General features: G+C 39.8%; 5 protein-coding genes across 5 annotated transcripts; 2 read left to right on the top strand and 3 right to left on the bottom strand.

The window, feature by feature from the left end:
• Positions 1-2,733: 2,733 nt before the first annotated feature.
• On the top strand, positions 2,734-3,691 carry LOC113933350 (olfactory receptor 6P1). The gene is given in 4 exon segments (XM_027613346.2): positions 2,734-2,812; positions 2,815-2,918; positions 2,920-3,183; positions 3,185-3,691. Coding segments are annotated over 4 exon segments (954 nt in total).
• Positions 3,692-13,575: 9,884 nt separating this feature from the next.
• Positions 13,576-14,622, top strand: LOC113932670 (olfactory receptor 6Y1). Its single transcript, XM_027611956.1, is given in 1 exon segment — positions 13,576-14,622. A coding segment is annotated over 1 exon segment (1,047 nt).
• Positions 14,623-24,972: 10,350 nt separating this feature from the next.
• LOC113932671 (olfactory receptor 10R2-like) lies at positions 24,973-27,421 on the bottom strand. Its single transcript, XM_027611958.1, has 2 exons — positions 27,407-27,421; positions 24,973-25,935 (listed from the first exon to the last, which is right to left on the bottom strand). The coding sequence occupies exons 1-2, from the start codon at positions 27,419-27,421 to the stop codon at positions 24,973-24,975; spliced, it is 978 nt and encodes a 325-aa protein (XP_027467759.1).
• A 17,964-nt stretch (positions 27,422-45,385) lies between these two features.
• Positions 45,386-46,327, bottom strand: LOC113933543 (olfactory receptor 10R2-like). Its single transcript, XM_027613765.2, has one exon. It carries the CDS (start codon positions 46,325-46,327, stop codon positions 45,386-45,388), a length of 942 nt encoding a protein of 313 aa, XP_027469566.2.
• A 9,093-nt stretch (positions 46,328-55,420) lies between these two features.
• LOC113933405 (olfactory receptor 10K1) lies at positions 55,421-56,362 on the bottom strand. The gene has a single exon (XM_027613445.1). It carries the CDS (start codon positions 56,360-56,362, stop codon positions 55,421-55,423), a length of 942 nt encoding a protein of 313 aa, XP_027469246.1.
• Positions 56,363-60,948: the final 4,586 nt, after the last annotated feature.

The following is a 60,948-nucleotide window of genomic DNA, read 5'->3' as shown; positions in this document are numbered from 1 at the left end:
GGTTAGTGTGGGGAGGGAAAGGACAGTTCGGGGCAGCACGTCCTTTTGCAAGTCCGCTGTTTCCAATCTATTTCTTTCAACACAACTGAAGGGAAGCTGATTGAGTTGTCAGCTAGTAGATCAATAGAAACCATGTTGATGATAGATGAGTGTGTAATTTCTGGCACATAACTAATAGAAAGTTCAAATAAGTTAGTGTTATTACTATAACAAAGCGACTTCCATCCGCCGAGCTGTGGTGTATCAATGCCATTTATTCCCCTGAACTACTCTCTGCAGTGTTTATATCTCCAAAATGAAAAATAAGAATGGAATGGATTCTGAAACTGCCCTCATTCTGATGATAAGTGGTTTTCATGGCTGCACACGAGAATTGAGAAAAAGTGCAGTCCACGTTATTATAAAATGATATGCCAATAAAAAATAACATACTTTAAAATTTATCATATATTTTTATTGTTTTGGTGAAATGTATGCTGATTACAGAATAAAATCTAATAGAAAATCTTTTCAAAACATTTATAGCCTCCAGAGTACAAGAAACAAAAAAACCATGCAGATAGATATAAAGAAATCAGTAAAAGGCTTGTAATTATAAAAATACAATACTTTGAATTATGAGTTCAGTGAGAAAAATAATATATAATTTCCATTTTTTAAAGACACATGCACTTATGTAATTTTTTGAAACAAGTATCCACGGGTATTACAGAACCAATATTTAGATTTCACCGAACATAGAAAGGAGTGATATGATAATTAAATTTAAAATGTCAATACTCACATGCAGTGGACATTAGAGTCCATGCAACAATTTAAATGCATGACAAAAAAATTGATGTCAAGTTTACAATTTGCAAGCTGATATGTTGTTATTTTATTTTGTCTCTTGTGGTTGGGAATGGGGTTCTTGTTGTTGCTGTTGTTTTAGTTTTAATTTTTTTTTTTTAATTGAGTACAGTTGACACACAGTGAGTGTTACATTGGTTCCAGGTGCACAACATCCTGACTCAGGTTCTCTGTACGTCTGTGCTCCTCACATGTGCAGCTGCCCTCTGTCCCCAGGCAGCACTATCACGATGATATATTTTTTATGTTGCTTAAAGATAAAAAATGTTAAGTCCCACCAAAAGTGAGAAAGGGTGATGATATGTAGCCCGCGATCCAATCTCAAGTCAGATTTCCGTGTTTGTCAGGTGCCCTCCGCTGACAATAGAGAGAGGAGACTGCCAGGCTCAGAAGGGAGGTCGGGAGGCATACGATGGTCTCTTCCAATCTGATGCCTCAACGGCTGTAAGAGGTTTCTGTTCCTGTTGTAACAAGGTCCACACACTTGGGGGCTCAAAACAATGGAGATTTATTCATTCTCTCCGTTCTGGAGGTCAGCGGTGTGAAATCAACATGCAAAGTGTGGCCAGCTGTACTCCCTCTGGAGGCTCCAGGGCAGAATCCACTCCTTGCCCTTGGCCACTGCTGGCATTCGTCGGACTGTAGTCCCATGGCTTCCAATCCTCAGGGCCAGCGTCTTCAACTGTCTCTCTGCTCCACTTCCGCAGTGCCTTCTCTGTGTGTCTGCTTCACATTTCTCTCCGCCTCTCTCTTATAAGGACCCTTGAAATTGTATTTAAGGTCCACCTGAATAATCCAGGATGGACTACCATCTCAATACCCTTAAAGTAATCACACCTGCAAAGACTTTGTCAAAGGATGTGATATTTACAGGTTCTGGAGATTGGGTGTGGGCACACTTGGGGGGGGGGTCCATGTTTCAGCCTACCACACCAGCCCTGGAATGAGACAACCTAATTCTAGCACAGAAAATGTACTAAAAAATAGTTGTAAAATGAATGGAAAAATAAATCTTTTTCTGGAGCAGAACTCTTTTAGATCATTCTCTCTCAAAATAATAAATATAAATAAATAAAAATAAATAAATAAATAAATAAATAAATAAATAAATAAATAAATAAATAAATATTTTAAAAAAGGGGGCACCTAGGTTGCTCAGTCATTTGAGCGTCCAACTCTTGATTTCGGCTCGGGTCATGATCTCAGGGTTGTGAGATCGAGCCCCATGTGTAGGCTGCTCAGGATTCTCTCTCTCTCTCCCTCTGCCCCGCTCCCCCACTTGCACTCTCTCTAAATAATAATAACAATATTTTTTAAAAAAGAAATCTTTTAGCTCATCTATACTGAATTATTTCACTAACTGTGAGTGGATATTTCCCAAACCAACCCTCCTTCCTCCCATGTTGTCTAGCCTACAGCTCAGTGATGTCCTTGAGCTACTACTTCCTCTTTCCCTGGAGAGAGAATCCCTCAGGCTCCAGCTTGCTAACTCTCCTTCTTTTCTTCATTCACTCAACAAATACTGAGTCCAGATGCTATGGGGCTTACAGTTTTGTAGGAAGTGAAGGAAGAGCATGTCATGGACAAGAAAACAAGAATTGAGATATTAAGACCTGTTCAGCAAGCATTTATCAAATATTCACTGCAGTTAAGATCGCTAAATTATTGAGTACAATCCTCAAGTCTGAGAACTTTTCCCTTGAGGTGGGAGATGAAACAGCAAAGTGAAGGAGCTAAATGATGTCCCACTAATCGATAGTGTACTATTGAACATCTTCAGAAGGTTGTAATCTGGGGTTGGGGGGAGGTGAGCAGTTTGGTCCTCCTGTCTCTCAACATCTTGTTCTTCCTGTTATTTTTCAGGTAGGCAGGTGGACAGAGACGATGGGAAATTTGAGTGGAGGCCACATAGTGGACTTTGTTTTGGTGGGCTTCCCTACCTCTCCACCCTTCCAGTTACTCCTCTTGTCTTCTTCCTCACAATCTACCTGTTGACACTGTTGGAGAACGCACTCATCGTTTCCACAATCTGGCTCACTCCAAGCCTTCACCGCCCGATGTACTTTTTCCCTTGCCCACCTCTCTTTCTTGGAGCTGTGGTACATCAATGTCACAGTTCCCCGTCTTTTGGGAGTATTTCTTACCCAGGACCACCGTAGGGTCTCCTATGTAGGTTGCATGACCCAACTCTACTTCTTCATTGCCCTGGCCTGCACTGAATGTGTCCTGCTCACGGTCATGGCCTATGACCGCTACCTGGCCATCTGTGAGCCCCTCCGTTCTCCTAGTCTCATGCCTTCCAGCCTGGCCACTCGCCTTGCTGCTTCCTCTTGGGGGTAGTGGTTTCTTCAGCTCCATGATAAAGCTTCTTTTCATTTCCCGACTGTCCTACTGTGGACCCAACATCATCAACCACTTTTTCTGTGATATCTCTCCCTTACTCAACCTCACCTGCTCTGACAAGGAGCAAGCAGAACTAGTAGACATCCTCTTGGCCCTGGTGATGATCCTGCTCCCTCTGTTGGCTGTGGTTTCATCATATACCCCCATCATTGGCGCCATCGTGAGGATTCCTACTGCCCAGGGACGTCGCAAAGCCTTCTCCACCTGCGCCTCTCACCTGGCCGTGGTTGTCATCTACTATTCCTCCACCCTCTTCACCTACGCGCGGCCCCGCACCATGTACACCTTCAACCGCAACAAGGTCATCTCTGTGCTCTATACAGTCATCGTACCATTCCTCAGTCCAGCCATCTACTGCCTGAGGAACAGGGAGGTGAAGGATGCTCTCAGAAAGTTGGTCCTGGGCAGATGCCACTATTTGAGGAATGTTCCAGATTGATGTACAGAGGAACCTAGCAGGCAGGAAGGAACGGGGTCTTAAATGTGCCACCTCAAGGGATCATAAAATAGTCTCAAAGGGAACATAAGTATCAATTAGTATGCAGTTTTGTTAAATAGCATCTGGGAATCTCCTGAAACAAACAAAAGTTTATGAATCATTGATCTGGTACAGGGTTTCCAAACTAAGGTTGAGTTAGCTGCATACGAATCTCCCAGGGGTTTGTTTAGATGCAAATTCCCAGAAAAGAAATCTGTAGAGGGTCTGATAGAGTATGTCTAGGTTGAAACTCTGCTGTGCACAATTTCCAACTTCCTAGCAACTCTTGTTTCATAGCCAGTTTGAAATTCCCTGCTTTAGATCAACCCTCTTATTTTATAAATGAGGAAACATAAGAAAAGGGACTTACAGGGGGATATGTCAAAGTGATAAAGGCTTTACTGCAGCAGTTTCAAAGATCCAAATTCTCAAATCCCACTTCCATGAGAAATCACAAAAGTACGATTATTATACCCCAAGAACTGAAACTCATGTCACCTAATCAATACTCTGTACCTCTACACATCTTATACCCACTGCAAGTCAAAGAGGAGGAAAATGTAATGCTGATATTCAGCCATGTGTGCACCAGTGTGAACATGGCTAAATATTCATCTGCATCTCCCTTCCTTGACTCTCAGTGGGATTGACCTAATGAGTGTTGATTCCATAGTATGTAAAATGCAGTAGAAACCTCGTATATAGGTTGGTCTCAGAATCTTCTCCAGCACTATGGGCAGCTTTTGCTTTAATTAGTTGGTACCTGGGTTATACCAGTTGCTAAATATTTTAAGTTTTGCTCCTGAGGCAAATGAGCACAAGAACAGAAAATGCCTTAATAAGAGACAGAATGAAGGAATGAGAGGTAGGATGCAGATACCTATCTCTCAAGTGAGTGAGATGCCTCAGATTCAAAGCCTGAATTATAAACATTCTTTCAAGTTCCTTTGGTTTTTGGAAACTTGTTTAAATTGCTTAGGGTGATTTTGCACACCCTGACTCAGGGTTTTGTTCGGCACGTTTGAACCATATTTAATGTTTCTTTAGTTGTGGATATGTAGAAGAATAAAAAAAGTGGTATTGAACAAATACTCATAAACTTAAATTGTCATAATTGATGTATTTGCTCATTCTGAAGGCTTTGGGGAAAAGAGATGATTGTCTATTAAAGAAAACTACTTGATCAATAATCATTTTAGGTTTTCCAGGATCTAAAATGAAATAACAACAGCAACAAAGAAATCTGACACCTTTAAAAGTGTAAATTGCTTTATTTTCATGAAATGTAAATGTCCTTTTAAGGAAACATCTCTGAGACTGGCGCCATGTACCTTCCTCTCATTATGTTCTCTTTTCCTTTCATAAGAGTTATGGAAGGCATGATGTTTTATGCCAACAATTCTGCTCCTAAAACCAAGAAATCTCACTTTGATCTTAGTTTTACCTCTAACTCCCTGTTACAATGAAAATATTATCAGCTACCTCATATGCTTGCTGCAAATATCAAATAAATAATGTACGTGGGAGTGAAGTGTTAACGTCTTTTCTCTTTGTAGGTAAATTTCACCTTGGATTAACTTACTTTTCTCCTCCCAGCTTTATTGAAATACAGCTGACAAATAAAATTGTAAGGTATTGAAAGTGTATGATGTGACAACTTGATATTCATATGCACTGTGAAAGAATTCACCTTCCGTTGACTTTCTAGCTCCGGACTCTTGGAAGCCTGATAATGTCGCTAAGCAACATTGCTTATGGTACAAATGAGCCCTGATGAGTAAAAGTCGTCTGGACTGGGAGAATAATGAAAGTATTATAAGTAACTGGGGGTAAGTCACAGCTCCAGGTTGCCTTTGTAACTTGGCGTGCCTTTTGCTGCGAGCTCTGGAAACCGTGGACCCCACAGGACAGTTAGAAGAGACAGTGGCTCTTTTGGGACTTGAGAGTTCCAAGTCAAGGCGGACCATGTGCCCCTGTGTGTGAATCTCATGGCCTCACCCCTGCCCTATGGCTCTGAATCCCAGAGATGAGCCCCTGTCTGCTTTCAGCACTCCTTCCACAGGAGAGAAATTCCTGATGCTGCCTGGCTGCATGCTGTGTCTCTGTCCTATATTTCTCTAAGTGAAACTGATGCCAAGTGTGGCCTTTGGTAGGGTGTGAGCTTGGTTATTTGGGGAAGCCTCAGATCTTCTGGCATATAACAGCTAACGCACAGTAACGCTTCAATAAATGCTAAGGCCTGTCTTTATTATCATTTTGTCATAAATCATATGATTATGTGCTTCTAACAGATGTGCCTGTTATACTAGCCACACCTCAAACTCACACTTTTTTTTTTTTTTTTTTTTAGGCACATACTACTGTTTATTCCCCAAATCCCAGACCATTTCTTTTATTTTTTTTTTTTTATTATTATTTTTTTTTTGTTATTAGTTTTTGGTGCAGTGTTCCATGATTCATTGTTTGTTCATAACACCCAGTGCTCCATGCAGAACGTGCCCTCCTCAATACCCATCACCAGGCTAACCCATCCCCCCACCCCCCTCCCCTCTAGAACCCTCAGTTTGTTTTTCAGAGTCCATCATCTCTCATGGTTCGTCTCCCTCTCTGACATACTCCCCTTTTCTTCCTCTCCTGTTATCTTCTTCTTTTTCTTTTTTCTTAAAATATGTTGCGTTATTTGTTTCAGAAGTACAGATCTGTGATTCAACAGTCTTGCACAATTCACAGCGCTCACCATAGCACACACCCTCCCCAATGTCTATCACCCAGCCACCCCATCCCTCCCACCCCCCACCACTCCAGCAACCCTCAGTTTGTTTCCTGAGATTAAGAATTCCTCATATCAGTGAGGTCATGTGATACATGTCTTTCTCTGATTGACTTATTTCACTCAGCATAACACCCTCCAGTTCCAGCCACGTCGTTGCAAATGGCAAGATCTCATTCCTTTTGATGGCTGCATAATAACTCACTCTTATTCAAACAGATTGGAGGACTGAGCGGGTACTCGAGAACATACGTGGAAAGCTAAGCTCGGAGCACCCTTCTTAATTATGTGGAAAGGGTGATAACTTCACTAGAAAACTCAGCATTTCCAATGATCTGATCCAAAAATACTGCAGCACATCATTGGGTTGACTCAGTGAGGTTCACACTCCTTTTAAAGATGATCGGGACGTATGATAACTCTTGATGAGAATATTAACATGGAACACTAATCTCTTCCTAGCCATTTCAGTCTTGGATCTTGTGCTTGATACCAACCTTCTCGGAAGGAGGAGCTACAGAAGGTCGGCTGGGCTTTTTGTATGGTTCTCGCCGTGTCATGGTCTTGCCCATGACAAGGGCTTGCAGCAGGCATAAGCCCTTCTCATTTGCTTTCTGTTACTGATGTAGATGGCTCGTTTTTCTTTGCTATGACAACCCAGTTTTTTCCCAGGCTGAAAACATGCCCAACCCAGGCAATGCATCTGCATCTCTTTGCCATGTGTTTGATTTATCAGCTTTTCTTGTATCTAGGAGTGGTCCTATATGTCATTTTTGTCCAATAACTGGAAGCTGAATTCAGCTGGAGAGGCTTTCCTTTTCAGAGAAAGATGTAGCTGGCACTGGTGCTTCCTCTTTCGTGCTGTTGAACTTGGGTCTGATGCCCGGAGCTCCATCAGCAGTCCACAAGGTAACAAACATGAGGAAGAAGGGTCAGCACACTGAGGCTGGAGCTGCAGAAATAATGAAAATCGTGGGTCTTTGATCTCATGGTGGAGAAGCGGAACCAACACCAGCTAATACCTGTATCCAAGGGTTTGTTTTTTTAAAGATTTGTTTATTTTAGAGAGAGAGAGAGAGCGTGCGCGCGTATGGTGAGTGGGGTGAGGGGCATAGGGAGAGATTGAGAATCCTCAAGCATACTCCCTCCCCGCTGAGCATGGAGCCTGACAGGGGCTTGATCCCAGGACCCTGAGATCATGCCCTGAGGTGAAACCAAGAGTTGGCTGCTTAACTGACTGAGCCATCCAGGGACCCCCCAAGTTTTTTTTTTTATTAAATGATAAAAACTATTTTCCATTTGTTGGAGTCACTGTAATTTGTGTTTTCTTTTATTTTCAACCTTTTATGCCTGATGTAATATACTTATCTACTTTTTGCCTTGCATTCTTTTAGAATTTTTTTTTAAGATTTAATTATTTATTTGTCAGAGAGAGAGAGAGAGAGAGAGAATGGCAGGCAGAGGGAGAAGCAGGCTCCCCACTGAGCAGGGAGCCCGATGTGGGACTCAGTCCCGACTCTGGGATCATGACATGAGCCAAAGGTGGACACTTAATGGACTGAGCCACCCAGGTGTCCCTAGAATTTTTCAAATGATTTTTACTTTTAGGTTTTTTTTTAATTTTTCAAATGAAATATATTTTTCTAAGTTGCCAGATTAAGATCATGACACCTCCCCCCCACACCTCGTATTTTGTCATTCGATGAAGTGTGAGATTTACTGTCTCTTTAAAGTTATAATTCACACGTTAGCCAGAGAGAGGTGGGTTATTTCCCGGACACTACACCTACAATTCCAATAGCTACTACAAGTCAGTTTTATATTCTTTTATTTTGCCACATTTTATTTTATTTCATTTTGTTTTATTTCTTTTTCTTTAGGTTATGAACATGTACTTTTTTTTACCAGAGACGGATAACAGAAAGGGAACAAGGGAGGGGCATGTGTCATTATGATTCTTTAAATAAACTTAATTTATTTTAAAACAGGGACACTATTCATCACAATTAACTAAGAATGTCTTCCATTTAAAAAGAAAACATAAGTTATATGATTTTTATTCATAAAACAGTGCATAGAAAGCACAAAATGTGGTTATCTGCCTCGAAATTTTTATGAGAGGAAATAGAAAATACACAATTTTTAGAAGCGATTATAAAATATAAGGAAAAATGTGAGTTTCCCCAGTAAACTTCGACTTTTACATTTTAAAATTACTCTATTTCTCCTTACCAAAGCTCAATGCATAATGATCCTGAATATGGTTCCAAAGTCAGACATATTACAATATATAAGCTCTGTGCTTTTTCTCACTTAACTCAAAGGTATAGTCTCTGCCTACTTTTTCAATATTATCCTTTAATTAACTGTTTTTTTCTTCTGTAACAGGAAACAATAAAGAGTGAGCTTAGAATTCCTTTTTTTGCTTTAAGCACTCAGAGTTTTAACTACAGCTTTTTCCTTTGTACCAAGGAATAGTGGTAAACAGTTATAACGAGAAAAGATGGCATTTTTTTTGTTGTTGTTAACTTCTGGGTTAATGTTAGCATTGCCTTTTAAAGATGAGGAACATGGTACTTGGAGAGACTTGAGAATTTCTTTGCCTCACAGAGCTAAGAGAGAGCAATGAAAACTCATGTTTTTCTTTTTTTCTTGAATACATTTGACATATAACATTGTGTAAATTGAAAGTGTACAATATGTTACTTTGATACATTTATATATTGTAATATGATTGTCTTTGTAGCGATATTTATCACATTACATAATTATAGTCCCCTATTGTTGTGTATATCTATTATACCAGGCATTGAAAACTATGGCTTATTTGCTATTCATTGCAAGTGTGTACCCTTAAACACGGTGAGTCTTATCTCTTCACCCCCATTCGCTAGTAACCACCATCTTGCCATCTGTTTAGTATGGGTTTGACTTTTTTTTTAAGATTCCACGTATAAGTGGTATCATACATTACTTGTCTTTATCTGACTTATCTCACTTAGCATATGTGCTCAAGGTTCCTCCCTGTTGTCTCAAATGGTGGGATTCCCTCCTTTCTCACAGCCGAATTCTCATGGCACATCTTTTTTCCTAATCACCCACTGATGGGCATTTAGGTTGTTTCCGTAACTTGGCTACTGCTAATGATGCTGTAATGAACAGGGGAGTGTGTAAGTCTCTTTGAGATACATACATATGTTTTTATTTACTGAGTTACTGATGCATGAGGGTTGTGTAGGTGTACAGAGCTGATACTTGTGTGCATAACATCTAAGCATGTTTGGAGTTTGTATATGTGTGTGTACACGTACTTGGGTCCCCAAATAAGAGTGAGTAAATGCCATTCTGATTTTCTGCTGAATGACTTTGGTTATAGCACTATATTCCTCCAGAGCATCTTATGACGTGTGAGACCATTCTCCAGAAAGAGAAAAGGACACACACACACACACACACACACACACACACACACACTTTTCCATCACCTTCCTCTGCCCCAGAGTCTGGGGGGGAAGAAGGCAATGGTCCTCAAGCCTAAGGTCTCTCTTGTGCCATTTAGCTTGTCTGCTCTTCCCTTTGTATTCCCCTGGATCCCCTTGGGCCCTGGAAAGGCCAAGTACTTTCCTGAGGGCTGTGTCTGCTGGGAGGTCCCCTGTGGGTGGGAGGGAGTTGGTGTGTGCTCCTCCAGTAGGTTGGAGGCCGGCAGAGCACAAATAGCTCTTTCTATGCCTTCTTCAAGCTGAGCGGAGACACAACCGGCTTTGCCCAGTGCCTCTTGAGCTTGGGGATATTGAATTCTTCCTCCTGGTCTACATGATCTCTCCTCTTTTCTCAGTTCAAGGTGGTCATTCCTGAGAAGGCTGGCAGAATAGTCCTAAGTTACGTGACCGGGAAAATGGTGGGTTGAAAAAAGACTCTCGGGTGTTTCCAGGGGATGATTGAAAATCAATTTTAGCTCAATCACTGATTCTTAGGAGCTCTCATTTTATTGATATTTAAAAATAGTTGTCTTTTTGAGCTTATTGTGGAAAGTATAGCTACACAGTATAGCTGGGGAGTGAACTTAGTACATATATAGCTTCATTTCGCTTCAACAATATTTCTCTACCACCTTGTATATTAAGCTATAGGAAGAAGTACTGTGTAATATAGGTTGTCATGTCATTTTAAAACTCTGCTGTAATTACCCACTCTAGATGAAATAGGCCTGAGTCTCTACAATTGTCCAGTGATCTGTGCTCCTGAAGATACCTCAGTTTAATGCAACAGCCCACCTTTATGCCTTGCAGAGTGCAGAATCCAGGCGTGCTCTGACAGTCACGAAGAAAGTGGCAGAGAAAATAGAAAGACTGTATGGGAGAACATGAATGGGTATGTGTGCGGGGGGGGGAGGGTGGAACACAGGTATGTGAGTATGTGTGTGTGTTTCTCCCCATTAAACAGGGGCAGGGTCTGGCAAAGCTGATGGTGGTTGCAGTTTTGATGACTTCTAACTCCTTAGAAGATTTCACTTCTCTTCATGCATAGTACCATAAGAGAAAGATGGTAAGATTCATCTCTGGGTCAGCTGGGCACCGTGATGTTTGTCCTGGCTAACTCCTGATTGTGAGGCTCACGTGAAGCAATGTGCCTTCAGATATTGTGAAGTGATCTGCAAATGTGAGGCATCATCTGCCGCAGAGTCAGCACCTCCTGCTCAGGGATCCGCTTGCTGCCGAACTGGTGCTGGAAAAAAGGCTGTCACTCTCTGAGCCTTGCCCTCTTCCTCCTCTGTCTGCCAGACGGACTTGATAAATGACCTTGGAAGCCACTGACAGGACTAAGATGCCTAGTCCTGGAGACCTGAGACCTAGACTCCTTCCTACATTTACATTGCATGGGACTATTGGCAAAGCATACTATATATACACACGTTATATATATGGAGAGTTTCAAGGCTCAAATGTGATCATACTGTACTTTCAATTCTTTTCCTGTTTCATTTGACTTCATTTGACTTTTCCTCTTTTATTGGACTACTGGAAGACAAAGCTAATCCCATGCCTAAATGATGAAACTGCTCAGTCAGATGTTTTTGGTATAATTCTGTGTACTTCCCTCTCTTCCCTTTATTTTTTCCTACCCTCATCTTGTGCTCATTTCCCCGGCAGTACTGCCTCTGAGTCTTACATTCCTGTGGGAAGTACAGGAAAGAACGCAGAGCTCCTGTGAGAACATCCCCCACTGCATGTGCAAAGTCTTAGTCTTAAATTCCACGGGCTGCCTTCATTTCCGGCTTCAGGACTGAGGCATCGCCTCTGAGAATGACATGCCTGTTGCTAAAGTCCTGACAATACGTTGCATTGTCCCATTTCCTGGGGGGCCCTGGGAAGGGTTCCAAGAAGAAAGGACTTCTGGGTATAACGTCCTCCCTACCCATTTGCCGGGACAGAGGTGTGCTGAGGAAAAGCCTGGCTCGAGGGTGGGCCTAAGCTATTCATAGGTTTCAGGCTGGTGGGACCTTCAGATTCAGAGAAGAGTAGAAAGCAGCTGAGGGAGCTCGGGGTCCACAAACCTTGCCTTGTTTGTGGGCTCCACCGTCCCCACACTGCCTCATAATCCTAGGCCACAGCAGGCAGGGGCTGTTTTGTGTTGTGCGTGTGTGTGTGTGTGTGTGTGTGTGTGTGTGTGTGAATTAAAGGCTGAGTGCCAACAGAAAACAAACTTGTTTGTTGAATTTGCACTATTAGACATTTTTGTTTGTTTGTTTATCTGTGTCTGTTTTTCTCTCTAACATGGGTCACTAAGAGGTGGTTCTTCTATCTTTCTTTAGGGTCCTAAAGTGAGGTCAGAGTAGCAAGAGGGAAGTGGATGGGGTGGGCAGCCATTTTCCAGGTCAGGAAAAATAGACAGCCTTCCGCAGCTGTGCCTCACACGTCCTGCACACAAGCAGGGTTGTTGAGAAGTAGAGAACAAGAGAGACCGGCTCTGGAGAAGCACAGGAGAGAGGAATGAGCCGCAGGACCCAGAGAAAGTCTGGGAGGTGGGAGCTTGGAGGTTCAGATTCGGAGTGATTCTCAGCCCACCTGGACGGAGACTGCACCCGGGGGGGGGGGGGGATACAGGAGGCTCACTGACAGCAGAAGGCATCGGGGTTCTCCATCTTTCCTGATACTATTTTCAAGTGACTTGTGTGTCCTTTAATCTAATACCCCCGGAAAGGTCCCACAGTCTCCTCCTCTTTCATTAAAAATGGCTGTGGTTTCCACCATGTAGATCTGCGTTGATTTTTTGGCAGGTTGATGGGAGAATTAGCAGTGCATCCTGGAAAGATCACAGCAAATGTCTATAGGAATTTAATTAAAATCCTAAAGCTCATTAGATGTTTACAGATGTCATGAAATTATACTATATCCACCCTGAAAATAAAAGAACTAGTATTCTGAAAATGAAGTCCCATGCTCACCTAGCTGGAGTGACACAAAAGTGGGATTTGATTTACTTTTTCCCAACTCCTAATTGAGTACTCCTTACAATGGATTGGATGAAAGAAAACATTGCTTTTTAAGTTACCTATTTGATTCTGTTCTCCAAGAAGCTGGTGAATATATGTATCAAATTTGCTATTAAACCTGTGTTTTTGCTCCAATATTGTTTCATTTAAGATTTACAACTTTGTTATATAAGAAACAAAACGAAACAGGAGCAATGTTTCTTTACAGGTAAGTGGGGCCATAAGACTTCTCCAGAGTCATACAAATTATGTCACTCGAGTCTCCTGCCTCCTTTCCATATGCAGTAGATTGGATTTCTTGCTTACGGTGAAGGGGTGATATGAAGGCCATCCTCTTATGCCCAGCAGACATATATCAGAGAGGCATAGAAATAACTGGGGGTCAGAAGTTTCCAACTTCACTTCTGTGGGATCTTGGATGAGTTATGTCTCTTGGCTTAATTTGAAAAAAAAAAATATAAGCTCCCTGAAGTACATCTTTTGCCCACAAGTTTTGGTTCTGATCATCACTTAGGAAGAAGTAAAGGTGTGAAGGCAGGAAAACTTCTATTACGATGACTCTGCCGGGGGCAGGCTCTATCAATGTTAGGAACCATAGGCTGGTACTCAGGACATGGAAAAAACCGATTTTGTCTGTGTCCCCAGCCGGTTACGATCACCAAGATTCTGTAAGTAGATAACCGTGCAGCGACCATACATTTCGTTCTCCTGGGATTTCCAACATGGCCAGCCTTCCAGTGGTTGCTCTTCCTTGTGCTCCTGGCAGCGTACCTGCTGACCCTGCTGAAGAACGCTCTCATCATCCTGGCCATTTGCAGTGATGGGCAGTTGCACAAGCCCATGTACTTCTTCCTGAGCAATCTTTCCTTCCTGGAGATGTGGTATGTCACAGTCATCAGCCCCAAGATGCTGATAGAGTTCCTCAGCCACGATGAGACCATCTCCTTCAACGGCTGCATGACTCAACTTTACTTCTTTGTGACTTTTGTCTGCACAGAGTACATCCTCCTTGCTGTCATGGCCTTCGACTGGCATGTAGCCATCTGTAATCCACTGCGGTACCCAGTTATCATGACCAACCAGCTGTGTGGTACATTGGCTGGGGGATGCTGGTTCTGTGGGCTTGTGACTGCCATGATTAAGATGGTTTTCACAGCTCGACTCTACTACTGTGGCACGCCCCACATCAGTCACTACTTTTGTGATATTTCTCTGCTTCTCAGTGTCTCCTGTGAGGACTCCTCACAGGCTGAGCTAGTAGACTTCCTCTTGGCCCTCATGGTCATTGCCGTCCCCCTTTGTGTAGTGGTGGCATCTTATGCCACCATTCTCAACACCATCCTCAGGATCCCTTCTGCCCAGGGCCGCCAAAAGGCGTTTCCCTCCTGTGCCTCTCACCTGACAGTTGTAATCCTTTTCTATTCCATGACCCTTTTCACGTATGCCCGCCCCAAGCTCATGTACGCCTATGATTCCGAGAAAGCAGTATCTGTGCTCTACGCTGTCATTGTCCCCCTCCTCAACCCTACCATGTACTGTCTGAGCAACCGTGAAGTGAGGGCAGCCCTTAAGCAGAGCATATTTTGCAAAGGACGTGGGCCCAGGGAAGACATGGCTTTGAGTAATTAAAAACTTATAGAACCCCTTCAGGCCTGCGTCAGGAGATGATGGCTCCACAGCCCACACCCCACACTCTGCCCCTTGCGTATCTATGAGCCTCCAGTACTTCAACACCGATGCCCTGTGTGTGCATGTGCATGCGTGAACACGGCTAAGAGCCGTACCCCAAGAGGTAGGCCTCTTCTAGCTCAGCAGACAAGTTTTAAACTTTTTCCAAAAATTATTTGAAACGAGGACAGATTTTGCTCTTCCACTAAAATACAAAGCCCATGAGAGCACAGATTTGTGTCTGTCTACTTTACTAATGTATCATCTGTGCATGCAGCTGTGTCCGTCACATAGTAGGTGCTTAATACGTGTTTGTTGAAAGGATAATTGGATAACTACACGTTTGAGCACAGAAGATGAAGATGGGAATTGCAAATACATTTTGACATTTGGGTGCTTCCAGTTCCCCCCTCCCTCCCTTCTGATTCTTTCTGTTCTACCTCTTTTTCTTCTTCCCTTCTGACTCTGTTCCATCTTCCGTCTTGCAGACTTGGAGATTTGCTCGCTCTCTCCCTGCCTCCCTCCTCCCCTCCCCACTTCCTCTCAGTGTCTCAGAGACACTGCCATGTGTTCATCCAAATAAAGTTATGATCTTGTCTTAATTGACTCATTTGTGGATTCAAAAGTCCAAAGCCAATGAGTGGCCCAAGCTCTGTGAAAACCTTAGTAAAAGTTTAGAATGCATATCATGTGTTTTCAAAATGTGAAGCACGAAAAAAGAAGATTTTCTGTATTTGCTTACCATAGATTTTATTAGCAATTACTTTTCACTTCTTATGTTGCAGTTAGCCTGTTTAAAATCAGCTTTGTAAAGTATAATTCCATTCAATAAATTTCACCTCTTTAGAAGTTTACTGAATTTTGGAAAAGCATACAGTTGTCAAACAACAACAATCACTACATAGAACATTTCCATCATCCCCAAAAGTTTCTTTGTGCTTTTTTCCATTAAACTTCTTACTCATACCCCTGGACCTAGCCCCCACCCCCCCAGCAACTGATAGGCTTTTTGTCACTTTAGCTTTGCCTGTTCTAGAAATTTATATAAATGGAATCATACAATCTGTAGTCTTTTGTGTCAGGCTCACTTACCATAATGCCTTTAAGGTTCTTAAATTTTTTTTAAATTGAAGTATAATTAACATACCGTGTTATGTCAGTTTCAGGTGTACAATATCATCATTCAACAATTCTATACATTTCTCAGTGCTCGTCATGATAAGTGGGCTCTTCATTCCCTTTATTTGTGTCCTCCAGCCCCCACCCCCTCCTCCCTTCTGGCACCCACCAGTTTGTTCTCTGTATTTAAGAGTCTGTTTTTCTTGTCTCTTTTTGTTGGTTGGTTGGTTGGTTTTATTTTTTAAGTTCCACCTACAAGTGAAATCATGTGGTATCTGTCTCTCTCTGTCTGGATTATTTCATGTAGCAGTGTACCCTCTAGGTCCAGCCACGCTGTTGCCAGCCCCACCCACCAACAAAAGCCCCTCAGGGCAGTCCAGGGAGCGTGCCCTGCCATCCATGAGACTGCAGCCCTGTGGAGGAACTGAGGAAAGGCATCTGGTCCCACTGCTGACACCTCCCAGCTACAAGCCCGCAGATGCCTTGAAGATCCTTCCATGCTGTTTGTTGCGTGTATGCGTTACCTGGAATTGCTGAGTGCTATTCCACTGGACGGACAGAGCACAGTTTGTTTTCCTATATGCCAGTTGATGGACATTTAGGCTGTTTCTAGTTTGGAGCTGTTATCAATAAAGCTACTGTGCATGTTTAAAATAAGTTTCGTTCTGGCTGTAGGCTTCAATTTCTCTGCAGGAGATGAGGGTTGTTATGGTATTGTTACCACATAGTAGGATAAATTTCTGCCTAAGTTTATAAAAATAGTTGTCAAATTTCCCAGAGTAGCCCAAACTACTCCACATTCCTACAAGCAATGCATGAGAACTCCAGTTGTTTACAACCTCCTTGATGGTTAGTAATGTCAAACTTCCCCTGTGGTCATCTGAGAGGGTAGACGATGGTCTCGCATGGGCCGGAACTTGCATTGCCCTGATGTTGAGCACCTTTTCATTTTCTTATTTGCAATTTTGAAAACTTCTTTGTGCAAGTGTCTGATCAAATACTTTCCCCAATTTTTAAACTAGGTTTTGTGGGGTTTTTTTGTCTTGTTATTATATATAACCTTTAAGAACACTTCTTATACTCTGATGCAATTATTTGTTGGATATATGTCTTGCTAATACATTCTCCCACTTGGTGGCTGACCTTTCATTTTCTTAAGAGGGTGTTTTGAAGAGCCATTTATCTTTTCATAGTTTTCGAGGCTTGAAGTCCCAGATCCAGATCCCTGCTAATTCAGTTCCTGATGAGGACTCGTCCTGGCTTGCAGATGGGCTCCTTCCCCTTGTGTGCTCACATGGCGGAGAGAGAACATAACCACCTTCAGCCTTGCTGACCTGCATAAAGGCCAGATCTCCAAATACAGTCACGTTGGGGGCTGAGGCTTCAATGCAGGAGTTTGAGGGACCACAAACATTCAGTCCATAAGAAAGAGTGTGTAGGATTGATACCTCTTTCCCCTTAAATATTTGGTTAAAATTCACCACTGAACTAATCTGGACATTTATTTGTAAAAAGTTTTTAACTATAAAACCTATGTTTTTAAAAGCTAAGAATGTTCAGGTTATTGGTTTATTTTTGAGTGAGCTTTGAAACTTTTCTTTTTTTCCAAAAGCCCACCAGTGGCAAGTTTAATTTTTATACATCCTTTTGTTTTATTTATTTATTTTTTAAATTTTATTTTATTATGTTATGCTAGTCACCATACAATACATCATTAGTTTTTGATGTAGTGATCCACGATCCATTGTTTTCATATAACACCCAGTGCTCCATGCAGTACGTGCCCTCCTTAATACCCATCACCGGACTAACCCATCCCCCCACCCCCCTCCCCTCTAGAACCCTCAGATTGTTTCTCAGAGTCCATCATCTCTCATGGTTCATCTCCCCCTCTCATTCCCCCCCTTCATTTTTCCCTTCCTTCTCCTAATGTCCTCCCTGCTATTCTTTATGTTCCATAAATAAGTGAAACCATACGATCATTGACTTTCTCTGCTTGACTTAGTTCACTTAGCATCATCTCCTCCAGTCCCATCCATGTGGATGTAAAAGTTGGGTATTCATCCTTTCTGATGGCTGAGTAATATTCCACTGTATATATGGACCACATCTTCTTTATCCATTCATCTCTTGAAGGGCATCTCGGCTCTTTCCACAGTTGGGCTATTGCGGACATTGCTGCTGTGAACATTGGGGTGCATATGGCCCTTTTATTCACTACATCTGTGTCTTTGGGGTAAATAGCCAGGAATGCAATTGCTGGGTCATAGGGTAGCTCTATTTTTAATTTTCTGAGGCACCTCCACACTGTTTTCCAAAGTGGCTGGACCAACTTGCATTCCCACCAACAGTGTAAGAGGGTTCCCCTTTCTCCACAACCTCTCCAACATTTGTTGTTTCTTGCCTTGTCCGTTTTTGCCGTTCTAACTGGTGTAAGGTGGTATCTCAATGTGGTTTTGATTTGAATTTCCCTGATGGCTAATGATGATGAACATTTTTTCATGTATCTTTTAGCCATTTGTATGTCTTCTTTGGAGAAGTGTCTGTTCATGTCTTCTGCCCTTTTTTGACTGGATTATTTGTTTTTTGGGTGTTGAGTTTGAGAAGTTCTTTATAGATCTTGGATACCAGCCCTTTATCTGTAGTGTCATTTACAAATATCTTCTTCCACTCTGTGTGTTGCTTCTTTGTTTTGTTGACTGTTTCCTTTGCTGTGCAGAAACTTTTTATCTTGATGAAGTCCCAAAAGTTCATTTTTGCTTTCACTAGGCTTTGGAGGTGTATCTTGAAAGAAGTTGCTGTGGGCGATGTCAAAGAGGTTACTGCCTATGTTCTCCTCTAGGATTCTGATGGATTTCTCTCTCACATTGAGGTCTTTCATCCATTTTGAGTTTATCTTTGTGTATGGCGTTAGAGAATGGTCGAGTTTCATTCTTCTGCATGTGGCTGTCCAATTTTCCCAGCACCATTTATTGAAGAGACTCTTTTTTCCATTACATATTTTTTCCTGCTTTGTCGAAGATCATTTGACCATAGAGTTGAGGGTCCATATCTGGCTCTCTATTCTGTTCCATTGGTCTGTATGTCTGTTTTTGTGCCAGTACCATGCTGTCTTGGTGATCACAGCTTTGTAATATAGCTTGGAATCAGGCAACGTGATGCCCCCAACTTTGTTTTTCTTTTTCAACATTTCCTTGGCGATTCGGGGTCTTTTCTGATTCCAAACAAATTTTAGGATTGTTTGTTCCAGCACTTTAAAAAATGTCTTTGGAATTTTGATCAGGATGGCACTGAAGATACAGATTGCTCTGGGTAGCATAGACATTTTAACAATGTTTATTCTTCCGATCCATGAGCATGGAATGTTTTGAAACTTTGTCTTTCAAGTAATATACCATTTAATTTGTGAAATTTATCAGCATAAAGTTGTCCATGATATTTCTTTAAATGTCTACAGTATATGTAAGAAAGCTCTTGCTTATTATTGATTATTTGTGTCTTCTCTGTTTTATCTTAATCAGTCTCCCTAGAGATTTATCAGTTTCATTGATTCTTTTTCAATAAAATTGCTTTGATTTTATTGATCTTCTCTTTATTATTTTATCATGTGAAAAACATATATAATATCCTCTCTTCTGCTTGACTTACTGTAATTTGTTCTTTTTCCTTGTTTCTTTTTTCTTCTTTTAAAAAATATTTTATTCATTTATTTGACAGAGAGAAGGACAGACAAAGAACATAAGCAGGGGGAGCAGCAGAGGGAGAGGCAGGGTCCCCACTGAGCCCCGATGTGGGGATCGATCCCTAGGACCATGACATGACCCAAGCTAAGGGCAGATGCTTAACTGACTGAGTAATCCAGGCACCCCCTTTTTCCTTGTTTCTTAAGACCGAAGTTTAGCCTATAGATTTGGGTCTCTTCTTTTGTATTATAAGCATTTAATGCTATAAATTTCCCCCTAAACCGTGCTCTAGCTTCCCCCAAATAAATTTTGGTATGTCATATTTTCATTTTATTCAGTTTAAAATAATTCTACTTTCTTTTGTGATTTTCCTCCCTTTGGCCTATCAGCTTTTAGAAGTGTGTAATTTAAATGTTAATAATCTGGTTTGGTATATTCTAGATATCTCTGTTCGTGTTTTTTAGCTTTTACTTAATTGTAATCAGAAAACATATCCTTACATATTAATCATATCTTACAAAATATTCTGAGACTTGTTTATGGCCATGCATGTGGTCTATGTTGGTAAGTATTCCTTGCACAGTTGAAAAGAATATGTATTCTGTTTTGGGGTGGGACAATCAATAAATATCAGTTAGGTCATATTGGTTAACACTACTGTTAAAATCTTCTGCATTTTTATTTTATCCTTATATATTATATTACATTGATTATATTATATCCTTATATATTTTATAGCTACCAATATAGTATATCGTTGTCCTTTTACATCCCTATTTGAGGTACCCTTGTTCTTTCAGTTACTGAGACTAAAGTGTTGAACTCCTCAACTGTAACTGTGGACTCGTCTATTTCTCATCAGTTTTTATCAGTGTTTTACTTAATGAATTTTCAATTTTTGTGATTATATGCATATACATGTGGGATTTTTATGTTCTTTGCTGAATTGAACACTTTACTAATTTGAAATTACACCCTTTATCTCAAGGAATGTCCCTTGTTCTAAAATTAACTTTAGCTGATGTTAATATAATCACTACAGCTTGTGCTTCATTTGGGGGTCATGGTATATATTTTTCCTGTCTTTTTATCTTCAACCTACCTGTGGTTCATAATTAAAGTAGGCACCTTAGAGACTGTATGTTAAGTAGATATGTTTTTATCCAATTGGATAATCTCTGGTCTTAAATTTTTATCCCATTTTTACTGCCTTTTTAAAATAATTGAGTAGATTCCATTTTGAGCAATTCCATTTTATCTCACTTTTGGCTTTACAGGTATTTGTTTTAGGGCAACTTTCTGTGCTGATGGAAGCATTATATGTCCATGCTATCTATTCTCTTGGGGCCCTTATGCCATCTGTTGTCCAATGTCTGAAAATTGCTCTTTTGTGTACTTTTTCCCAACATTTAATTTTTTAAGGTGGGGATTCAACATTTAATTTTTTAAGGTGGGGATCCAATGTCTGAAAATTGCTCTTTTGTGTACTTTTTCCCAACATTTAAGGTGCGGATTCAACTCTATTAACCCATCTTGGTAGAAGCAAGAGTTGTTACCTTATTGATATTCATTAAGTTACTCGAGGCAACTTAATAAATATATAAACCTAATAAATATATGTATATAATAAATAAAATATAAATATATAATAAATATAATAAAATATTATTTATTATTAAATATTATTAAATAATATACTATAGATATTATAAACATATTATTTAACAGAGTAAATATTAATTATTACTATATTTATAGTATTTATATTTAATATAAATATATTATTATATGTATGCATTAATAAAAATATGTTCCATATAATTAATAATTATATAAAATAATACATGATAATAATTTATATGTTATATTATAAATATATTATTTATATAATGCATATAATTAATATATCAATATGCAAATGTATATTAATTTAATAAATATAAAATTGATAATTCATAAAAATAATATAGATATATTAGTAATAAAATTTTATTATTTTTAGTATTAAATAATATATTTATTTATAGTATTATGTAATAATTTATATAATTAAATAATAATTATTATTTTTAAGTATATATGGTATATATAAATTAAATAAAAATAAATAATAAATAATAATTATTTACTTATAGTATTAAATAAGATATAATAATAAATATAAATTTAATATTAAATATAAATATAATATATTTAATATATAAATATCATTAATATGAATATTTTAAATAATACTATAAATAATAATAACATTTGAGGACGTTGGTATATATATATAGACACACATATATTTTAATTTAAAAATGTGTAGGAAGGGGAGCTAAAGGAAAGAAAAGGAGCATCACTTACAATGTATATAAAGATAAGTATCAGTATCTTTTATTTAATGAAATAGAACCACTACACTTGTCTGTGTGAGGAGTTTGATGGAGTAAGTGCGGGTTTACTATTTTGAAAACAGGAGTGCTGTTTCTTTTACCTTTGTATCTCCCCCCACATGGCAGGTGCTTAGTAAATATTTGAAGAAAGAGTAAATCATGGATGGAGTTTGAAAACTGGTTTACTAGTTTATTGCCCTGATATCAGACAGTTTTTTCCTCCCCTCATTTTCTAGTATCTATCCTCAGGCTGCTTTTCCTGGCTGAATACTTCACGAATCAAGGGGAAATAAAAAAGTCTTTCTCTGGGATCGGTTGTCTGAGTTCCTTCGAGCCACTCCAGCTTCTCTTTACATCAGCATTTGGGAGGGTGTGTGTGCTTTGGCATAACTATGCTGAAAGCATCCAATCTGAAAAAACACAGACACTCTCCTATTTTGTGTCTATTCACATAATGTAGGATCATCAATCCCTGTTGTCCAGGATTCGGGAAAAGCCCTGATTACATAGAGGGGGATTCAGGAAGCACCAATAAATAGCGAATAGACCAAATGCAGGGCATATGAAAAGGAAGCATATTTGAGAACACGGAAGGGGATGCCTTGTGCATAACAGGAATGGAAAAAGTTATTGGAATAATTGTGGGGCAAGTACTTTTGTAAAGTCGGTGACGAGAGGAACAGGGCATCTCAGTCTGCTACCTGGTGTTTTCCCCTAAAGAATGATGCAGTATCCCAGAGTGGCCCTGTGTTTGGAAGGACTGAGGGAGAGGGCTGTGGAGAGGAGCAGTTAATTATGTTTTAGGTAGAAGTGAGCATATGTGCAACAGCTTCTGCAAAGAATAGGCTGATATTTTTTTAGAAAAAATGTAAAAATTTTACGTTTGAAGATGTTGATTATCAGCTTATTGTAATAATCTGATTTATTACATAATTTTCTCCAGCAGCATTTAACTTCAAAGGGAATGATGGAGAAGTTAAATCACTGTGTTTTAAGGTTGAGATGTTGCCACACAACACCTATCTCTTCTTTTATCATATAAATAAACATTTAAAAAAGGACAAGTGAAACTGGGAGGAGAGTAATCAGGTGGGCTGGTTTGAAGTTCTAACTGTCGAGTCAGGAAAAATAGAGTGGTGAGCAAGGAGAGTCTTGTAGGGGAGAGACTGTCTTCTCTGGATCATCTCTGGACCTGGAAACCCTACACTCTGCACCTTTTCTGCCCACTTTATCTCATCACAGTAGGGTTTTGTTAAAAGGAAGAAGAAAGGGAAGTCCTGAGCAATAAAACATACAACATGAGCTTTAAGAGCAGTTACAAACAGCGTAATAGTTATGGCGTATCATTGCCACCACAGTCACTTGTAAGGGGTATGAGGTGGGGAAGTGAGGGACTGGACAGGGAGAAAACTGTGGCACCGGTCTCTGTGACAACAGATGGGACTTTTCAAGTGCCTCAAGAGATTTCCTGATCGCACTTCAGAAAGCCATGCCCGGTTTCCCTCAGGTTCCTGCTTCCGCCCTCTGACTACTAGACTGCCCAAGCCCTGTGGCAGCCCAGGGGATCCCTACCGTGTCATAACTCATCTCGTCTTCTTGCCCACCCATATGACATCCTTTCCCAGAGTGCACTTTGTAAAAGGGAGGAGCTATTTCTTTTTAGAACTCACAGATGCTGGGGAAGGGCATGTACTCTGTGATTTCCCTGGAGCAGAGGTCAAGTGCGAGTGCCCTTAAATGGAACTTCTGGAGATGGACAAAGTGACTCAGTTTTGTGGAGCACCCAAGATGAAGGGGGAAAACCTCTGAGCATGTGCACCATCATAATGGGCACTTGGTAGGCATGTGTATCTAGCGCAGTGTTCTTGGCCATTGAGCATAAATCAGTACTGGAATCCATGTAGCCCCTGTTAATTGTGCTTCTACACAATACATGCACCCCTTAGCCTCCAATTCTAGAAGAAGGAACAGAATGCAATTATAAGAGAGATAACCAGTAGGCTCGAGGTTATAAGTGAAGTATGAAAAGAATTGGATATTCTGGCCTCAAGTCAAAGGCAGAGATTTAAGGGGAAAAATACCAAATATGAAATGCCTTAAAGAATAATATATAAAATCCTTTAGTCTAAGGGACATAGGAGTCAGGGAAGAGCACATATGTGACAGAAGTTACCAGGAAAGGTGAGGGAAAAAAAAATCTAAGCTGTATTAACATAAAACTGACTTGCAGCACAAGGCAGATGACTATCCTGTCACCTGGAATGTTGCACCCATTTCCTGGTGACCCATTTGAAGAATACTATTAAGAAAATGGGAAATATCTTGAAGATAATCCAGAGAATGAAGACCAGGATTTTGAGGGGTCTGTGGACTCTGAGGTATCATGAAGGTCAAAGGAGTCATCAGCTGAGTTAAAGGTCCTGCAAAGGAAAATGCATTATCCTCTTCAAATGTTTGAGTTGCTGCTGCATAAGTGAAATATTAGATATAAGATATGCATCTCCAGAGATAGTAACTAGGGCCAAGGAGGAAGGGCCATAAAGGTGGGACTTGATAACTTAGGGATGTTTAATAATGTCTGGCCGCCTAGCTTGCAATCCGTCAGAGCCTGGGACACTGCAGGTGGGACTCCATAATGAGAGTGCGATTGGAAGGGACAGCCTTGGATCCTTTCCAATGTGGATAGCTCATGGTTATAGTAATAATTTTCAGTTAGATTTATTCCATTTTACCCACGGTTTTTGTGAGTGGCCCTTCTAAGATTTTTCCAAATCACGGAGAAGTTGTGATGGCTGACCCTTCTAAATTGAATTGCCTTTCACAATGTGCTACCTATCCTTCCTGGAAGAGAATAAAATCATTCTTATGTACTCAGAGTACACCTGTTTCCAGTTCTGAAAAATCAAAATACTTACTTGTGCAAGTTTAAAGGTATTTGAGACTTGCATCTGATTAACAATCAACCCAAATGCACGGCTGCACTCCACGATGCCTGTCAAAATAATACCCTGGGGAAGCTTGCACTGTGAGGCTATACCATGCTATGGAAATGGAAGTTGACAGTATTATCGACTTTATAATTATTGCTACATCCTCAGAAAGGAGGTTTTCATGGACACAAAGTATTCTCATCACAGAGCTTTAGGATAAAATCTTCCTCTGGCAATCGCTTTCCGTATGGACGTCTGGACATCTTTGTTCCTGAGGCTATACACCATTGGGTTCAACAATGGAGTCACAGCTGTGTAGGTCACTGTCACAAGACTGTCTTTGTTAGATGAGAACTTGGCTGAGGGCCGCAGGTAGACAGAGGAAGCACAGCCATAGTGGACAATGACCACAGTGAGGTGGGAGGCACAGGTGGAGAAGGCTTTCCGCTTGCCCTCAGTGGATGGGATCTTCAGGATGGTGTGGACAATGAAGCCATAAGATATGCAGATGAAAGTCAGGGGGGCCATGAGGGCTAGAACTCCACCAATGAAGATGACCAGCTCTTTGATGTAGGTTTCAGGACAAGCAAGCTGGATAACTGGTGAGATGTCACAGAAGTAGTAGTTGATTTTATTGGGACCACAGAAAGGGAGTTCAAAGACTAACAGGGAGCCTATCAGTGAGAACAAAAAGCCAATCAGAGCACAGGTGGCCACCAGGTGTCCACATACCGGCCAGCTCATTAGGACAGGGTACCGAAGTGGATGACAGACAGCAGCAGAGCGGTCATAACCCACGACCCCCAGCAGCCTGCATTTAGTGACAGCAAAACCAAGGAAGAAAAACATCTGAGTGGCACAGTTAATAAATGAGATTGTTCTGAGCAGAGACAACAGATTTATGAGGATCTTGGGCAGGATGACAAAGGTACAGCATGTCTCAGAGATGGAGAGGATCCCCAGGAAGAAGTACATAGGTACATGGAGGCTGCGATCCAGGCGTGTGACAGTGACAGTGGTGATGTTCCCACTCAGAATAATCAGATACAGGCACAGAAATACAACAAAGAGGTTGAGCTGGATTTCTCCAAGGTTAGAGAACCCCAGCAACAAGAACTCTGTGACAGAGAAGTTAGCCTGGTTGACTTGGTCCCCAAGACTGACCTACAGAGAACAGGAATGAAGGAACAGACTGTTTATTTACCCTGAAAGGGGCAGGTGGTTCATCCCGCTATGACTGAGGAACAACGAATAGAAGGGGGAGGCAGATACTGGCAGGGAATGCCCTGTCGATCATGTCGATTTATGGAGCTGTTTCAAAACTCAGAGTACACCTGTCTCCAGCGACATTTCTGCATCTCTTACAGCGTGTAGGTCTAGGTAATTTTTTCACACTGCTTGTTTTGAATAACAATTAGGGAATGGAAATGCCTGAAGATTTCCTGTGTGACAATCCATCTCTGCCATTTTTCATCTGTGTAGCCCTCTGTGCCTCTGTGTTCCCATCTGTAACATAAAGATGCTAAAAGCACCTCTCTCCCCGGTTCTTTATGGAAATTAAAGCACTTACCACAACGCAAGCCCACTGTAGACTGTTAGTAGATGTCAGCTTCTGCTACCCATGTTGTTTAATCTTCCGGAAGTGGTGGCTAGCTCTTCTGATGTTTCCTATTGGATGTGATTTAAGTGTATTTCCACCTAAGATTTTCTTTTGAACCCTATAGTTTTATTTTTTCAAAACTACTGAACCAGCATTCAAACCCAACTCCTATTTGTGCATATTTTTAGTAATAATAATAATATGTTGATGTTAGTTTATCTTTTGATCAAATCCCACAACCTGTTTGACCCACTGGAGAGAGGGGAGTTGGAAGGAGCCTTAGTGCACTAAAGTAGCTCTAGAATGATCTCGGGTTCTCACAGTCAGGCTGATCATTGCTTTTATCACATGCACACCACTCTGCCAGGAAGAGCAACCTGATTTAGAGTTCTGCTATAGTTGTAGTTTTAAGCCTTGGACAGAAATCCATCCAAACCATCAGACCTTTCCTCAGTATGAGCCATTATATCTCTGCACATTTTCCCTGGATATCCAACAGAGCTTACCACTGTGTTGGACACACCCGATCTTGAGGGGTTCAGCTCCTGCGATTTTTCTCCACTAAAGGATGGGCAGATCCTTTCCCCTCAATTCAATTAAAATCAAATGGAACACTACATCAAAAATTAATGATGTAATGTACGGTGATTAATATAACATAATAAAAAAATAGTTAAAAAAATAAAATAAAATGTGAATTTAATAAAGTAATAAACGATCATCCCAAACAACCAAATAATTGAGGAAAATAAAAACACAGTGTGGGTTACAAAATGAAATTCCTTAGCTAATGTAACTCAATTCAAGAGACCAACTGCCTGCTGATCCCACACCTTGGGGTGCAGTTCTTTCATCCACACCAGCTCTGACTGCTTTCACTTTCAGTTCCCTTGCTTTTAAGAGAAGACTGGAGGCAGAAGTATCAGTTTTATTTTCCTATCTATGACTCTGGCTCTTCACAATCCTCTCTGCGTCTCTTGACGGCTAAGGAAAGCACAGCACAGGGCTCTTCCCGGAGGAGTATCACTCATTTACCTCCTCAGATCCCATCTCTAAGGCTTATGCCGTAGATTCTTGGTCCACACAGTATCTGGACAATGAGGTCTGAAGACAGCGGAAGGCCTGTGAGGGGAAACATCTCAGTGAGACACTCCTTTTAACCTTTTGTCCCCTTTTACACTTTCCTTGTATATCATTGTCACCACAGAATAGTTGCATGTGACATTGGACAATGGAGGTTGAATGAACGAAATGTAGAAAGTTCACTCTTGACAGGGAGTCCTAGGTATTTGCCCTTTCTTTTTCAGTTATCCAGGGAAGACTTCCTTAAGGAACCAGTCTTTCAGGGATGGTGGATAGAGGAGGAGTCCATTCCACGAGCTCTGGGAAACATAAATTTTATGGCATTTGTTTGAAGCCATCTCTGTGCCTGCTACAGTTCAGCTGGTAACGCCCTATTTTATTTTATCTCCCCAAAGCCTTATACTATCCTCCACGTCTTTAAGCTGCCGTACACCTGTGTGCCTTGCTCTCCTCACATGATGTGTGCCCTTGTTAGTGCCCATCACTAATGAGACTAGAGCTCATGGAATAATTAGAACATTTCTAAAATTATCATTCATGACTAGCACTTGTCTATCAGTGGACCCAAACACTATCTTCACGTAATTTCCCACATAAAATAACCCAACAGGGGCTATTTCCCTTTGTGCCCTTAGCACACAGCTATTAGAATTCAGCAACACCCAGAGATCTTCTAATCAAATGAGACTAAAACAGTAATGTTACTACAAACATTTCTGTTCTGAAATGACTTTATTCTATTCCTTTCTATGACTGACATTTCAAGCTCAAAACTGTATTCCTACCTCCTCTGCTGAGAATTCTGAGAAGTATCCCCTAAAGCATCACTGAAAAACTTTCCTTTGGTCTTTTATTAGCCGTGGTACCAACATGCTGGTTTATATTTACACTTCCCAAAACTCCAGGGAGCCGTTGTTACAATATTATTTTTTGGCACAGTTCCAATCCTTTCAATGAGGAGAGAGGATGCAGGAAACACCACCTCAAATCTCACAGGTCAAATTGGATAGAAAGGGAAGAGGAAAAAAAAAACAAAACTGGCATTGGCAATTAGTCCCAGGTTGCCTGGTAGCTCATTAGGAGCAGATTAAGAAAAGAGACATGAATGTCAGAACCCATACTGTAGGAGGTGACATAGGGCTATCTCTTCTGAGGTCCTTCATATGAGGGAAAAGCCTTTTCTTTCCTTGGGCTTCCTCAGGACAAATCAAGTCTTATTATCATTGCAAAAGAAGAAACAAAGTTCCCTCTGTTAGTCTAGGTTCTTCTCAACCCCATAAATTTTGCCTTGAGGACAGGGCGTGGGAGCATAGTGTGAGGGAAGGGGAAAAGTGTGATGTCTTAGCTGGCAGAAATGAGACCTGGAAGAACAGCAGCGAAGAGCAGATTTGAAGACTGAAGGGAAGGGTAGAGTGTTTGCATGCAGGTCACAGACCTGACTCTCTGCTTTTCCTTAGCTTCCTAGAGATGACAAGATCTCCAATCCGTGTCTGCCCCAGGAGTAGGGATGAGGACTAAAACCGGTGGGTAGCAGACTCCAGGGCTTGGCGAGTCCCTCAGTGATCCTCATTCATCCCTGCAATTCTCTGAGGGCCTGACCCAAGACAGACAAGAATGACTGTGGCATTGGAGAAAAACCAATGAAGTGCCCATTCTGCATCTGTGTGCTACTGTTCCCCTATGCTGCATTGGAGAGGAGGGTAAAAGTCACACTCCTCTACTGCTGGACTCAAGCAATGCAATTTCCAGAACTGCAAGTTCCCTGGAAATTGTTATGCTTCCTCTTTAGTGAGATAATATAAAATTCCACCCTCTGTACCCTCCCTCATGAGTCATGAGTGACTCACACGAGGATGTGAGAGAGGATTGAAGGCCCTTGGCCGCAAGGTCCGCCCCCATGGCACTGTTTGCTGTAGGCCCTGGAGTGGCTCCAGGCAGACATGTTCCTATTGGCAATCCCTAGCAGCTGCCTGCACAGCAGCAGAAACTCCCAAATGAGCTCATCCTAACTCAGAGTCTTTTTCTTTGCAGTTATAACCCTTTCAGAGGCTACCAGCAGAGATCTGACAACAGCTGCTTCCAGCAATTGTCAAATGTGCACGAGAGTCCTTCCGAAGAGCCACTGGGTCCCGGGGTTTCTGAGACATCTGGTCTGCTCAGTGCATCTTCCTGAATAAGCATGTCCGCCCAGGGCGCTCACCTGTCCTCAGCCTTGTTGCTGCCCAGCACCTGTTCAAAGACCCCCTAAGGTTTCCAAGTAGAAAGAAATCTGAAAAAATACTGCAGTTAGTCACATTTCTAGGATCATATTTTGACACTATCATGGATCTAGGACCTGCCTCTTATTTCCTTCTCAGGCATGGGAAGATACTTCTAGGAAGTTATAAATAACCATTGTTTTTTTTTTATTAGAGTTTAAACTCAGGTTTCCAGTAAACTTAGATGCAACATAATTCCATCTCAAATATTTCAATATAGTTCATGTGTGCAAGCAAAGAAATAGCCCTGGACATGCTTTAATTCTACATTCAGAGAAAAGTATGTAAGCTAAACTCAAATTGAGACACTTTGTCTCGAGTAAAGTTTTGTTTGTAAATACGATGTGTCATCCCCAAAGCAGCAGGTCCACACAGCTGTAAGCATGGCTTTCTTGCCCAGGAGACATTGTAATTAGGCACCACTCCCAAGTATGAACAATGTAAACATATGAAGCATAGGTTCTAGTTATATTCTCCAGCAACTGCTGTAGGAAACTAATTCTACTTTCTATATTTACATTTTTTAGGATTCTATGAGAACCTTCGTTTCCGTTGCTCCTCTCTCTGCCCCAGAGAGTGAGGAAGAGAAGAAAAAATAAACAATATTGCATAATATTAAAGTAAAAAAAAAAAATTGGGTGAAGAAAAATAAGGTAGTATATATCAAAGGTACAATTTAAAATCTTTTTTAAAATGGAATCTCTGAGAAGAAAAATGAAAACAAAAATTTCTAATACATAAAATATAAACAGTTTTGAGCTGAAAAATAAATTTCTGTATTTGATATAATGAAAGTAGCTGTTAGAGGATACTTAAACTTAAAACTACTATTTAATATAAAAACTAACAAGGTATGATGGCTAATTCTTTTTTCATATAAACTTGACTGGGCCATGTAATGCCCAGGTATTTGGTTGCACATTATCCTGGGTATGTCTGTGAGGGTTTTCTGGATGAGCTTAATATTTGAATTAATAGGCTGAGAAGAGCAGATTGCATTCCCCTATGTGGGTGGGCCTCATCCAGTCGGATGAAGATCTGAATAGAACGAAGAGGCAGAGCAGGACAGGTTTCTCTCTCTCAGCCTGTCTTGGAGCTAGGATGTTTTTCTTCTCCGGCCCTAGCATCCGCACGTGGACTGGAACTTACACACTGGCTCTTCTGCTTCTCAGGTGTTCAGTCTTGTACTGGGATTATACCATTGGTTCTCCTGGATTTCCAACCTGCCAGCTGAAGATCTTGGGACTTATTAGCCTCCGTACTTGCTTGAGCCAAATCTTTATAATTATCTATCTATCATCTATCTATCTGTCTATCATGTATCTATCTACCTGTATATCCATCTGTATGATCTACCTATATAAGATATGTAGATAGTCTACTGGTTAAAATTACGTTATAAAAAGATGACTGTGTTATGTTAGCACCTTTGGTTTTCAAGTGAAAGAAATACAGTGCAATTTAGCATAAGAAAAGGGACTCAGCTTAAACAACTGGGAAGTTCAGGACAAATCTGATCAGATATGGCTCAATTCAGGAACTGGTATTACGTCATTATGCTGAATCTTGAATCACAGGTCAGTCTCTGAGAAGTGTCCTCATCCATAATTTACTTCTCTTTAACATGTCTCACAACTTTATGTACAGTTATGATCCTTTCTTCCTCTACATATCTGTTTTCCACTGCATGGGGATCTTTCTCCCTATTTTGCTAAATGTATAACCCCATCTCTAGGATATTGCCTGATATGTAATAGATATTCAATAACTATTTGTTGGGTGAATGAATGTTTATTGAATAAGTATTTTCCTCTTTCTCTCTTTAATTTGACCTAGCTTCACTCTTTGTGCTAGATTTCTTTCTCCACCATCTGGCTTTATCCAAATAACAGGATAAAAATGGAGATGAAAGTCTAAACCTCCATTCTTAGTGATGCAATTCAAAAGGCTGACAGCATCAGTCTACACAGCTATATATGGAATTTAATCAAGATTCCTCCTAGATAGAATAGAAGGTGGAGCACTATGTGGTTGACCTCACAGGCCTTTTTACCCAGCCCTATACTGAAGGATGGAGGGGGTAGGGTTTGTATCTCAACTGAAACACTTGAAATGGTTCCTAGATAAATTATGTCTTATTGTACTGCAAAAAGTGAAAAAAAATCCAACTTACACTGGATTCAATACATAAAACGGAAGAGGAATCCATCAGCCCTTTATCTGAGTATACATCAGCACATCAAGAGCGGCAGGGGCGCCTGGGTGGCTCAGTCGTTAAACATCTGCCTTCGGCTCAGGTCATGATCCTAGTGTCCTGGGATTGAGACCTACATCGGCCTCCCTGCTCCGCAGGAGGCCTGCTTCTCCCTCTCCCACTCCCCCTGCTTGTGTTCCTTCTCTCGCTGTGTCTCTCTCCATCAAATAAATAAATAAAATCTTTAAAAAAAGAGAGAGAGATTAGCTGCAGGCAAACTGTGAGTCATAAACTGTGATGTCATCAGACAATGAAGTCATCAGCCCATGATGTCACTGGACCCTGAAGTCATCAGACCATGATGACATTGGACCATGATATCATCAGAGCTCAGTCTGTTTTCCTAGCTCTCCTCTCTTCTCTCCTTCAGTTTCACCCTCTACCTGTGGTTTTCTTCGTGGTCCTGAAAATGGGAAGCAAAACCGAGGTCATCTTTTTAATATATTGCTTGTACAGAGAAACAAAAGAGTAAGAATTTGAGTATACTGTAGGGATTAGACTCAGTTTCTGCTCCCAAGTGTACTGAGAGAAAACAGTAAAATTGTGACAACAGTAACCTTTTCTTGGCTAGAGATTTCAGCTACTGTCCTGTGTTCTTGAATCAATAATTCCAGTGACAGATTCTTGACCCTTTCAAACTTTCCAATAATTTGTAGTTACTTGAATTAAATTTTCTTTGAAAAATATTTATATAATTTCCGGTTTCCTGCAATAATTTCTGACTGAATCAATGATTAAGTAGTTAATTAGGGAACTATTAAATAAAAATATTCTATTTAAATCATGGGGTTAAAACTTTAAAACTTTCATAAAAGTAAAGGGAAGTAGAAATTCTACTTCTGGTCTCACTGAGTGTCTACTTAACCCTGAAGATAACTATTACAAAATCTGGAAAAAAAAAAACCCACAAAGGGCAAGTACATGAAAGCCCTAAAGATAGGATGGCAGCAGCAGATCTAGTGTGTCGTAAACACCTGGAAGAAGGTAAATACGTAGGATAAGCTTCTCTTTGATATAACTTTCAGTTTTAATGAAGGCCAGAGTCAGCATTGTTTGTAAAAAGGTTAAAACTCAAAAAGGAAACCAATAGGTTTTCTGGCACAAAGAACCAGGAGATAGAGTTTGGGGTAACCAGAATGCTGAGAGGTAAGGATAGAATCCTGGAAATGGGAGAGCCAGAGAGAGAGATTCATTCTACATATATGTTCTGTCCAAATGTCTGCTGATCCCTGAAGCACATCTGTGTGGTCAAGACTCAAAGCAATCCAGAATATGAAAGACTTAAACAGACATTTGAACCACCACCCAAGAGAACAAATTTTCAGTTTTAGTCCAACCAAGTTACTTGTCTACTAAAACTAAAAATACCAACAATTGTCAAATTATTTTAACAGGGTCTCTACAACAATATTTACCAAATCACACTTTAAATCCAAAATTATTTTACATAAACAGAACCAGAAAAATATGGCCATTCCCAGGAAAGAAGGCAGTCAATAGAGACCTGATGAGATGTAATTTGATGTTGAAATTAGTAGGCCAAGATTTTTAAAACGGTTATGGTAACTGTGTCCAATGATATAAAGTAAAATGTGCATATAATGGGTGGACATATAACAAGTCTCAGAGGAGAAATAGAAACTACAGAAAAAGAACGAAAAAAATGAAAAAAAAAGATAGAACTGAAAATACATTCTATGAAAAAAAAAAAACCCACACAAAACTTCAATGGATGAGATTGGCATCAGAATGGAGGTAACAGAGAAAGGAAGCAGTGAACCTGAAGATAGAGCGATAGAAATGATTCAGTGTGAACAAGACAGGAGAATTATGAAAACAGATGAACAGAACCTCAAGCACGTGAGGAGCCACACTGATCAGTTTGACCCAGGTGTAATTGGAGCTCTATACAGGAATGAAATAGAGAATAAGGCAGAAAAATTATTTGAAAAAATAATGGCCAGAAATTTCACAAACGTTCTTCAAGACATGAATTTTTTTTCACTTATATGTGGAATTTATGAAGCAAAACAAAGAAAAAAAGAGATAAACAGCAACAACAACAAAAAACCACTCTAAATTACAGAGAATAAACTGGTAGTTGCCAGAGAGAAGGTAGGTGGGGGGCGGTGGGTAAAATCGATAAAAGGGATTAAGAATATACTTATCTTGACGAGCACTGAGAAATGTATAGAATTGTTGAATCACTATATTGTACACCCGAAACTAACATAACATTATATATTAATTACACATTAATTGGAAAAAAAATACCTAGGCGTAGGTAAACCCATGAGGGCAGGACTCTGTCTTGCATTATCCTTCTCACTGTTCTAGGCATTTTATTACTGAATGGCTGAATGAATAAATGAAAGAGTCTGAATTCTGGCCTTGGCTCTGCCAACTAAGTAGATGCAGGATTTGGAAAAAGCCACGTTCTCTTTCTGGGGCTCCGCTTCCTCCTCTGTACAGTAGAGAAAGAGAAAGTCATTTATCCCATGGCTCCCAATTACAGTCAAGACATGAATTTACAAATTCAAGAATCCCAACATATCTCAAGCAGGATAAATAAGAAGAAATCCATACCTCAGCACATCAGAGCCAAACTGAAAAATAAAAAAAATAAAATAAAAAGAACAATTTGTGAGAAATGTTGATGGTATTTTGATAGGGATTACACTGAATGTGTAGATTGCTCTGGGTAGCATAGATATTTTAACAATATTTGTTTTTTCAATCCATGAACATGGAATGTTTTTCCATTTCTTTCTGTCTTCCTCAATTCCTTTATGAGTGTTCTTTAGTTTTCAGAGTACAGATCCTTTACCTCTTTTGTTAGGTTTATTCTTAGGTATCTTATGGTTTTTGGTGCAATTGTAAATGGGATTGATTCCTTAATTTCTCTTTCTTCTGTCACATCGTTAATGTATAGAAATGCAACTGATTTCTGTGCATTGATTTTATGTCTTGCCACGTTGCTGAATTCCTGTATGAGATCTAGCAATTTTGGGGTAGAGTCTTTTGGGTTTTCCACATAATGCATCATGTCGTCTGTGAAGAGTGAGAGTTTGACTTCTTTGTCTATTTGGATGTCTTTTATTTCTTTTTGTTGTCTATTGCTGGAACGCTCGTACACTGTTGGTGGGAATGTAAGCTGGTGCAGCCACTCTGGAAAACAGTATGGAGGTTCCTCAAGAAGTTAAAAATAGAGCTATCATATGACCCAGCAATTGCACTATTAGGTATTTACCCCAAAGATACAAATGTAGTGATCCAAAGGGGCACCTGCACCCCAATGTTTATAGCAGCAATGTCCATAATAGTCAAACTGTGGAGGGAGCCCAGATGTCCACTGACAGATGACTGGATAAAGAAGATGTGGTATATATATATATATATATATATATATATATACATATATATATATACAATGGAATATTTTATGCAGCCATCAAAAAAGCATGTAGATGGAACTGAAGGGTATTATGCTGAGCAAAATAAGTCAATCAGAGAAAGACAATTATCATACGGTTTCACTCATATGTAGAATATAAGAAACAGCATAGAGGATCATTGGGGAAGGGAGGGAAAAACTGAATGGGAAGAAATCAGAGAGGGAGACAAACCATGAGAGACTCTTAACCATAGGAAACAAACTGAGGGTTGCTGGAGGGGAGGGGGGTAAGGAGATGGGGTAACTGGGTGACCAGCATTCAGGAGGGCACATGATGTGATGAGCACTGGGTGTTATATTCAAATGATGAATTACTGAACTCTACATCTGAAACTAATGATGTACTATACTTCGGCTGATTGAATTTAAAAAAAAATCTTGGAAGCAGACCAAAAAAAAAAAAAAAAAATCAGGACCAGAAAACAGTGGAACACAAACCTAAAAACGATAAAAGGAAATAAATTAATAAAACTACCAATTTGGGATTCTATTTCCACTGAAAATACTCTTCAGGATTGAAGGTAAAGTAAAGACATGTTTATCAAATAGGAAACTAAGAAAATTTGTCTCAATAGACTTGAACTACCTTAAATACTGGAGGGAGGTTTTCAAGCTAAAGAGAAATTATACCAGACAGAAAGTCCAGTAGTTGGGTGTCAGAAAGTATATATTTTCATTTTCCTTCATAACTAGGGCTTTCCAAGTAAATAAACCTGTAACCTAGCTTGAAGGACAAGGCTTGAAACCTAAAATATGCTAAATAATTAGTGGTAGATTGACCTTCTGAGAAGTATGTGTTCCCACTCAAAGGGGAGGAAACCTAGAACCTTGGAACCAGGTGTTTATCTTCCAAAGAATTGCAAATAACAGGGGAGCACATGTCCCTCTCCCTCTCTCAGGAGGGGAAGGTAACTATTTCACTCCAGGATAAGCTCCCAGATTCCTAATTTCAGGGTTGTTCATCTGCAGTACAGACCTCCAGGTGTGTATGGTGACATCCGGCTCTCATCACACAACCCAGAAGGATTAGGTCAATGGGAACCTATTTAGTCATTGCTGTAAGTAACAATAATTTATCCATCCTCTGAAAACCTCGTGTTTACTTTCAGGATAATATGAACAAAAAGAGATATTTAAAAAGCTATCATCAAGAAGAAATGAGCATTAAAATTATAAATATTTGAGTAAACATAAAAAATATTTTTTTCTTAATTTCTTTAGAATAGTTATGAATAAAGCAAAAAAATGCTACATTTTCCTATGGGGTTTTATTCCCCTTTTTTTTTTTTCTTGAGAAGGAGAAAGGGCAGGGAGGGGCAGAGGGAGAGAATCTCAAGCAGACTCCATGCCCTGTGCGGAGCCTGACACAGCTCGATCTCATGGCCCGAGATCATGACCTGAGCCGAAAACGAGAATGGATGCTTGACTGACTGAGCCACCCAGGTGCCCCTTTTTTAATTCTTTTTTCTTTTTTTGATGGGGGTGGGGCAGAGGGCCTATGGATTTTTAATGCAGAGAGATGTAATGTACTTTAGCCTAAAGGTTAGGGTGGGGTAAACAGATCTATGTAATTCCAAGGCTTCCACATTTCAAGTATAGTCACAACATCAACCCTAAGTAGATTGTAGAAACTGTGGATGGAATTGTACTTCAGCTCTAAACCTTTCTGTAATTGCTCTCTTGATACTGGGACACTTCTCCCCTACCAGCTGACCTGACAGTGAGCTTTATCACTAGAAGACCCTGAAGGGACCGTAGAGCTAGACGGGGACCCTGTTCCCGGTTCTCCTGTGCTTTCCTCCAACTGGAGGCCATCAGCGCAAGGGACACCCAATGGCTGCACTGTTCCCACTGGCAATTCTCCCAGAAATTTCCACGTTGATACCCTTCCCATGGATGGATGCCTTCTTCAGTGCCTCATCGGGTGACTCCCCAGCAAGTTCTGAGGTGTAGCTCCTCCCACAGATGGCTTCCCTGAGAAACCTAGAGGGAGGGATCCAGAGGGAACTGCGCTGATTCCAAAGCTTCCTCTAAAAAGACAGTTTGGAATTAGTATAAATGTAGACAAATAGATCCAAATAGGGTGTCCAGAAATAGATCCACGTGTGTATAGGCAATTAATTTTCTACAAGGCTGCTGAGGAATTCAGTTCAATAATCTTTCCAATAATGATGCATTTGGCCAGAAAAAAAGAATCTTGCTGTTTTCTCTCACCATATAAAAATAAACTGGAAATGAATCATTACCTTGCCTGGAAGAGCTGGTATTATAAAACTTATAAAAAATCACATTGGATAAAATCTTAGTGAGCTTGGGTTTTGCAAACATTTCTTAAATATGACTCAAAATGTATGAGCTATACAATTCAAAATCAATAAATTAGACTTCATTGAAATGAAAGAAAACTCTGTTCTTCAAAGACACTGGTAGAAAATTAAAAGTAAATCACAACATGGTAGAAATGTTTTGATAACATAGATATGACCCAAAAAAGTACTTAGAAAATATAAAGAACTCCTACAATCCATAAGAGGACAAACAATCAAATCCAAAAATCGGAAAGGCAGTTACATTCCAATTGGGAAAGGAATAACAGGTGTTGGAAATACTCAACTAAAGAAAATACAGAAATAGCCGGTGGACACACAAAAAGATATTCAACATCTTTAGTCATGAAGGACATTCCAGCTCAGCCACAGTCAGATCCCATTATGCATCTATGTGATGGATGAATTTAAGACATAGCTTGTGTTGAGGATGACAAGCAACTAGTAACTCTCACACATTGCTGTGGAGAGTGTCAGATGGCAAACTGCTTTGCCTAATTGTCAGACAATCTCTTATAAAGTTAACATATATTTACTACAGGACTTCTCAATTCCACACCTAGATATTTGCTTAACAGAATGAGAAACTCTATGCATTATGGAAATATGTGCACACAAATATTTGTACAGCTCTGTCCCTAAGAGCTGAAAACTGAGAAAGAACTACATGCTCATTCTCGGGTGCCTGCATAGACACACTGCGGTGTTATTTATACAATGCGACAAAAAGAATGAACTCCAAAGTCACAGACGGCATGGATAAACTTCAAAAATATGTCTAATGGAAGAGGCCAAAAAACAAAAAAGTACATACTATGTGATTCTATTCATATGAAATTCCAGTATTGTCAAATGCAGTGGTGATCTAGGGAACGGATTGGGAGGGGGCATGCGGGACAATTTCGGGGTGATGGAAATGTTTTATTTCAATTATGGTGGTAAGTGCATGGGTATACATATTTGTCAAAACACAGTAAACCATACACTAAAAGTGGGTGTCTTTTATTATATATAAGCTATGTCTTGATATCTTTGGTTAAGAGATGAAACATAAATGAACCCAACACCGCATATAAAAGCTAATGCTGGAAAGCAGCTAGAAGCAAATGTGAGAGGAGGTTTCCTTCACCTTGATTTAGGAAAATGTTTCTTAGACAAGACCCAAGAAGCATTAAACATAAAAGAATAAATTTATAAGTAAATTTAATCAAAATTAAAAAGCTCACTCTCATTAAAAACACTATTTAGAAAACAGAGATGCAAGCTACAGACTTGGGGAGAATATTCACAATACATGTGTTTTACAAACAACTTTAATCCAGTATTTATAAATAAGTCCTAGAATTCAACAATTAAAAAGCAGTCTTATTAAAATACGTAGAAGACTAGAACAATTTGCTAAAAAGGCATATGAAAAACAATAAGAAAATTTAAAAATAGCGTTCAACACAATTAGATATCAGGGTAATACAAAATAAAACTAAATGAGATGCTACTTACCCCACTAGAACGACTAATATATTTAGAAAAATGAAAACAAAAGCAAAACAAAACACCTGACCATACCAAAAGTTGGAAAGAATATTAAGCAACTGGTGGGAGTATCATGTGGCACACACTGTTTGAAAAACTGAGCAGCATCTTATAGAATTAAATATATATCTACCCAGACATAACAGAGAGGAATAAAAGCAAAGGTCCACAAAAGACTTTTGCAAAATATGTTCATGGCAGGTTTATTCATAATAGCCAATAAGAAGCAACAACCCAAATGTCTATAAACAGATAAATGGGTAAGTATATTTTGCATATTTATACAAGAGAAACCCACACAGCTATGAAAGAACAGAATGCCATGAGATTTTTTTTTTTCGGCAATAAAAAAGAAGGAAATCCTGCCACGTGGATGGAACTTGAGGACATTATGCTTAACAAAATAAGTCAGACAGAGAAAGATAAGTACTGTATGACCTCACTTATATGTGGAGTCTCGGAAAGCTGAACTCATAATCACAGAGAGTAGAAGGTAGTTGTCAGGGGAGGAGGGTGAGGAGCATGGGAGATGTTGGTCAAAGGACACACACTTGCAGTTATAAGATGAGTAAGTTCTGGGGTCTAAGGTACAGCATGATGACCTTAGTTAACAACACTGTTGTGTTATATACTTGAAAGTGGCTGAGAGAGTAGATCTTAAATGTTCTCACCACACACACACAAAAAAGGTAATTTGTGAGGAGATGGAGGTGTGAGCTGACCTGACTGCGGTGATCACTTCACGATATACGCATGTATCATGGTTACGTTACACACTGTTATCTCACACAATGCTATATGCCAGTATATCTCAATAAGGCCAGAAAAAAAGAGAAATCAATACTGTGTTGTCTCAAGGCAGGAAGCCAGCTGGAAAGTGGCATGGAATAATATTTAGGGTGATAGAACTGTTTTATTTCTTGATTGCTGTGGTGGTGAAGTAGGTGAATGTATTTGCAAAAACTCATAAATAACTTACACTTAAAATACTTGAATTTTATTTATGTCAATTATTTCTCAATTTAAAAATAAGGGAGAAGTGAGTGAAAAAGGGAAGTTAAAATCCCCATGGCCACATTTTTAAGAATCGAATCAACAAAATATACTCAAGAAACTCAAAATATGGTATTAAAAATTGTGAAAGAGAAAGCAGAGGAAAAGACTGATTTTTTTTAAAGATTTATTTATTTATTTTTTGAGAGAGTGAGAATGAGAGAGAGAGAGACAGAGACAGAGAGTACATGAGAAGGGGGAGGGTTAGAGGGAGAAGCAGGCTCCTCGCTGAGCAGGGAGCCCGATGCGGGACTCGATCCTGGGACTCCAGGATCATGACCTGAGCCGAAGGCAGTCGCTTAACCAACTGAGCCACCCAGGCACCCTGATTTTTTTTTTCTGATAGTCCTCATATCATGAGAACAAAAAGAAAAAACAACTGTCAAGGGTAAGAACCTAAAAATCAATTGGCCAACTTGAGAACATCATCCAAAACAGGGAAAATTTATGGTCTCCATTAATGGTTGGATAATTTCTGGTGGCAGCACAAGAGGACCTCCCACTACAAGGCTAGTGGTATGAAGGGGGTCCAGCCTCCCCTCTGAGAGTGCAGGAAAACCAGTCTCACACAGATGAACTCAGACAAAGATCACACTCAGATCGCCCACAAAGTTATTACAAGGGAAAATCCAGTGGAACAACACCCCTGTTGGAATTAGCAGTGTGCCTGTATAGTGACAATCCAGACGCAGATTCTCCTCCACATAAAGGCTTACTGCCCCAGTGGGGGCCGGGCTATGGGTCGGGAGCTTCAGCTGTCCACCTCTCCAGGGCGTTTCATTAGCAACACAGACAGCTCGTCCTATGTAGCAGTCTCTCCCACAGCGACCCACACCCAATCATTGACTGATGTGGGTTCATAAAGTTCTGGCCATCTTGGCCCAACACAGGGTCCCTCTGAATAGTCATTGTTCTACAGAACTCCCCCCTAGGAGGCTGACACTGCCTCCGGGATGGGAGTCCTTTCAGCATGACCATCTTTTCTGCCCAGGATGGCCACCCACAGGTGTGAATCCCATGCATTTACTGACAAACATCCTACATGCCACGCCCTCTCAGAGTGGGCTTCCTGGAGAGCTCACCTTGCAAGAGCCTGGAAGATTCATCCATGAAACAGATGGAAACCCCTACCTAATATTTCAGAATAAGCTGAAAGGAATTAAAGAAATAATAGAATGTGCAAAATACTAGCAAAGATCAGAATTTAAAAGAATTCAGTTATGAGTGATTAGAGGAAGGGAAGTCTTGGAAAGCAAAGGGATAGCTCAGGAAGCAACTAGAAATGACCAAAAAACATTTCATAAATGAAGTCTGAACTTGGGAGAGCATATGCCTGTATAAACATAATGCATAAGGCCATCAACAGGAAAAGCAGATACGAAAGAGGAAGAACTAGAGAAAGGCTGAAAATAATTCTGGAGCATGCATCCTCTAGATTTCTATCCTTATAAAGTTTGAAGCCAGCCAAGCACGAGACATGACATGAGAAACCACCAGAGCTGTTTCTGTTGTAGAAAGCAGAGAGAGTAATGAGATGTTAGTGATATTCCAGGTTTTGAGCTATTTAGGTTCTCTCTGTGAAAGTTCTTTGCTGTGCCAGTCATGTTTGTATGCTTTCCTCTCGGTGTTTTGCTTCGCTAAAGTGAACATGATAGACGGTTCTTTCATGAATGCAATATGTTTTATATGAAGGTATCAACAATAATATTTTCTGTTCTCTGCATTTTTATATTTCCTCTGAACATATTTTGCTCTTATGTCTTGACCTCCGTGTTCTTCTTCAAATGTCTGGCAAGCCTTGGATGCTCAAATATATTGCAGACTGTGGGACTGGAAAACTTGCTAGAAGCTGTGTGTGGGTGTCCCTAAGACTGGTGGGCTCCCTGTAGAAGGAGAGCCAGGCAGAGCAAAGTCACTCATTTTGTTGAGGTTACTCCTTAATTCCAGTCACCTCTGGCAGAAAGAGATCGTCCTCTTTCCTAAGGGACTTAAGAGAGGCTGTCACCTTCTGGGAGCCGAGGTGGGGAGAAGCCGGCGACAGGCACGCTCATGCTCACACTCACCCCTGCTTCAAGCACAGCCCCTGCTGTGCCACCTGCTCTGGAAAGGAAACCCCCAGGCTTACTCTGGCGTGGAAGAAATAGAAAGCAACCCTATCAGACGAGAGTCTGCAGTCTGGTCTCTGAGCTCTTTGTTATCAACTTGTGATGAGATGGATATGAAATGCAACGTAGCGAGCAGCTGTTACAGCATGTGACATTACTGAGACATCCCATCAGTGCACACACACCTTTTGTACTGGACCTCTCTCAGGTGTTCTTTTCCTTTCATTTCTCTAATACTTTATTTATTTTTTTTTTAATTTAAATTTTAGGTAGTGCAATTTTGGTTTCTGGAGTAGAACCCAGTGATTCATCACTTACATACAACACCCAGTGCTCATCACAACAGGTGCCCTCCTTAATGCCTCTCCCCCATCTAGCCCATCCCCCACCCACCTCCCCTCCATCAGCCCTCAGTTTGTTCTCTGTCATTAGGAGTCTCTTATGGCTTGTTACCCTCTCTCCTTTTTCTCTTTTCCCCCTTCCCATATGTTCATCTGTTTTCTTTCTTAAATTCCACATATGAGTGAGATCATATGGTATTTGTCTTTCTCTGACTGACTTATTTCACTTAGCATTTTTATTGTGTTTTACCAAAGTATTGTGATGAAATGGGCAAAGAAAAGAAATCTGTCCTTCTGCCGGTGATCTGAGCAGCACTGATTGAGAAGCTGCCTTCCTTCCTGAGACATTAACCAATCTTGCTCTTTTCCACAGTACTGGGGAGGTTTGAGAGTGAGGAGGATGTCCAGACGCAGTTCTGTGCTGGGACCCAGTTTGCATTTGGTGGGTTTCCCACTTCGTGCAGGTTTCCTACCTTTCAGCTTTGTCCCTTCTGCTTAGAATCATTTTTTTTTTGCCTCTATAACTTTTTTTTTATCCTTCCTGTGTATTATCCTCTCCTGTTTGCTTCTTGATGAGTGCTTTTGTGTTTATTATTTTAGTGGGTTTTGGAATAAAATATATGTGTGAAATCCCAAAAAGTTTTTTAGCATTTAAAAAATAGATTTCATAACAAAATTCATAAGTCAGTATTGCTAGAAATATAATTGTGAAGTATTTGAAATGAGCAAATGAAACCATGACATGTACACGCAAAACAAATCATGATCTCTCATACTAAAATGACTTAATTAAAAAATTAAGATGATATTCATAATATGATACTATTTTAATCTAAATAAAATATTTCAAAGAGAAAAATTTGGAAAAAAATTAAAATGCAATGAATTCTAAAAATAGGACTTGTACTAGTCACATTTTGTCACTAACACGCACACACAAAATATAAATAAATAACAGAAGTTATTTAAATATTAGCAAGGAAATGTCTATTATAAATAAACGAATACTTGTTCCTAAAAAATATATGGGCAATAAATGACAATTGCAAACATGTTAGGAAGGAAATAAAAAAGAACAGAATGGATTAATGGAGATAGCCCATGCCATGCTTACAGAGATATGTAGTGCTTTAAATGTCTTAATTATTTAATGACTAAGAATGAAAATAATATAAAAAGACTTAATCCAAAACCTAAAAAATGGGAAACAAAAATAGAAATAGAGGTAATAATTTTTAAATATAAGAACATTACTGACGATTATACTACTTTAATTTGAAAATCTAAATAAACTTAACAAGAGAGAATGCCGTTACATTTCACCTGGAAATGGAGTCGTATGTGAAATATGAACTTCACTTTCATTCGTTATGCTTCAAAGAAAATATTGATATGCTCTAGCATGTCCAGAGGGCCGTACGCAAGAAGACAGAGTGTCTGAAATTCAGGTCATGTAGGTAATAGGAAAAGTCCCAATTGTCATAACCACCTCAAACATCTGTGAGCCAAGAGTGGAGTCAGTGTATGACATGAGAGACAGAGAGTGTGAAAATCATAGAAAGGTGAGTATCTGCTACAACAAAGGGAAAGCAACAGGTCAGCGATGGATGGGTTCCCTCGGCGGTACTAAGGAAGGACCTTCTGGATAGGGGACATGTGGGGCAAGATGACCACCAGAGTCCTTCTCTCTCAAAGTACGGAGTCTGATGACAACTTCGAAACTGAGTAGCTCCCTCTCCTTAACGGATTCAGTGTGGAATGCCATGGAGACCTCTCCTCCAGCCTTCTTCTGGGGACTGGATGGTGGATTATTTTTTCCACTCATTTATGTAGCATATCTTCTGTGTTATGTAACAAGCGGTTCAAAGAGGTAGTCAGAAAAGGCACCCAGAAATATCATTTTCAGAGAATTGGAAGAAATAAAACGTCCTTGCAAAGATGCTCAAAGCCTTAATTAATATGAGCTTACACTCTGTGCAGTTGTACATTTTACATGTGCTTTCTTTCATCTGATCCATTAGATACAAACAAAAACCCTGTGAATTAGAAAAGAAAAATTATACTATCTTTATTTTCCATATTTTAAAATTCAGATTCAGAGAACAATTGTGACTTTCTTAAAGTCATGACTTAACCAGTGTCGGGTTGAAACCTTCTAATTTCTAGTGCAGTAAATGATATCCCCACCATGTCACGCCCTCACATCTAAGCCACCTTCAGACTTGAGCACCTCCTTTTAACTTGGACATAATCTTAAACAAAGAGTACCATCAGGGTTTTGGGACAAACAAGCCAAAGATAGAGCAGGAGATAAAGGTTTTTAAGAGCCTTTTTAGAACTGTAAACCATAAGGAGGCAAGGAGGAGGAGGAAGAGAGCTAACCTTTGTGACAGACACTGTGCTATCTCCTTTAATCTTTACAACAGCCTTGAAAGGATCATATTATCATGCCTGCTTTAATAAGAGAACATTTAGACGCTGCAGCATCAAACAACTTGTCTAAGGCCACACACTTATACAGACAGATACTACCAGAAACTGTTACGAGTTAAACACGTAGTGACACATTTGACCCAAATGTGTGTGTACTGTTGAAAATGTTTTAACTATAAAGTCTTAAGAGAAATCCCAGTCTTCTCAATCATTTTCCGAATGGCCAGCTGTACATCTTTGTTCCTAAGGCTGTATACCACTGGGTTCAACAGGGGGGTGATGATAGTGTAGGTCACTGTCACCAGCCTGTCTTTGCCTGATGAGTATTTGGCTGAGGGCTGCAGGTAGACAGAGGAAGCACAGCCATAGTGGACAATGACCACAGTGAGGTGGGAGGCACAGGTGGAGAAGGCTTTCCGCTTGCCCTCAGCAGATGGGATCTTCAGGATGGTATGGACAATGAAGCCATATGAGATACAGATGAATATCAAGGGCACAACAAGCACCAGAACACCACAGATGAAGATGACCAGTTCATGGATGTAGGTTTCAGCACAGGCAAGTCGGATAACTGGTGAGATGTCACAGAAGTAGTGGTTGACCTTGTTGGAGCCACAGAAAGGGAGGCTGAAGACCAAAGTTGTTCCCACCAGAGATATTAGGAAGCCACTAACAATACAACTTGCTGCCAGCTGTCCACACACCCTCCAGTTCATGAGAACGAGGTAGCGCAAGGGCTGGCAGATGGCAGTGTAGCGGTCATAACCCATAACTCCCAGAAGCAGGCAATTGGTGACAGCAAAGCCGAGGAAGAAGAACATCTGGGTGGCACAGCCCATGAAGGAGAGTGTCTTGAGGGCAGAGAGCAGGTTGATAAGCATCTTGGGCAGGATAACAATTGTGTAGAAGACTTCAGAGGTTGAAAGGACACAAAGAAAGAAGTACATGGGTCTGTGGAGGCTGCGGTCCAGGTGGATGACGGAGATGATGGTGAAGTTTCCACTCAGGATGATCAAATAGAGGCAGAGAAAGAGCACAAAGAGGACAGGCTGCAATTCACCGAAGCTGGAGAAACCCAGAAGGAGGAACTCAGTGACCTGGGAAGAATTGGCCATGGAGAGTGGACGCCACAGAACAAAGCCAGTGTGATCAGGTCCAGAGACCTCTGGGACCGTGGAATAGAGAGACTTACCCCTCATAACGTAGACAGCACCAGTCTGGTGTGAATGAAAAACAACTAGAAAGAAAGAGAAAAAAAGGATTATAAATTAACCAAAAATTATCCTAAATGAATACGTATCCACAATGCTGTTTCTCTGCCAATGATCTTAGCAGTGAATCTGGGGTAAGTGTTCACACGAAGGCACAGTATTTGCTCAATAAAACCTATCCTTTCACCCCCCACTCCACTCTTGCAGACTTATGTACTCTCCACTTAATTCTTTGGTGATCTAATATTCAAAAGTTTATGTTAATTATGATTTTCCATGGTCATAGCTTTATCCACATTGCTAATATGTATATTCTACAAGCAATAGCACCAATGTCTGAGAATCCACCTCTCACCTGCTTTTAATACATTCATCATCTAGGGAAACACCCTTGATCTGTCTTTGTGTTGCTGGCCTCTGAAGAATACAGCTCCTTTTCATTACTAACCATTTACCCCATTTCCATGCAGTCATTCATTAAAGGTTAATTTGGTTTAGACCTACTGCTTCTGTCTTAGAACTAGTTTTATGATTCCTCTCCACACCCTTGTAGGACAGTAAGCCTGATTTCCCTTGCAGAAAACCTATGGTTGGAAGAATTTAGTTTGATTCAGCATTTGCTGGTTGCCCATTGAGTTGCACGGCTTATCCCTGATATACCTGACTTGGAGACTCGATAGACCATCTTTCCTAGGATCTGTCTGTGAATTCTTGAGGGAGGCTCAGATACTTTCCCTAATGCTTCTGATAAGTCATTGTTCCTAGTGCTAGATTATATATATTTTAAATCAAAACATTCTTGTCCTCTCCCACCTCTTGCCCAGATCTGTTTCTTCACAAGGATTCTGTGTCTCAGTAAAAAGTTTCAAAATCCTCCTCATCATATAAGCTGTAAATTTCTGAGACATATTTAAATACATGATTTTTCTCATCCTCCAAATGCAATCTATTTTTATTCTGCAATACTTCTAGGATCATTTCTTCTTTTCTGTAAGAAATTAGCTCTTGTCTGGACTACTCCAAGAGCATGAGAGACAGACCCCCTGGATTATATCTCCTTCCACTCTAAACCATCCTCCACTGTGGCCTCAGAGTAGTCTTCTTACAAGACAAATCCTAACCCTATTAACAAAACTAAATAACAATTATCTACAAAGTTAAAGCAATCATACTCTGTGTCTCATATTTTTCCCCAATATAACTTTCCACGCATAACTGCCACTATATATTCCTTCACGTATGCTTTAGTGTTGAAAAACTTTGAACAACCATGTCATTTTTTATCCTACCTTCTAAATCTAGAAATCATCCACACTTTATGTTTGTGGTTGTTGTTGTTTCTTTTTCTTTTAATGTGACTCCTTTAAATTCCTAGTTAAAGTAACATTTACACATTGACTCCTCCCTATAACTTCTTAATTGTGCTTTATTGTCACTTTCTCTTGGTTTTGTTAGCAATTGCTAGAATCTCAGTTGTCACTAGTATTATTCGGATGTTTTTGACTTCACAACGTGTCAATTACCAGACATACAGCAGTGTCTAGTATACACCAGGTGCTTGAAAGCTTGCTGAAGAAAAAATAAATGACCCATATCCCAGGGTTTCTTCTAAATTATTTCAGAATACCCAAGAGGTTTGATTCCAGGGGTTTTCCAAACTTGTTCCCTTAATATTCATTTGACATACAATATTAACCTTCTGCTTTAACATTTTGGGATAAAAAAAAAAAAAACCTCTCTCCAGTGTCATTCTCTAAATGCAAAGACAAAAGAATCATTGAAAATTGCTGCTTTTCCAATTATCATGTGGTTTTCTCCATTATCTCAACTAGCTAAACTCTTAAATTTTAATTTAAATAGCACTTTGTTAGTCTTATTTTTAAAAAGATTTTATTTATTTATTTGACAGAGACAGAGACACAGCGAGAGAGGGAACCCAAGCAGGGGGAGCGGAGAGTGAGAAGCAGGCTTCCCTCTGAGCAGGGAGCCTGATGCAGGGCTTGATCCCAGGACGCTGGGATCATGACCTGAGCTGAAGGCAGACCCTTAATGACTGAACCACCCAGGCGCCCCTAAATAGCATTTTGTTAGTCTTAAACACCTTTGCAAATAACAAAACTTCTATCATTGTTTGCTCTTTTGCTTAGACAAAGGTATAGTAAAATTTTAAAAATGGGACTAAAATAAGGAGATTTCACTCCTATTTTGGTATCTTTGAATTGCCCATCTCTACACTTTATAAGTAAGGAATACACACCATGCTTTTGACTGGAACAGTCTCCACTGATGCTCTTCCTGAGATGTTATCTCCAGCTTTCCAATGTCCTGGTCTCCATCCTTTGCTTCTGTTCTTTTATAGGACCATCCCAAGAAAAAGCAGTGACCTGTTATCCAGGGAGGGTTGGGGTTTGTTTGGAAAGGAAAGAAAGGCCATGGTACAGGCCGACCATTCTGCGACCCTCCCACACAGTACTCACAAGACATCATCTACTTTTTCAGAGTCATCCTTGCAACCTATGAAGCAACTGAAATTTGAAAATAAATTCCCTATTAACAAAAACCAAAAACCTTTGGCTCTCTTTAACCTGGTTGAGGATGTTACATAAAATATTTGGTGAATAGAAGATCTTGGAAGGGAAGATGCTACAGATTCAGAGAAAAGCTTTGGGAAAATAAGGAGGGAGGATAAATGAAAAGGAAAATTGGGTAATTCAATTGTCTTTTTTTTATTCAGTTGTCTTCTTAACAAGAAGAAAAAGTGAATTAATTGTTCATTACCTGGCTCAATGACTTCATCAGTGTAAGTGAGGCCAGTTCCTTAAGCTGGTTAAAAAAGACAGCTAGTTCTTCACCCCCAATTACCTTTACAGCCTCCTCCTCTAAATTGCCATCACACAGGAATTAACTGAAATACAGTTTTCTATATATGTTTTGTCTTTTAAGATTTTATGCTTAGAGAATGTATGTGTGACAGACAGAGACACAGAGAGAGAGAGAGAGACAGACAGACAGACACAGAGAGAGGGAGAAAAGATAAGGTGGGAGAAGGGGAGGCAAAGAAAGAGAGACAGAGAGAGGGGGAGGGAGAGGGAGAGTGTGTGTGGGAGAGAGGGGGGGGGAGAGAAGAAGGGATTCTCAGTCTCTAATATTCTCTTGCCTTCATCTGGGGCCCACCCATCGGTCACATTTTTTTTTTTTAAAGACACCAGTTACTGAACTTCCCCTAATCTGTACAGGAAGATTTTGCAGTTTCTACTATATTTCACATTTAGTATATTTCAAGATTGTTTCCTGTGTCTTTATCAAAATACTAGCCTGTTATGTCCAAATTATGGTTTCCTGATTGTCTCTCCAGTAGACTTGAAAACCTCAGGAATAAAGATCATACCTTATTCCCTATGTATCCTCAAAACTTAACTCAATATTTAAATTAATGATATATAAGTGCTTGATGAATAAATACATTCGATAGTCCATTAATGAATTAATAATGATCCTAATTAGTTCTTTTTACAGCAGCTGGCTTCCCTGTGCACCACCATGTGCTCCTAAGTGAGAACACTCACTGCTTATGTTCTCTGTCATTCCATGTTCTCTATAAATTTCATTTTCTTCCCTTCTGTTTTATTTTTATTCATTAATTTAAAAGGGGGGAGGGGCAGAGGGATAGAGTGAGAGAGAATCTTAAGCAGACTCTCTGCTAGGTATGGAGCCTGACACAGGATTCAATACCACAACCTTGAGATCATGACCTAAGCCAAAACCAAGAGGCAGATGCTTAACTGACTGAGACACCCAGGTGCCCCTCACTTTCTTTCTTTCTAAATCTAATGCTATACCCCTCCTATGAAACAATCAAACTGATTCTGAGGCCCTGCCTTCTTGCTGACCTCCATCTCTACCCCCACGGTTTCCACTATCCAGTTGTCCTTTCTGACATTTAATTACATTTCCCACTACTGATCACGGGGGGAAAGTAAGTTACTGGCTCATGAGAAAACTCAACAATTTAAATTTTGACATACAAGAAATGACTGATTGTCACTATTCTTCTCAATAAGGAAACCAAAGTCCCTAAATAAGAATAAAAATTTTACAATCCTTCAAATCAGAGTGCTAGTGCCTGGTGACATGCAGGCCTCTTCATTCTCAGACACTTCTTTGAAACTCTGTGAAGTTTTCTAGGTGAAATTTGCCAAAATTGTCTTCCCTGTCATAATGTACCAGAGTTCTTCTTTCATTTTCCATCAACTGTCTGAACCAATATAAGGAAACTGTCTACATGACTCCACAGAAAATATCACCTGTGCCTCTTCTCCATGAGCAGTTTAGCTAATGCCTCAATAAGCATCATTAAGGGTGTTTTTCCTTTCTGCATTGGCATGGCCTCAATGTCTTGTTGGTAATTGAGATCCCCTCCTCCATAGGGAGTTAATTACCACATGGTGCCCAATGCTTGTCCATAATTTCCCCAATTAGCAAGTAGAACTATGGTAATACACTAAGAGAATTTGTTGGTCAAAGAGAAGGTCTTTTCTTTTTTTTTCATTATGTTATGTTAATCACCATACATCAGTAGTTTTTGATGTAGTGTTCCATGATTCATTGTTTGCATATAACACCAAGTGTTCCATTTAGTACGTGCCCCCTTTAATACCCATCACCAGGCGAACCCATCCCCCCACCCCCCTCCCTTCTAGGACCCTCAGTTTGTTTCTCAGAGTCCATAGTCTCTCATGGTTCGTCTCCCCCTCTAATTTCCCCCATTCATTTTTTCCTTCCTGCTATCTTCTTCTTCTTCTTTTTTAACATACAATGTATTATTTGTTTCAGAGGTACAGGTCTGTGATTCAACAGTCTTACACAATTCACAGCACTCACCATACATAGCTCATACCCTTCCCAAAGTCTATCACCCAGCCACCCCATCCCTCCCACCCCCCACCACTCCAGCAACCCTCAGTTTGTTTCCTGAGATTAAGAATTCCTCATATCAGTGAGGTCATATGATACATGTCTTTCTCTGATTGACTTATTTCACTCAGCATAACACCCTCCAGTTCCATCCATGTCATTGCAAATGGCAAGATCTCCTTCCTTTTGATGGCTGCATAATATTCCATCATGTATATATACCACCTCTTCTTTATCCATTCATCTGTCGATGGACATCTTGGCTCTTTCCATAGTTTGGCTATTATGGACATTGCTGCTATAAACATCGGGGTGCACATACCCCTTCGGATCCCTACCTTTGTATCTTTGTGGTAAATACCCAGTAGTGTAATTGCTGGATTGTATGGTAGCTCTATTTTCAACTGTTTGAGGAACCTCCATACTGTTTTCCAGAGTGGCTGCACCAACTCGCATTCCCACCAACAGTGTTGGAGGGTTCCCGTTTTTCCACATCCCTGCCAATATCTGTCGTTTCCTGACTTGTTAATTTTAGCCATTCTGACGGGTGTGAGGTGGTATCTCATTGAGGTTTTGATTTGGATTTCCCTGATGCTGAGCGATGTTGAGCACTTTTTCATGTGTCTGTTGGCCCTTTGGATGTCTTCTTTGGAAAAATGTCTGTTCATGTCTTCTGCCCATTTCTTGATTGGATCATTTGTTCTTTGGGTGTTGAGTTTAATAAGTTCTTTATAGATCTTGGATACTAGCCCTTTATCTGATAATGTCATTTGTGAATATCTTCTCCCATTCTGTCGGTTGTCTTTTGGTTTTGTGGACTGTTTCTTTTGCTGTGCAAAAGCTTTTTATCTTGATGAAGTCCCAATAGTTCATTTTTGCCCTGGCTTCCCTTGCCTTTGGCGATGTTTCTAGGAAGAAGTTGCTGTGGCTCAGGTCGAAGAGGTTGCTACCTGTGTTCTCCTTTAGGATGTTGATGGACTCCTGTCTCACATTTAGGTCTTTCAACCATTTTGAGTCTATTTTTGTGTGTGGTGTAAGGAAATGGTCCACTTTCATTCTTCTGCATGTGGCTGTCCAATTTTCCCAACACGATTTGTTGAAGAGACTGTCTTTTTTCCATTGGACATTCTTTCTTGCTTTGTCAAAGATTAGTTGAACATGGAGTTGAGGGTCCATTTCTGGGCTCTCTGTTCTTTTCCATTGATCTATGTGTCTGTTTTTGTGCCAGTACCATACTATCTTGATGATGATTGCTTTGTAATAGAGCTGGAAGTCCGGAATTATGATGCTGCCAGCTTTGCTTTTCTTTTTCAACATTCCTCTGGCTATTCAGGATCTTTTCTGGTTCCATACAAATTTTAGGATTATTTGTTTCATTTCTTTGAAAAAAGTGGATGGTATTTTGATAGGGATTGCATTGAATGTGTAGGTTGCTCTAGGTAGCATTGACATCTTCACAATCCATGAGCATGGAACGTTTTTCCATTTCTTTGCGTCTTCCTCAATTTCTTTCATGAGTATTTTATAGTTTTCTGAGTATAGATTCTTTGCCTCTTTGGTTAGATTCATTCCTAGGTATCTTATGGTTTGGGGTGCAGAAGGCCTTTTCTAATACACCATGGGGATTAGTTGGTTTCCTCCTTAAAATTCTCTGAGACTAATAGAAAGCTGAAAGTTTTCTGGGCACCATTTGTTAAAACAAACATCAGTGGAAAGGCCTCCTTTGAGTTTCCCTACCTAACGACTCCAAATTTTCATTCTCAGGTTGGAGGAAAATGTACATCTTGCATTCTCATTTCTGACATCTCTAAGAGGGGAAGAAAGGTTCAAACAAAGGACAGAATATTAGAATGGGAGAGGCAGCATAAGTGTTTCAGACTCATGGGAAACATACTTGTTCCTAGAATATAATGTGAGCATGATTAGTATTTGTTCAATAAACAAATAAACAAGTTAAATTTGGGTTACGGAGAAAAATTTGGGGCAGGGTTTTAGCTGAGACGTCTCCTTTGGTAAAACGTCCTCCTATTTCCAGATTGCATATTTACTCCCTCTCCCAGTGAGTCCAGACACTTGGGCTGGAAATAGGGCAAATGCTAGGCACGATGGAAATGATGCAGAAAGACTAAAAATATAGAGATGTGAAATCATGCCTAGCACTCACAAACCAAACAAGCAAGGGAGGAATCTTGATATTTGACAGCTTAATATTCAGACCAGGAGTATTCAGTGAACGACAAAAGACAGTAACAAAAAATAAAAAACACTTTTAATGCTAACAACTACAATTCACAATGAAATTATAATAGATATGAATTTGTGTCCCCCCAAAAACACAGGTGCAACGTTCATAAGAAAGAAACTATAAAATGTTTACAAGGAGACACACTAATAATGGGTAGCTTTCATAACCTCTCTGCTCAAACAGATCAGAAGGAAAAATATCTCTAAGAATTTAGAAGGCCTAAGCAACAAGATAGTGAACTATATCTGGTAGGTATTTTTTTTTCAAATTTGCATTCTAATGAAAGAGTACACATGTTCTTTTCAAGGCACATGAAGAATGAATATTGGTTGTGTATTATGTCACAATAAAAACTTGAACCAAGGTCATAAAATGGTAAGAATACAAACAATATTCCCAATTCCAGCATAAGAAACTATCCAATGAATAACAAAGAAAAAAGGCTTTTCACCTGAGATTTTTAAAATCTATGAAATAATTGTTGGGTCAAAAGGGAAGTACAAAGGAAAATGAAAGAAGTTCCAGGAAATAATATCAATTACACTTCATGTAGCAGATTAGGTGGGTTAAGTTTAAAGTGGAGATGAGAGGAAACTTCACAGCTTAATTATATATACATATATAATTAACACATATGTATATACATATGACATAAAAAATGAAAGTACATAGAAAGCATCAGTAAGTTAAATAGAACAACAAATTAAAGGAAAATTCAAAGAAAAAATAATACAAATAAAATACAAATAAATACCAATAATACAAATAATAGTTGAATAATACAAATAATATTAAAAACAATGATATGGGAGAAAAACACTAGAATGAATCTGTTCACACGTATGTTAAGTTCTCTGACAACAGACAAAACAAACTACCACTATAAGAACCAAAAAATAAAAGTAAACACAATTATACATAGTATAAAATGACACAGAAAATAATCATTTCTAAGAAATTTTCAGATGTCAGAATATTTCGTACAAATTTTACAAAGAATTTTGAAAGTCTAGATGAAACGAATAATTTTGTAGAACACTAAATTCCATATATGATCCACCAAAAATAAAAGTGGCTTAGAAGTCATTTTCTTAGAAGAAATAGAGGATATTACCACAGGGCCATGCCTCAGAAGACACTGTGCCTGTATTATTGCACAGAATTTCAATAACTCTTCAAACGTGAGATGATCTCAACCCAACATACCATAGCAACTCAATAAATACTTCTTCAAGATATAGAGAAAAACCCATTTGAATCTTCAACTCACATAATGTTAAAAAATCTTGTGGATATGTCAATACAATGCAAGAAATTTAAACACTTGGAAAAAATATATCACTGAATGAAAAAAATTGGAAACTAAGCTTAGAGATAATGACATATTCTTCAGAGTAGTAATAACTAACAATTTGACTGTATAAAGTGAAATATTTACTTGCAACAAAAGCACAGTTAAAGATATTAAAAAAGAAACAATTGGAAAATTTCTCAAAAACTATCAAAATTTTGGGGCGCCTGGGTGCTGAGTAGGTTGACTGTCTGACTCTTGGTTTCAGATTAGGTAATGATCTCAGGGTTGTGGGATCAAGCCCCACATCAGACGCCAGGCTCAGGATGGAGTCTGCTTGGCCCTCTCCCTCTGCTTCTTTCTCTCTCTCTCTCTCTGTCAAATAAATTAAATCACAAAAAGTTACTGAAATCGTAATAAAAACTTATGACAAGCTGAAAGATAAAATAACTAAACTCTAAGAAATGGATATAGGCATAGAATTGATAAAATAAAAGCACATAAAAGGCATATAATTCACTGAATAGTTTAATTTTAATGAATTAATTTAATTAAAGGGATGTGAAGTCTGGCCCATTACTCTTCGAAGGGCTGACTTGAACTCCTTGTTCCTCAGACTGTAAATCATTGGATTGAACAGTGGAGTGAGGATGGTGTAGGACACAGATATGAGGGTGTCCTGACTTGAAGAGTAGCTGGACTTGGGCCTTAAGTAGATGAAGGAGGCACAACCATAATGAACAGTTACCACAATGAGATGGGAGGCACAGGTGGAGAATGCCTTGTACCTGCCGGTGGAGGATGGGATCTTCAAAATGGCAGAAATGATGTGGATGTAGGAGACCAGGATAAGTAGCAGGGGGATGACCAAGACAAACACACCAATCATGAATATGACCAACTGACTGAGGCCCGAGTGATGGGATGCCACCTTGAGGACAGGGGCGATGTCACAGAAGTAGTGATGGAGCTGGCTGGAGGAGTGGAAGGGCAAGTGAAATACCATGGAAGTGATAATCTGTGCAATAGTAAAGCCACACGCACAGGCAGCAGCCACTAGTCCCACACACACCCGATGTCCCATGAGCTCCGTGTAGCGCAGAGGGTTACAGATGGCCACGTAGCGGTCATAACCCATGGCTGCCAGCAGGAAGGAGTGAGAGCAGCCAAGAAAGAGGAAGGTGAACATCTGGATGGCACAGCCCAGGAAAGAGATGGTCTTCTTCTGGGCCAGCAGGTCCACCAGCATCTTGGGTACAATAACGAAGGTGTAGCAGGTCTCAGAGCAGGAGAGGACAGCAAGGAAGAAGTACATGGGGGTGTGAAGGGCTCTGTCCAGCACGATGGTGGCAATGATGATGGCATTGGTGCCCAGAGTGAACAGGTAGAGGGGCAGGAAGGCTATGAAGAGGAGTCGCTGCAGCCCGGCCAGAGAAGAGAAGCCCAGGAAGATGAACTCCCTCACCAGGGTCTCATTGCCCTGCTCCATGCAGAGCGCCCCCACAGAGGAAAGTCAGGGACAGAGACAGAGGCCAGGTTCCAGGAAGGAGAGTAGAAATTACGGGAAAACCAGCACAAAGTCTGTAGGCAGTCAAGTCCTTCATTCCCCCCTCAGAAAGTTCTGCTAAGAAAAGAATTAAGGCTAAATATACAACAGAGGAACTGAGCCGATTAGGAGGCTTTCTCAAAGACTAAGACTATGGTATCTCTCTAGCCAAGGATTAAGGATCTGTCTCATTGGTTTTACCTGTATCTTACCTAAGGATTACTGTGTTTATCTTTTTACTAGCATCCCAAGGAAACTAGCTTTCCAAAAGTGAAAAAATATGTTTAATTTTGGCCATCTGAACTTGATCAGAATGTACAATGAAGGAATGAGTTGTGTTTGGACACATGTGAACCTCAGTTTGTCCAACCAAAAAATGGGAAGGGAAAGGAAGAATTCTCTAGCAAATGTGTGAGAAGAATTGTGTTTGTTGATGATTTCTTATATGCTAAGATCTGTGGTAAGAACATCATAAACTCATGTCAATTATTCATTGCAACAATCTTATGGCAGTATCCAAAACAATAAGAAAAAAAAAAAAACACCTTTGGTGTTATTTCTGACAGACTGACTAACAGAGTAATTAGGGACATTCCTGGAGGCTCCACACTGGGAGCTTTGCCAAGAGTGGAACAGAAGACAACACTGGTTTAAAGAAGAATGTCCCCTATTCCAGGAAGAGAAGAGTCACCAGGGTGGTAAAAAGAGATTCATTACTTTTGTGGCATTTGCAGTTCACCTCCCTTTTCCCATTTTCTGTGCCTCAGAGAAACTCAGAGAACAGAGTTTTCCAGAAATGGCTCAGAGCTTGTCATAGAGCATGAAAAAGAATGGGATAATCGGTCAGTTTTCCAGGTACCAGTGCCATGCCATAAATCAGACTTTATGTCCTTTATATATTGTTATGTCAACAAGATTATTATATCCACAATATAAGATACCTTTTGAATATTCTGCTACTAAACACAGTCTGCAAGCTGCTAGAGAGGATCATTTCTAAAGTCATTTTTAGGACTAATATCAGATAATTCTTTCATGGGTGTATTTCCTAATTGTCCAAGACTAGGAAGTAAAGAAAGTGTTCTCTGTAAGCAAAATCACCTGGCCTTTATTTATCAGTTGCATCCAGTTTTTATTTACATATTTTTAAGTATATTTACATACAGATACATCAATTTCTGTTGAGGAATCATTTGCATCTGCTACCAGAATTTGAGTTTTTGGGTTCTTCTAGACGATAGTAAATGCTAGATTTCTAGATTCTAAGGTAAATGATGACAAACTTCTGAAACTCATTGTATCTATCATTAGAACTTGGAGATAATAAATTTTCATCTTTTCTTACTGGCTAGAGACTGGTCCTAAACTTAAATAGGTATAATTATTCATTTATTTGAAGTTAATATGAGGATACTCACATTGGCTCATATTAAAGCTCTTTAACAAATAATAGGGATTTTTCATTCCATAACTGTCTAGTTCTGTTAAATATAAAGTATATATTTACCATGTCTATACCCATTATATAATATGTATGTGTATAATAGCTGTGTATTTTCTATATTTAGAAAAACATCAATGAGAGAGTGTGCATACATAACACCCTCACCAGGACAAATGGATTTCTGTATTTCAAGACTCTGAGGCAAATCTAAATTTATACTCATTGCTTGTCCTTGCCTTAGAACTTTCCCAAAATTTTTCTGGATCTCCATTCACCTAATGCACAACCAATTCCCACCATACCCTAACTCCACTGAGTATAACATATGGAGTAGACCACAGAGTCTGGAATTCTCTCGATTCTGAAGGACCTGTATCTACCCAAATCCAAAATAGTTGTCTGAATTATTTGTCACTCAGACCCATAGAACAGCTGATTTCAGTTAAGTGGACTTTTTTTTCCACATACTATTAATATAACCCCACCATCTAAATGGATTGTGTTACTGGTATATTTGCCCCTTTTGTGGTATATGGGAACTCAGAAGCACAGTCCATCTGAGGAAATGGCCCTCATCTGCTCAGGAAAACATCAGAGACCACTACAGTATGTTAAATCTGTACTGTGCATAGAAAGATATAAGAGGAGAAAAATTAAAAAGATCTTCCAGCAAATACCCACAGGCTATAAAAGTAAGGTAAAAGATCCCTCCATTTGACCTGAGAAGATCTCTAGGTTAAGTCGCTTTGTGTAACTTTGAGCAAGACACTTCATTTAAGACACACATAAACTAAGGATGTTCCATCTCCTTACTTTAAAATTAAAAGGGCTAGGGTAAGCAATAAGTGTAATAAACTGGCCAGATGCATGGAAAAGTACTTAGGCAGAAGATCCTTGAGCACTACCTTGCAGAAGGAGTTTTGACTTAGAGCGAGAGTGGAGTATGACCCCAAGAGTCTTTTCAACTCAGGGAGTCCAAGATGCTCTAAATGATGATCCCTGATGTGCCCTTATATTCTAGAACGTATGGATGGCATTCAGGTTACAATTCCAGGAAATGATACTTGCATACCTTATTTTTCTGACTCCTTAGATACACCATTGGGATATTATGTAATCAAGACCCTCAAAATAGGAGGGTCCTGGGTTCCTCCAAAAGGGGGCAAATCTACGTATCTTTCAGATGCAACACTTTTGAGATATCCAGATATTTGTCTTAGGGAAAGCATCAATCAATAATCTGAGCAAAGTTACGTAGGCATCATCAGAGAATAAAGAAGTAAAATTTTTATCTTCTTCGATACACATGAAAAACCTGAACTTGTCCTATTAAAATGGAGTCTGAGCATCAGATTTCAATTATAGCTAAAAAGAGACATCATGAGTACATGGCAAAGAGAGAAGTGGAAATTCAGGATCTGTTTCTTTTAATCCATGAGTCAACCAGTTGGAAAGAAAAGAAAATCTCACTGGGAGCCAAACTGACCCAGTGAACATTATGAAAATTCATAGAACTCTTTGGACCACACCTCATCACTCTTAGGACCTTAAGTTAAAAGTAGCCCCCAGTTCTCCTTCTTAACCCTACCACTTACTGAAACTGCCATCACTGATCTCCTTGAGGAGCTCGATGTTCACAAGCCCTACCCATCACTCAGGCTCACACCCCACAAAGCCCCAGACTACATCAATATTCCTGCTATTCAGTAAGTACCTACATTGCTCTCCTCCTTTCAATTCAGACAGAAGGAGCTATTCAGTATTTGGGACCGCTTGACGAGTAGATTCTAAGCCAGAATTCAGAAACTGAAGAAATGACACCAGAAGAGAGTGAATCTGCCCTGAAGTAGAAACTCTCATCTGCATCGCTAGAGGAAGCCTGTGCCACTCATCAGGACCCGGGGCCCCTCCAGCCCAACTCACTGTCTGGTGAAGTTCTGATGACCAGCATGCAGGGTGGTTATTAGAAGCATGTACTGTGATTGTTGGACTCCTGAGGCTAGATCTACTACTGGAGATGTTGTCTTGGGGTTAATTAGAAGTCAAGTCTATTTTGGAGAATTAATGTCACCAGGTTCTCAAAGGTAGCCTTTTCTGAGGAACCTGGGGAGAAGGAGCAAGGAGCATAATTAGCTCGAGTCTGCATTGGAAATTGAGTCCGTGCATAGTGGATTCTGTAGGAGAAATCACCACAATTGAAACTGTATTCTACAAACCAAGTGGGAATTTTTCATTGAATTTTAAGTGAGGAAAATAGTATATCTGTCCAGTGATTCTCAACTTCAGTGTTTCTTAGAGTCAAAAGAGGGTTTAATTACAAATTCATCTTCTCAGGTTCTTGTCCATAGAAATTCTCATTAGGGACATTGAGCTACTCTGCCAAAAGCTAAATTTTAACAAGCATAGTCACTTTAGTTGAGCTCTATCATCAAATTGCTTGTTGTCTACAAATGTTTTTTAGTAGAGTGATGAAACATAAAGTTCTCACTTTCATCCAAGAGAATCCAAAATGAGTATAAATCTGGTCCAAATCCCAGCATGAATCATGAAGGCAACCTGATAATCAAATTTCTAAGGTTTACATGGAATAATAAGACAATTTTGAAAGGATGGGTCATATAGAGGCTCACTCTTCCCAGGAGTGAGATGCCTCAGTAATAAAAAAAAGAGCATGCTGTGGGAACAAGAGAGATAAATAGTACAGAGAGGAGAGCTCAGAAATGCATCTGTGCATTTTTTGACAACAGAAATGACCTCACATGTCAATAAGAAACCATGATTATTGAGTGAATAATACAGGGAAACAGACTTCCTCTATGTACCCCATCACACAAAGGAGATGTCCTGGTAGAATAAAGAAATGGCTTTCTGAAGACTCAGTAGAAGCACCAAGTGTGTGACCACCCCTGATGGAGCCCCATGAATCTACTGCATCCTCTAAACAATGTACTGTGCCCACTCTCCAGCACCAAGCATGTGTGAGTCTGGGAATCAGTGTGGGAGGAGTTGGACACAGCTCCTTCCATTATAACCTGAATGACTGACACACATAAGGTTGAGCTTTGTAGTTTAGAGGCATTATTTC

The sequence above is a fragment of the Zalophus californianus genome, chromosome 10, assembly GCF_009762305.2.
Source record: "Zalophus californianus isolate mZalCal1 chromosome 10, mZalCal1.pri.v2, whole genome shotgun sequence".
NCBI classification, from domain to species: domain Eukaryota; kingdom Metazoa; phylum Chordata; class Mammalia; order Carnivora; family Otariidae; genus Zalophus; species Zalophus californianus.
The sequence above is the reverse complement of the archived record's forward strand: the minus strand, read 5'-3'. Positions and strand labels throughout refer to the sequence as shown.

Excerpts from the sequence above, each read along its gene's own strand:
- LOC113933543 (XM_027613765.2), bottom strand. The coding sequence starts at position 46,327 with ATGGCCAATTCTTCCCAGGTCACTGAGTTCCTCCTTCTGGGTTTCTCC.
- LOC113933405 (XM_027613445.1), bottom strand. The coding sequence starts at position 56,362 with ATGGAGCAGGGCAATGAGACCCTGGTGAGGGAGTTCATCTTCCTGGGC.